Source organism: Anomaloglossus baeobatrachus, chromosome 4 (assembly GCF_048569485.1).
Source record: "Anomaloglossus baeobatrachus isolate aAnoBae1 chromosome 4, aAnoBae1.hap1, whole genome shotgun sequence".
NCBI lineage: Eukaryota > Metazoa > Chordata > Amphibia > Anura > Aromobatidae > Anomaloglossus > Anomaloglossus baeobatrachus.
Window position 1 is genome coordinate 615,125,011 of NC_134356.1, and position 71,632 is coordinate 615,196,642.

At 50.0% G+C, this 71,632-nt stretch overlaps 1 protein-coding gene across 2 annotated transcripts; it reads left to right on the plus strand.

The window, feature by feature from the left end:
• Positions 1-903: 903 nt before the first annotated feature.
• Positions 904-56,871, plus strand: ENTPD4 (ectonucleoside triphosphate diphosphohydrolase 4). Of its 2 annotated transcripts, none has more exons than XM_075346249.1 (13): positions 904-1,088; positions 4,981-5,077; positions 6,321-6,518; positions 8,601-8,806; positions 21,243-21,393; positions 21,739-21,842; positions 21,966-22,025; positions 22,107-22,261; positions 45,046-45,212; positions 45,294-45,618; positions 54,109-54,194; positions 54,349-54,510; positions 55,832-56,871. In XM_075346249.1, the coding sequence occupies exons 2-13, from the start codon at positions 5,070-5,072 to the stop codon at positions 56,058-56,060; spliced, it is 1,851 nt and encodes a 616-aa protein (XP_075202364.1). In that variant the 5' UTR covers positions 904-1,088; positions 4,981-5,069; the 3' UTR covers positions 56,061-56,871. The 2 variants fall into 2 exon arrangements, with proteins under 2 accessions (XP_075202364.1, XP_075202366.1); XM_075346251.1 differs by having other exon boundaries at positions 22,107-22,237.
• Positions 56,872-71,632: the final 14,761 nt, after the last annotated feature.

Here is a 71,632-nt window from a genome sequence, read left to right on the forward strand (position 1 = left end):
GACGGCCAGAGGGAAACAGACGGCCAGAGGAAAACCAGACGGCCAGAGGGAAACAGACGCCAGAGGGAACCAGACGGCCAGAGGGAAACCAGACGGCCAGAGGGAAACAGACGGCCAGAGGGAAACAGACGGCCAGAGGGAAACAGACGCCAGAGGGAACCAGACGGCCAGAGAAAACCAGACGGCCAGAGGGAAACAGACGGCCAGAGGGAAACAGACGGCCAGAGGGAAACAGACGGCCAGAGGGAAACAGACGGCCAGAGGGAAACAGACGGCCAGAGGGAAACAGACGGCCAGAGGGAAACAGACGGCCAGAGGAAAACCAGACGGCCAGAGGGAAACAGACGCCAGAGGGAACCAGACGGCCAGAGGGAAACCAGACGGCCAGAGGGAAACAGACGGCCAGAGGGAAACAGACGGCCAGAGGGAAACAGACGCCAGAGGGAAACCAGACGGCCAGAGGGAAACCAGACGGCCAGAGGGAACCAGACGGCCAGAGGGAACCAGACGCCAGAGGAAACCAGACGGCCAGAGGGAAACAGACGCCAGAGGGAAACAGACGCCAGAGGGAAACAGACGCCAGAGGAAACCAGACGGCCAGAGGGAACCAGACGGCCAGAGACCCATTATCCCAACTGGTGAATCATAGAAAAAAAAAAAAAATTGGAGACAGAACTGTCTTTTGTCACTGAAACAAGAAGAAAAAAAAAATATTGCAAAAGCCGTCAGCCTGACACACGGAGAACATCAGCTCATATCGCTCCTTACAGAGGGCTCTGCAGCAGGTTATTAGGGGCACAAGGGGGTCGCTGTTTCCTCAGCGCCCGGATCTCTGCCCGCCACAAAGATGGCGCCTCTGAACCCGGAAGTCTCCCCTCAGCATGTGATCTCGCGAGCTATAGACAGGTGTTCGGTGGTTGCCAGGGTCGCCTGGTTACCGGGCCTGTGGCTGGGAGGACGGCCCGCCGGAGACGGATACACCGCCCCTCATCCCTCCCCCGGGAACAGACGTCTACCTGACCACGGTGACGTGTCCTTCACCCGACGGGGGCGGCGGCGGACAGCACCGGGAGGCGCGGAGGGAGCAGGTACCGTGCGGGGGACGGCGGGGAGGGGTGACGTCATGTACCGGGAGACCGAGGCTTCTGTGTAGTGATGTCATACGTGTGTAGGGATGTGTGGTGTATATGGGTAGTGATGTCATACGTACGTGTGGTATAAAGGGTTGTTAGTGATGTGTTTAGCTTTATACAAGTGTATAGTGACGTGTTTATAAGGGATATAGAGATACACACACACACACACACACACACACACACACACACACACACACACACACACACACACACACACACACACACCCCTTATCCCCCTTAAAATTCTGATAGAACATTAAGTATTTCTCCCAATATATTATCCCGGTTCTCCATGCTGCTGTTATACACGTGTTTATTCCCTTTGGGGAAAAAAAGGCAAAACTGGACATAATTTCACTCAGAACCCCAAAATGGGCACAAGTGTTGTCCCCTCCTCTTAATATTTGGCTGCACACCCTTTGGAATAAATAACTGCAATCAATCGCTTCCTATAACCGTCCACAAGCTTCTTCCACCTCTCACCTGGAATTTTGGACTCTTCTTCTGCAATCTGCTCCAGGTCTCTCATATTTGAAGGCGTCTTCTCCCAGCAGCAATTATAAGATCTCTCCACTGGTGTCAATAAGATTCAGACCCGGACTCATTGCGGCCACTTCAGAACTCTCCAGCTCTTTGTCTGTGTCAGCAGTGGGGTCCTCCTGGGTCTCCTCCATAGTCAACATTTGAATGAAATGAAACGCTGAGGGTACTTTCACACTTGTGTTCAGCGCAGTCCGTCACTATGGAGAATAGCGCAGTCCGTTAACGCACTGCGCTATTCTCCATAGACTTGTATGGACGACGCACTGTAACACAAGTGTCAGCGTTGCATCCGCTGGACAACGCAGTGTCGTTATTTTGATGCTGCGTCGGGCGGAGGGAATGCTGCATGTAAAGTTTTTTTTTGCATGGCGGAAACCTTTTATTTTTCACTGCGCATGCTCATTTTTTATTTTTTTTTTTTTAAATCAGACACTTTATTTTGTTTCTCGGTGGCCGAATGTTCAGCAGAGCGCCCGGCCGCCGGCATGTGAGAGCGCTCAGCTGAGCGCCCGGCCGCCGGCATGTGAGAGCGCTCAGCTGAGCGCCCGGCCGCCGGCATGTGAGAGCTCTCAGCTGAGCGCCCGGCCGCCGGCATGTGAGAGCGCTCAGCTGAGCGCCCGGCCGCCGGCATGTGAGAGCTCTCAGCTGAGCGCCCGGCCGCCGGCATGTGAGAGCTCTCAGCTGAGCGCCCGGCCGCCGGCATGTGAGAGCTCTCAGCTGAGCGCCCGGCCGCCGGCATGTGAGAGCTCTCAGCTGAGCGCCCGGCCGCCGGCATGTGAGAGCTCTCAGCTGAGCGCCCGGCCGCCGGCATGTGAGAGCTCTCAGCTGAGCGCCCGGCCGCCGGCATGTGAGAGCTCTCAGCTGAGCGCCCGGCCGCCGGCATGTGAGAGCGCTCAGCTGAGCGCCCGGCCGCCGGCATGTGAGAGCGCTCAGCTGAGCGCCCGGCCGCCGGCATGTGAGAGCTCTCAGCTGAGCGCCCGGCCGCCGGCTTGTGAGAGCTGTCAGCTGATCGTTCACAATAGTCTGTTGCCAGTAAAACTGTAAAGAAAAAAAAAAAAAAGCTATCCGTTGTGCCATTATATGCAACGCATCCGTCACACAACGCAATGCAATGGATGCCGTTCAACGCAAGTGTGAAACTAGCCTGATAGTTTTCACTGCCACTGATGCCCCCTGAGCCTACAGGACACCATGAATTTCTTTGGACCTTGATTGGGGCTACTTAACCACCATCCCGACTATCCGATGTTGCAATCTTTCGTCAATTTTTTTTTCTGCCGTCTCAGACAAAGGAGATTAGCAACAGTGCCATGAATTGTAAACTTCTTAATTATATTGCACACCGTGGACAAAGGAACATCAAGATCTCTGGAGGTGGACTTACAAGCTGGAGATTTTTTAACAATTTTGGTTCTTGAGTCCTCAGACAGTTCTCTTCTCTTTCTGTTCTTCATGTGGCACACACAATGCAAAGTTGCGCCAGCTTCTCCCCCTTTTTATCTGGTTCCAGGCATGATTTTTATATTGCCCACACTTGTTACTTGCCACAGGTGCGTTTGAACGAGCATCACATGATTGAAAGAAAGTTGTTTAGCCACAATTTTGCCCCGACCATTTGTGAGAAATTGTCTAATTTTCTTTTTTTCAGTTGTTTCTTGTTCCAATACACACAAAGGAAATAATCGTGTATAGCTAAACATGGGTATTTGCAATAATTTTGAGAAAAACATCATTTCTGGAACAATTTCAGGGGTGCCAACACATTTGGTCACTGTGCGTGCCGTCCAGCTGTGTCTTCCATGTCCTTAGCGGTGGCTTCTGCTCTTTCGGGGGTCACGTTGCCTTCAGTTGTGGCTTATAGTGTTCACACGTTATAGCCGGTGTTATACTGGGAGGTCGCGGTCTGCTCCAGATTAGCGGCCCCTCCGCAGTCTCCCACCGTCCGCTCCCCCATTAGTTAGCAGCACCGTGTGTAGACGCCCACTGCTCATCATTCAGCTTTCTTGGGTGCAGATATAAGAATTAAAGGGAACCTGTCACCAGTTTTTTGACTATTAAACCAAAAGTGTCACCTTCTGCAGCTCCTGGGCTGCTTTCTATGAAGGTGCACCTTGTTGCTGACCCCCTTTCCAGACTCCAAAAAGAACTTTATAAAATCCCACCGTGTTGTATGCTAATGACCTATGGGGCTCAGATGGTCGGGCTCTATATTGGCTCCTGTCCCTCCTTGTGGCCTTGCTCGCCGTCCTCCTGTCTTGATTGACAAGGATGGCGTCGTCATCATCATCCACACTGCTGGCCGAGTTTTGCGCAGGCACAGTTCGCTCTGCCCCTATCGCGGGCCGAGCATAAAAACAGTTTCCCTTGCGGGCGCCGGTGATGTATCTGCGCAGGCGCGAGATCATGGTCGGGTACGAGGATGACGCTGCTGGTCAGGTCATGCACAGCAACGACCATGATCTCGCGCCTGCGCAGATACATCACCGGCGCCCGCAAGGGAAACTGGTTTTATGCTCGGTCCGCGATAGGGGCAGAGCGAATTGCGCCTGCGCGAGACTTGGCCAGCAGTGTGGATGATGATGATGATGATGACGGCGGCGCCATCCTTGTCAATCATGACAGGAGGACGGCAAGCAAGGCCACAAGGACGGACAGGAGCCGAAATAGAGCCTGCCCATCTGAGCCCCACAGGTCATTAGCATACAACACGGGGAGATTTTATAAAGTTGTTTTTGGGGTGTGCAAGGGGGGGTCAGCAACAAGGTGCACCTTCATAGAAAGCAGCCCATGAGCTGCAGAAGGGGATACTTTTGGTTTAATAGTCAAAAAACTGGTGACAGGTTTCCTTTAACACTAGAAGTCCCAGAGAGGGGTCATTTGACATTTCTACTATTGGAACCCTATGGAGCTCGAAATTCCTGGGACGTCTAGTGTTTAACCCCTTGCACTGGCTGAGCGTTTGCTTCAATGTGTCAGTTTGGGCTTTGGGTTCCTTCTCGTGCTCATTCATGTGTGATGTCCACACGGATCTCCATAGCTTCCATTTCTCACATCGTGAGGATGAAGACCCGACCAGGTCACGTGTGATCACTTCACGGCCCGGTCACATCTTCATCTTCTAGACATTAACAATGAAGGTTCCCAATCCGAGACTTTAGAAATAGCAGCTTATCTACCAATATATTGGGAAATGTCAGAACCTCTCGCTGGGTCGTGATGAACCCAGAGAACCGGTGCAGCCTGTCGTCACTGTGAATTGCCCAGAGCCCTTGTGTAAAGCTGCTCTCTGTTTTCTGCGCAGGTGGAGACATGGGGAACATTTCAGTGCACGAAATCCGGTAGCAGAGAAGCAAATATGGGTTGAATGTGATTACAGATCGTCAGTCCAAAATGGGAAGGTGAGTAACGGACCTGAGGATGAGTGGCCGGTGTGCGGACCGCAACCACGGCCAGAGTGGCTGTACAGCTTAGATTACGGTCTTCAGCCTACAGATATTAGGCCCACACATATGCACACTCCGCTTAGCCGACTGTGCATGTGTTCTCTGGTATAGTGCTGAGTTATCTTTCCTTTTGCCCCCCTCCCCCTGGCAGTGCAGAGAACTGCAGCCGCCCCATACACTTTCCCCTCGCACAGCCTTCTCCCAGCCCCCAGCCACCAGGGAAAAAAACAGAGAAAGGGTCACAGCTCTGCATCAACACCAATTCTCAGAATTTGGACCCAAGCCACCAAAAAGTGCAAATTTCTCTATTTGTGGAATGATCTGAGAATGACTGCCCACAACATTTTTGTACTGGAGGGAGCAGGCAGTGAGCCCCCTTTTCACAAATATCGGGTATTTGTAGTACTCGGTATGACAAAGTACTAGTGGTTCAGTCAGTCACCAGTTCAGTGGTCCAGTATATATTGTCTCTCATGGCTTAAAAGGAATCACCAGGCTTTTGCCACCTAATCTGAGAGCAGCATAATGTAGGGGCAGAGATCCTGATTCCAGCGATGTGTCACTTACTGAGCTGCTTACTGTAGTTTTGATAAAATCTGCAGGAGATTATCACTAGAGGACTAGTAAACCTGCTGCCAGGTAGTCCTCCACGTTTATGAGCTCTGTATTACCCTGCCCCCACCACTGATTTGCGGCTGTTTGTGTACACTGTGCATAGGCAGAAACTGGCCAATCACTGATGTGGGCAGGGTTATACGTACATACTTACTAGGCTTCTTAGTGCAGTTTTGATAACCTCCTGCTGATTAAACAGTGATTTAATCATTGCAGGACTACTTGTCGTGCTGCAGGTAGTCCAGCATATTCATGAGCTCTGTATAACTGCTAAATCTGCAGCAGAGAAAACAATGATTTTATCAAAATGACAGCAAACAGCTCAGTAAATCACTGGAATCAGGGTCTCTGTCCCTACATTATGCTGCTCTCAGATGGGGGAGCAAAAAACTGGTGACAGATTCCCTTTAAATAAGGGAATATTCAGTCTTTATGATTTCTGATCCGATTTTAAGTAGCTGAAATCTCTGTGCAGTTCCAAAGGGCCCTGATATCTCTCCAGAGACCCTTCATTGTGGAAAGTCGTCTTCATCTGAGATGAGGCCACATTAAATGATCATATTTTGTGTTTTCTTGTTTCCAGGTTAAGCATCTCCTGCCTCCTTCCCGCTTCGTGGCACTTTAGTATATCCCCCGGCGGGTGCCCCCGTGCCCTGAATACTACTCTGCGGCAGCTGGTGATTATTGGCACCGTGGTTAGCGTCCTGTTCTTTCTCATCTACTCTCTGCTACTGGTCAGGACTAAGTACAGCCGATCCCAGCGAGACCGACACTATCACCGGTAAGACGTCTGCTAATGCAAATAGCATTGTAAGGAAAAAGATCAGCCTAAGGCTATTGTTCAAGACAAACTGGTTTCCATAAGAAGTTGCCCTTTGTGCACTGGATCTTCCCATGCCATTATATTCCATCACATTATTTCTCTGTACAGTGTATTGGCTTCCTGCCTCCTGCGCAGCGTTATCTTGCACTTCTATTTATCTACTTTTAAGCAATGAAATGATGACGTCTGGTGTTACCCACCCTACTCCACCTGTAAGAGGAGTGATATAAGTAGTGTGATTACCGCGGCACTAAACAACCACCCATCAGCCCTGTCTGCTGGTCGGAGGTGGTTTAATTGCCTGTTCTCGCAGGCGGACCGCTGTAACCAGGCACACTCAGCGATCAGCGATCATTCATTATACACGGGCGGCCATACTCCAGTCCTGTTTACACTGCCGAGAATGATGATCTATTCCGCAGCATAAAAGATCATTTCACCCCATAAATGATTGTTCAGCGGATGATCTGCAGCCTGTTTACACTGCAAGATTATCATGGACCACACGTTCCTAGGATCACTCGATCACAGTAATTTTACAGTGTAATTTCACATTGAGCAAAAAACCCACTATTACTAAACCTTTGAATGCGTCTGTTGCCCTGTGGACACCCAGCACAGTACTGGGGAACGGTAATTCCCAAATTTGCAGAAGCATCACAAATAATATATTGTGTGGGTTGGCTATTAGGAGCAATGGGCGAACACACCGGACAACTAGTTATTAGTGGATTCGTTGGGGGGGAGCACTCCCTCTGCGTCTCCCCACTCTCCTCACATGCAGTTAGGTCTAAAACACACGGCATGAAAATCGGAGCGAATGCAGTGTGATAAAACATCGCATTCCACTCGGACCAATATTACTATATGTGCCAGCACCCATGAGCGATTATTTTCTCAGCCCTAATTGGACCGAGAAAAGAATCGCAGCATGCTGCGAGAGCAATGCAAGACTCTTTCTCTCGCACCCATTCAAGTCTATGGGGCGAGAGAAAAATCGCACTGCACTCGCAGTACACCGTTGTAACGCGAGTGCAGGGCGAGAATGGCAATAGCCGGCTACAGAGGAGATAGGGAGATAAATCCCTCCCTCCCCTACTCGGCGCCGGCCCGCCCCCCACAGCTGAGGTCCGATCGCATGATCGGACCTCAGTCGCATTGACACTCGCATGACACTCTGCTCCCGCTGTGCTGCCAGCCTGAGCCGAGTGTCATGCGAGGATCGAAGTAATGACTCGTGTGGCCCCGGCCTTACACAGCAGCAGTCCATCAATCGCCTCCCAAAGGACCAGGGTGAGGCGGGCGGGGGGACACATGTACATATTTTGTTTTTATTTTAGTTTATATTTAAAATGAATTGGCTTCTATTTTATTTTGCTTTTCCATGGTAAAGCTTCACCATTGTCATCTGATGACAGATCCACTTTAAAGCGCCACTCCAGAGTGTGTTTTTTTTTTTTTTTTTTTTGTTTTGCTACCGCTGGAGCGGTGCTTTAAATTCCCCTGTATTTTATACCCTTCTTCTGTTATCACTATCAATCCAGTCGGCTCCGGCGATTTGTGACCTGCTGGCAGCTCCAGGGTTTTATGAGGCCGGAGGTTACAGTTCAATACAACTCTATGTGAGCCTCGTTCTCCCTCTCATAGACTTGTATTGACAGATTGAAACATAACTGGTGACATCCGGCCAGTCAAAAAGTCACAGGCACAAAATGGCGCGGCGGGACCAGATAAGCCAATAAGGATGAAAATGCCAGAGCGCGAGTATAAGACAGCTTAGATTTAAAGCACAACTCCAAAACCTCTGCAGTGCTGCTTTAAAGGGGTCTTCTAGGATTACGACATAGGGGTCTGTGTTTTTTCAGAAACAGCGCCTCCCTTGTGCAGAGGTTATGTCTGGAAATGCAGCTTAGTCCCTTAGAGTTTAATGGAAGTTTATTTTTTGTTTTTTTTTTCTTCATCAGAGACCAAATCTTTTGTGGATGTACAAGCCTGGATTCTGCATGTGGTTTCCCTCAATTTTACTGTTTTACTCTTTAGGTACCTCGCTCGTGTTACCGACATGGAAGCCACTGACACAGGCAACCCCAATATCAACTATGGCATAGTGGTGGACTGTGGAAGCAGCGGATCCCGGATCTTTGTATACTGCTGGCCCCGACATAATGGCAATCCCCATGACCTGCTGGATATAAAGCAGATGAGAGACCAGAACAGGAAGACTGTGGTGATGAAGATCAAACCAGGTAATGACCGACACGATGACATCCAAGCCCTGCTTGTGGGTTACCGGGTCATCGTTGGGGTTTGGAGTCCTATATATAATGTGTATGGGGGCCTCCTGACTCCCTGACAACAGCATGTATCGAGGATGGGGACCTAGCGAGACAGGTGGGACCCTCCCCATCAGATAATTATCACTACGGATACATTTGCCACTGATGATAAGCACATTATGAGATTGTTTGGCAACAATAAAAAGCTGTCATTTTTCACGCCGTGTAATATCTTCTGACCACATCTGAGGATATTACTCTATGGACGTTGCTTAATCTGACTGTTCTCAATTTTCAACTTATAGTAACATTTGTTATATTTGACATTTTAGTTTTGGTGGTTTTTTTTTTAAGAAAAAAAAAAAGATCAAAAAGCGTCAGCAAACTAAGAAACCAATTTAATACAATATAGTGGGTCACAAGGCAAGTAATTGATGAAATCCGGGCCGTAATCCGAGAGGCCCCTCATGTATACTAAGCAGCTACGGGTATCTGTCCGGATACAAGGGAGATTACCATGTGGGTTTCCTAAAGACTTCACTAATCTCAGACCTTGGCATATTTGTTATAAATCCAGATGAAGCGGTGCGGGCATTATCTGCTTAAGCTTCTCTAATATGTGACGGGACAATTACAGTATCACTCTGGGAGTAGCAAGAATGTATAGATCATTTCAGGTAATGACGTTATCACGACATTAAAGTCCGGGAGGTCTGGACGCCGTTTCCAAGCCATTTTTCTGTGGCGGGTGATCGGCCAGCAACAGAAAAACATAGGGAAATCCAAGGGATAGGGAAGTAAAACCCTGCGTCTAGGGAAGGGGGAGATGGTGACCCCTGACCGAACCTTCCGCTGGTCCCTGGGGTCCCTCAACACCCTAGATAAGATCCGCATCAATGACCCGAGCCAGATACCTGACCCTAGGTATCCCTAGTGCTGTGCCCTAAATAGGGAATGGATGGGATGAGCTCTTAATCAACCACATTAAACACTAAAGGAAGACACGAAGTTTAACAAAGCTTCAGCAACGATACAGATGAGAGCAAGCCACCTGCTTGCAACCAGAGCTTGAATGAATTTAATAATAATAATAATCATCATCATAAGTCCAGGGAAGATGGAAGTATTTAAGCACTAGGGGAATACTGATGATCAGCAGCTGGACAGAAGTTTAGCTCCCCTGGTTTCTAAAGGGGAATAGATCAAAACCCAGCAGGAAAGGGACCAAACGCAATGAACTGACAGCAGGAACAACAGAAAGTCAGGGAGTATTTTGCGCAGCCAAACACTGTGACCTTCTATTGCCAGAAACCACATGACTGTCTATCACCCATGACACCATCTCTGCGCAGAGGGTCTCTTTTGCCCACAATACAGAGCCGAGTAAGTTCCCCCACCCCACCATTGATTCATGGCTTGAATAGTTATGGGGGAATGTGAATGTGTCATCAGGAAATGATTTATGTAAACATTCTGATTTAAACAATATCACTTTCTACATTTTTTTAATAAAAAAAAAAAAAAAGCCTTGTAATTTTGAGCTGCAGGAGCATGGCTGATAAACGGCGCTGATCCTCACAGTTCAACTCCTTTAGATGCTGTGATCAACAGCGACCGCAGCACCTAAAGCGTTTGACAGAGGGAGAGTCCTCCCCCTGTCACACCAGCTGGGAACCTTCAGAGAGCCCACTTGTCTGTCATTTTACAATGAGCTTCATATTGATTATCTCCAATATGTCCCCGTGTGTAGACAGGCAGAAGAGACTCACCGATTTTTGTGACCTCCATGCTCGTCTTCTGCACGTTGATGACTGATGCTGATATCATCAATCAGCGCTCATTTTACCGTTGCAGCTTTTCCATGTAACGTGACCTTACTTATCGCTGATCTCTTTAGTGGCGGACTGCCATCTGTAAGTAGCCAGGAACGCTGCCAAAGCAACCACTCGTCAGTTCATTCATTACTAATTGATATGTATGCTTTTACGAACATACAGTTAGGTCCAGAAATATTTGGACAGTGACACAAGTTTTGTTATTTTAGCTGTTTACAAAAACATGTTCAGAAATACAATTATATATATAATATGGGCTGAAAGTGCACACTCCCAGCTGCAATATGAGAGTTTTCACATCCAAATCGGAGAAAGGGTTTAGGAATCATAGCTCTGTAATGCATAGCCTCCTCTTTTTCAAGGGACCAAAAGTAATTGGACAAGGGACTCTAAGGGCTGCAATTAACTCTGAAGGCGTCTCCCTCGTTAACCTGTAATCAATGAAGTAGTTAAAAGGTCTGGGGTTGATTACAGGTGTGTGGTTTTGCATTTGGAAGCTGTTGCTGTGACCAGACAACATGCGGTCTAAGGAACTCTCAATTGAGGTGAAGCAGAACATCCTGAGGCTGAAAAAAAAGAAAAAATCCATCAGAGAGATAGCAGACATGCTTGGAGTAGCAAAATCAACAGTCGGGTACATTCTGAGAAAAAAGGAATTGACTGGTGAGCTTGGGAACTCAAAAAGGCCTGGGCGTCCACGGATGACAACAGTGGTGGATGATCGCCGCATACTTTCTTTGGTGAAGAAGAACCCGTTCACAACATCAACTGAAGTCCAGAACACTCTCAGTGAAGTAGGTGTATCTGTCTCTAAGTCAACAGTAAAGAGAAGACTCCATGAAAGTAAATACAAAGGGTTCACATCTAGATGCAAACCATTCATCAATTCCAAAAATAGACAGGCCAGAGTTAAATTTGCTGAAAAACACCTCATGAAGCCAGCTCAGTTCTGGAAAAGTATTCTATGGACAGATGAGACAAAGATCAACCTGCACCAGAATGATGGGAAGAAAAAAGTTTGGAGAAGAAAGGGAACGGCACATGATCCAAGGCACACCACATCCTCTGTAAAACATGGTGGAGGCAACGTGATGGCATGGACATGCATGGCTTTCAATGGCACTGGGTCACTTGTGTTTATTGATGACATAACAGCAGACAAGAGTAGCCGGATGAATTCTGAAGTGTACCGGGATATACTTTCAGCCCAGATTCAGCCAAATGCCACAAAGTTGATCGGACGGCGCTTCATAGTACAGATGGACAATGACCCCAAGCATACAGCCAAAGCTACCCAGGAGTTCATGAGTGCAAAAAAGTGGAACATTCTGCAATGGCCAAGTCAATCACCAGATCTTAACCCAATTGAGCATGCATTTCACTTGCTCAAATCCAGACTTAAGACGGAAAGACCCACAAACAAGCAAGACCTGAAGGCTGCGGCTGTAAAGGCCTGGCAAAGCATTAAGAAGGAGGAAACCCAGCGTTTGGTGATGTCCATGGGTTCCAGACTTAAGGCAGTGATTGCCTCCAAAGGATTCGCAACAAAATATTGAAAATAAAAATATTTTGTTTGGGTTTGGTTTATTTGTCCAATTACTTTTGACCTCCTAAAATGTGGAGTGTTTGTAAAGAAATGTGTACAATTCCTACAATTTCTATCAGATATTTTTGTTCAAACCTTCAAATTAAACGTTACAATCTGCACTTGAATTCTGTTGTAGAGGTTTCATTTCAAATCCAATGTGGTGGCATGCAGAGCCCAACTCGCCAAAATTGTGTCACTGTCCAAATATTTCTGGACCTAACTGTATATAATATTATTATTATTATTATTATTATTATTATTATTATTATTATTATTATTATTATATTATAATATAATAATAATTTATTATAATATTATAATATAATAATATAATATATTATAAAATAATTATAATAATATAATATTATTATAATAATATATTATTATTATTATTATTATTATTATTATAATATTTTATTTTTTTTCCTACTAGCTCCATTGCATTTCAAATACAAAACCTTTAGGAGCAGTCACTTATAAGAGATTGCTGGGGGTCCAACACTTTGTCCCCCCCTCGCTCAGCTGTGATCTGTGCCAGCAGATGTACGGGGCACACTATATTTTTTTGGTGGCCGTTGCAGAGTATAGCATTTTAGCTCCCATGGACATTTTAGGATGTTTTCTTCTTTTCTCAAGGCTGATGGAACGATTACATTTCTACAGTATGAAGGCCTATCCCCGGCTGCATCGTCGTAAATTAGTCTTGTCGGTACTGTAATGATTTTCTCAGCCACTGCCTGATGAGGACCTGTGATTTATGATAGGACTTTGTCATTGCGAGTCCTGTGCTGCATAATATTACAACTGCACTGCCTGTATCCCGCCTCTAGGTGGCTCTGGTGTTCACATTACTGCATCATTCGTGGTTTCTGGTGCCGATGATGGGTTCAGGCCTCATGCAGGGGTTGCAGTCACATCTGGGCCCAGGGGGTCGTAAAAGGTCCTTTTTACCCATATGAAGAGATCAATACTAATAAAGGCCAGTGATAGTTGGCTCTGCTGGAGATTTTGCCTCAGTGCCCAGAAGTTTCACCACTGCCTTGAAGGGATCTATCTGATATCTGCACATTCCAGACGTTCGCTCCGCAAGCCCCGAGGAATCCCAAACCTTCACATCACTGACAGGTGACCCCGGAGGCCCCATACACGCGCCCGTCCTCATTGCTGAGCTTCATCTTTATTAATGTCATCCATACTTCCCTCCAGCTTTTCTGCAGTGTCAATAATCTGGACTGGCCAAACCAGTCTGCGGGCAGAAGATAGGAAGAAGGAATTGTCTCTTGTAGACGACTGTAGGAAATGAGCCCTTTTAACCTCATAAGTAAGAATGAGGGAACGTGTGAGCCATAGGCAGAAACCTACTGAGAAAAAATAGCTTAGAGTTACTTACTGAGTGGTTAGATGTAGGGTCGCTGCCTCCAATGGGTGGCACTGGGAGGCAGTTTTCCTTTTTTTCTGGAGGAGGGCTTTACATGCACCATCTGGTGGTCTATTTCCCCCAGTCCAGTGCTAGACTATTGGAATGAGATCCCCCATCCCACACTAGCGGCCATCCTTTATAATTACAGATGGCTCTGATGTTCCTGGCAGCTCCGTATCCTGCTATTTGTGGTGAAGGTGTGATAGATGCCATTGGTTTCCAGCACTGGCTGGTCTCCCGCCCCCCCCCGCACAGCTGCTGTCTGTATTCTGCGGCCCCTGCGTGCCGAGCGTTGGACCATCACATCTGTGCTGCCCACCATCAGGCTGGATATAGGGCAGTGGCCTCTAGTAAGGTGTCCTCATGTTGCTGTTTCACTGCGATCCTAAGCAAGGAGTTGTGGTGCTGAAATGTGAACGCTGCATGGCCCCGGGCGTCTCCTGCACTGTGTGTCACCCCGGATCTCCAGCAGCTTGTCATCCCGAGTAGTTTCAGAGAACGACGGCTTTATCCAGAAACTCATCTCCCTTTGGTGCTGCACAGACATTAAAGAAAGTTGAGAGTTAAACTACTTAAAGGGGTTGTCCACTATGTTTTGTTACTTTAAATTTAGACCCATGGTGGTCTGAAAGTAAAAAAAAAATATATACAAAACTCCCCTATCTAACAGACATCCCTCTGCACTGTGGCTCTGTTCCTTGTCTGTCTTTTTGCTTTCTCTTGTGGCCACAAATATGTGAATGCTGCAGCCACTGATTGGCCGCAGCGGTGAAGTTCCATCCAAGCTGGAAGGACCACCTCCTAGTTCTTTCTTCCACACTTTACCCAATTGCTGCAGCCAGTCGGCCTCCAGCCCTCCTCCACACTTCCTCTTACTTCAATTGGGGTCCAGTAGATTTCTGTATCTCTATTTCTTTATCGTTCCTATGGGAGACCCAGACCATGGGTGTATAGCTACTGCCTCCGGAGGACACACAAAGTTACTACACTCAAAACGTGTAGCTCCTCCCTCCCAGTATATACACCCCCTGCTAGCCAGTCCTAGCCAGTTTTTTGCTTTGTGTCAGAAGGCACATGCATCCTTTTTTTTTTTTTTGATTTTCATTTTTTCTACAGATTTGGAAGAAAAGCGGGTCCACTGGACCCCCGGCATGTCCCTTCACACCCCCCTGGCGGCGGTGCTGTTAAGGTTGATTCAGGGCAAGAGCCCTTCATGCCGCGCTCCTTCACCATCCCATGCTGGGGCTCTGGCTTGAAGTGGGAGCCAACACGGTTCTCACTGCTTTGCAGGAGACCGGCCTCCATCCGCAGCCCTTTGACAGGACCCTGCTGGACGGAGCACTGGACCCCCACCCCACCAGGGACTGGACCCTGCGTCTCAAAGCTAAGTATAGAGACGTTATTCAGAGGGTCCTTCTGCAATGTGGGGCACTTTATTAGGGGGACAGTGTTTGACTTTGATAATGCTGCTTGTACTGTGTTTCCGGCCGGTTCCACTGTTTTTTTTCTGTGTACCGCGCCGATGATGCCTGATTTTCGGCCGCATGTTTAACTCTAGGGCCCGGCTTCAGCCGCGGCCTAGTTTCGTTTTCGTTCCCCTGCATGTCAGTCATGCAGGGGGACGCTGCAGCACCGCCCGCCGGCCGCTCTGCACAGGGGAGGACACTCCTTGTTGAGGAGATGATTCCCTCCCCTGTACATTTCTTAGCCCTCCGATTCCCGCTCCTGGGTTAACCCCCGCCCTCCCCCCTCACTCTAGCGCCATTTTCTCAGCGTTCTTAGTACGCTGATCGGCGCTGGCTGCTCTGCAGTGCAGAGGGAGTGAATATCTGGGGGGGGGGGCTGGGGGTCCAGGCTTGGAACCTGGGGGGGCACTCACAGCGGCCTGACAAGTCACAACCTCTGGTTGTGCACTTTTATATACTATCAGGGCATCGTGAAGGAGTTAATTCTTTATTATAGAACCTCCTCCTCAGCAGCATGTCTCACTAGGAGCAAAGCTCCAAGGCTGTACACTACATGTTCTGCATGTAAGCTCATATTGCCTGAACCGGCACAGGCCATACTGTCATGGTTCTTAGGTGGTGGTGCCTCAGCCTGGAGTCTCCCCAGGCTGAACCCCTGTCTTGTGTTTTCTACACATTCTAGACAGAGCCCCCCACCTCTGCAGCAGGTCTCACAGAGCGAGGCTGCAGGCTGTTTTTTATTATCCACTGCTGGTAGTCTCGTACGGCTGTACCGAGCTCATAACCGCTGTGGCCCCTCAGCTTGGAGCCTCATGCATGGTCCCTCCAGCTGCTCCGGGTTCGGTGGCTGACCCCTGGGGGAATCTCTTTTTCCAGGGGTCGGCTGTCCCGGCATCCCCTGAGCATGCAACCCCCTTCTCAGGGCGTTTTCTGCTTGCTCAGCAAAGCTCACAGACCCCGTCCTCCTGACAGGGAGACGCAGGGTCCCCTGTCCTCCCCGTCCTGCAGCTCCGATACGAGCTGACCCACTGGACGAGGAGGATGTCTCTATCAGGGGCTCGGACGCTGCTTTACGTACTTTGATCCGTCCGTAGATGACGGGGATGCGAATGATTAGATTGTGTCCATTATATTGGACCTCCATCCGCCTGTATCAGGGGAGTATTCCCCGCTGGCAAAAAGGCATCAGTATACCTTTAACAAGACGAGGAGTGTGTTCCTTAACCACTCCAGTTTTCAACCCGCTGCGTCCAAGCCCGCAGCCTGTCCTGCAGATCCCACAGCGGGGTTCTGCTGCCTGTCTCCCCCTCCCATCAGAGGTGGTCAAGGAGTGTACTCATTCGCCAAGCGTGGCCACTCCGGTGTCCAGACTTTCAGCCCGGATAGTTGTATCAGTGGCTGACGGCACCTCTATAAGGATCCCACGGTACATTAACTTTGTACTGGACCTCAATCCGCCGGAGTTACCTTATCTAGGTGAACACAACGTGTGTTCCTTAACCACGCCAGTTGTCAGGCCCCTGTAACCAGCCCAGGGTCCGCTCTGACAGTCGCTTCCCATGAAGCGTGATTCTGAGGACTCGGTTTCCCCCGTCCACCAATGATGGTCAAGAGGTGGGCTCATTCACCTCAGGTGGCTCAGCCCGGACCGTTATGTCAGTGGCTGATGGCTCCTCAGAGGAGATGCATTCCCTCACAGGGACTCTATGCCCAAGACGGTTGCCTGAACTTCCAGACTTCAGTCTTTCCATCCTCTGCCAAGTCTGCCATGCTGGACACCGCACAGCGGTGGTTTTGGCTACTTTCCTCGCTATCCGCAGGTGTGGCTTCGGCAATGGAAGGCAGATGCCTCTATAGAGGTTCCTTGCTGGGCTCCCCTTTGGTGGGACCAGTCTCTTCGGAACCAACTAGATGAAATTTAGGAAGCTCTCGGCGACGAGAGTTCTTCCTTGCCACAAACCTAAACCAGGGCAGGAATCAGTTGAGCTTTTGGTGGTTTCCGTTCCTCCTTCTGGTCGTCCTCTAGCTCGGCCTTAGTTCATAGAACCAAATGGCTTGAAGCTGCGTCTTCAGAAGACCGCAGGAGCTGCTACCTCGGAGTCAGCTTCCTCCGAGCTATCTGGCCACGCCAACCACCTCCTTGGTCGGTGGCAGGCTCTCTCCACTTGGCGACGTATGGTTCTACCACGTCTCCGTTCAGTGGGGGCGAGTTTATATCTCCCATGGCTACAGGATGGAATTCTGTCCACCCGCCAAACAGATTTTTTCTGTCAACTCCTCCCGGCTCCAAGGCCGCCGCCTTCTCACAGGCCGTGGCATTTCTTGCAGGCCAACGGAGTAATTGTTCCGGTTCCCGACTGGGAACGGTTCTGAGATTTTTGCTTAAATCTATTTCTAGTCCCCGAAGAGGGCGGTGCCTTCCGACCTGGATCTTTAGCTTTTCAAGCATGGTCAGGTGTGGCGTTTTCACATGGAGTCTCGGTCTTGTTCCGTGTGTTTTTCACCGGATCAATCAAGAACCCAAGGAGATTCCCTAGCAGCCATCGGCATCAGGGATGCCTTTCGGCAAGGATCAATCGCAGTTTCACACCAGCGTTGACTACGTTTTGCCATCGGAGTGGTCCAATTCGTGGCTCTTCCCTTTGGGTTAGCCACGGCCCCTCGAGTATTCTCCTTGGGGCTGCTGTGATTAGGGTCCTGCACCCCTAGGGGTTGGCAGTGATCGTTTGCCCTGGACGGTTTTCTTCTCGGGGTTTCATCCAGCGCAGACTCTTAGTAGAGTACTTCGCTTACTCTCGCCACTCTAATCTATTCGGGTGGCTTGTCATTCTGTCCAGGTCCACTCTGACTTCGCACCAGAGGTTTTCAGGGACGCAATTCGAGACTCTGTCGGCACTTGTGAAGCTGCTCTTAGTCGATCAGTAGTCCCTCCGGGTCGACGTCGTTCTATCAGACACCAAATAAGGTGCTGGTCAGACGGTGGCGTCAATGGAAGCGATTCCTTGCCCAGTTTCTCCTGCGTCCTCTGAGACTGGAGGGTTTCCGCTGTACACGCGACCTCCCTCCTTCTCGGAGTGGTGGCTTCGCCACTGACCAGGGGCTCCTTGCAGTGGTGGTTTCGGCCACTCTGTCTCAGGGATGCTCCTTCCTAGCCCCGTCCCGGGTGATCCTCACCAGGGTGCTGGTCTTTCCGCCTTGGGAGCAGTATATCTCCACCGTGGAGCGCAGGGCGCTTGGACTCTGTCCGATTCAGCCCTCTGGTTCAATGTGCTGGAAATCAGGGCTGTATTTCTAGCTCTCTAAGCCTTCACCATCTGTTGGCGGCTAGGCACATTCGAGTCCAGTCGGACAACGTGACAGCGTTTTCCTACATCAACTTCCAGGGCGGGACATTCAGCCGTCTGGCAATCTTGGCGGCTCATCATTCTTCAGTGGACAAGGGACTCCTAGTCCACCATATCCGCAGCCCACATCCTAGATGTGAAAACTGCGAGGCAGACTATTTCAGCTGTCCAACCGTGGTCCATTGCGGTAGGCACACTGGTTCATGATTGATCCCAGCTTCGTCTCTACCTCTTGCCCAGAGTCCTGCGCAAGATCAGTTAAGGGGGCCGTCGGGTCATTCTCATTCTCCAGACTGACCCAGGCAGGCTTGGTACCCTAACCTGCTCCTTCTGTCCGTTGGATTGCCATGGCATCTTCCGGACCGTTCAGACCTTTTCTCAAAAGGGTCCGTTTTTTCCGTCAGAATTCTGGATTCTCAGATTGACGGCGTAGATCTTGAGTCCTGGATCTTGGCGACTTCTGGTATCCTTCCTGAAGTCATCTCCGCTATGACTCGAGCTTCAAAGTGTCCTTTGACCTTTTTAGCCTTGCCGACCCTCCTGTCTCTTTCACAGTCCGGTTTACAGCTAGGACTATCCCTCATAAGGGACAGGTCTCGGCTCTGTCAGTATGTGCCAGCGGCGTATCGTCCGGCTGGCTCCGGTGCGCTCCTTTCAGGGCGCATCTCACATTATTCCGCCTTTCCTGCGGCCTATGGAGCCCTGGGACCCTAATCCGGTCCTCCCGGTTCCCAGAAACCCCCCTTTGCGCCTCTTAGGGAGGTTTCTTTGTTTCATCTTTCACAGAAAGTAGTCTTCTAGTGGCTATAATTTCCCGCCAGAGAGTTCTAGCTGTACTCTCTCGGAGTCACCCCCTTCTTGGCCTTTTGCATCAAGACAAGGTGGTCTCCGTCCGACTCCGGACTTTTTTCCCTGAGGTGGTTACTGCTTCCACCTTATCCGGGGCAATTTTCCTGCCTCCCTTTTGTCCGGCTCCTGTTCATCGTTTGAGAAAGCGTTGCATATCCTGGATCTGGTGCGGGCGCTCCGGATCTATGTGTCTTGCACCGCCGTTATTAGGCAGTGCACCTCTCTCTGGTGCTGACCGCTAGTCAGCGTAGCGGTCTCTCGGCATCTAAGCCGACCCTGGGTTGTTGGCTTAGGTCGGCCATTTCCGAGGCCCAACAAGTGTACTCAAGTGCCTTCCCCGCCGGGGATCAGAGCACATTTGATCAGACCTGTCGGTGCCTTTTGGGCTTTCAGGCTCCAGGCTACGGCTCAGTAGGTCTGTCAGACTGCAGCTCGAATTAGTCTGCATACTTTTTTCGAAGCTCTATCCAAGCCATGCTTATGCTTTGGCAGACGCGGGCTTAGGCAGACGCATCTTTCAGGCGTCTGTCGCCCATTTGTGAAGTTAGGTTTTGCCTGCTTCTCAGTTGTCTGTTTATTCCCACCCATGGACTGCTTTGGAACGTCCCATGGTCTGGGTCTCCCATAGGAACGATAAAGAAAAAGAGAATTTTGTTTACTTACCGTAAATTCTTTTTCTTATAGTTCCGTCATGGGAGACCCAGCACCCTCCCTATTGCCTGTTGGCAGGTTTCTTGTTCCGGTGTCTTCACCGGCTGTTATTGTTGTAGACAGAGGTTCCGGTTCTTCCGGTTTTTACTCTGTCTCTTCTTGTGGGTGGATGTCCTCCTTCAGCTTTTGCACTAAACTGGCTAGGACTGGCTAGCAGGGGGTGTATATACTGGGAGGGAGGAGCTACACGTTTTGAGTGTAGTAACTTTGTGTGTCCTCCGGAGGCAGTAGCTATACACCCATGGTCTGGGTCTCCCATGACGGAACTATAAGAAAAAGAATTTACGGTAAGTAAACAAAATTCTCTTTTTTTTTCTTTTAAAGGGAACCTGTCACCCGATTTGGCCCCTATATATGCTGCGGCCACCACCAGTGAGCCTTTATATACAGCTTTCTGGAATACTGTAAATGAGTCCAGGCCGCTCTGTAACATGAAAGACTTTCATTATACTCACCTATGGGGTGGTCCAGCCCGATGGGTGTGGTTGGTCTCCGGTCCGATGCCTCCTATCTGTGGCGATCTCCGATCTCCTTCTACTCAGCCCAGGCCGGCATTGCGCTCCTGTGCACACACACTTGTTTCTGTCCTGCTGAGGGCAGTTCAAAGTACTGTGTTGTGCAGGCGTGAGGAAAGGTTAAAGACCGCATGCGCACTACAATACTTTGATCTGCTCTGAACAGGAGCACAATGGAGGCCTCTGTGGATAACGTAGGACCCATCATTCACACGGGCTTCAGAAGGAGGACCGCAATCACCGCAGAGAGGAGATACGTGACCAGAGAGAGGAGGTGCCGGACCGGAGAGCAGCAACACCCATCACAGGACCACCCCCTAGGTCAGTATTAGAAAGGTGGGGTTTTTTTACGCTCTACAGAGCGGCCTGGGCTCTTGTATACGGATTCTCGAATGCTCTATATAAGGGCTCAGTGGTGGTGGCCGCAGCTTATAGTTGCCAAACCTGGTGACTGGTAAGACCACCATGGATCCATTTTTGGAGAATAAAAATAAATAGTGGACAATATATTAACCCCTTTAAGGAAAGACGATGACGTTATGATGGTTCTAATTTTCTGTATGTTTGGTGAGCCCTAGGCATTTTGTTCTCAAATAATAATCATATAAATATAAAATGAAACTTTTTGCTGTAATTAGCCATAAAGACATGTCTGAGCGGCCAGCTCTGTATTTCTAGGTATTTCCGAGCTTGCCACCACCCCAGAGAAAGCCAGTGACTACATCTCGCCTCTGCTGAACTTCGCTACCAGCCACATTCCCAGGGAAAAGCACAAATCCACCCCCCTGTATATTCTGTGCACGGCGGGGCTCCGGATCCTGACCGAGAGGTGAGCGGCCGGAACTTCCTAAAAGACTCGCTTCATTTCCAAGCTCACAGGGTTACGCATTTCTCTGGCGTAGGGCTTCACCACACGAGGCCTGACATCTTGCACCGCTATGGAACTACTCATTGGTGGTTCACCAGAATGTGGAAAATTAGTATTGCCTCAGCACAAGATGGTTTGTTTTGTACTTTTGCAGACCTCTGACCTTGTGTGGTTTGGCTTCTCTGTAAAATATTTCCTCCTACGTTTTTTTTTTTGTTTGTTTTTTTTTGGGGTAAATCTGCATGTGACCCACATTACTTGCCCACAACGTACCACACATGTACTTAGTGCAGGTGTTTGTTTCAGCCAGCAGGAGGCGATACTTGAAGATCTCCGGACAGATATCCCCGTCCATTACGACTTTCTGTTCTCGGACTCCCACGCTGAAGTCATCTCTGGAAAACAAGAAGGTATGTACGGTCGATGACCCAGACCCTAAGGAGTTCAGTCTTCCTCCAAAAAAAAAACAACTATGTAATGTTTGCATTGTGTATATTGACGTGTGCCTCACAGCCATTTGTTGGATTTTCTAGGAGTGTACGCCTGGATTGGCATCAATTTTGTTCTCGGTCGCTTTGATCACATAGAAGATGGTGAGAACGTTTCCAGTGAGGAGAACTCCTTAGAGTCATTGCTTTCTTTTTTTCTTACCTGTTACTTTTGATCCCACGCAGAGGATGAAGCAGTGGTCGAGGTTAATGTACCCGGCAGCGACAAAAAGGACGCCATATTACGCAAGCGGACGGCTGGCATTTTGGACATGGGTGGGGTCTCCACTCAGATCGCATATGAAGTACCTAAAAGTGTAAGCTTTGCCTCCTCTCAGCAGGTCATTATCAGTAATACTTTACTTTTTAATTTGCTTTTCTTTTGCTTTTGCCTTTTTCTTTTTTTATCCCAGTAGTTTTGTTTTTATAGTCACCAGGGACAGTATGACACCTCTCATGCTGACATAACGTGTGTAAGTTACTCCTGTGGGTTTAAGTAAGCGGGCTACAGACGGGGCGATGTGCGAATCCTGCATGTGGAATTATCCCTCCACTCCAAGATAACAACAAATGCATATCATCTGATACAGAGATACTGTAAGGAACCACTATTTTTCTGCTTTCCCCAGAAGTAGGGAACATAAAAAAAACACTTAAAGGGAACCTGTCAGCAGATTTGGTGACTATAAGTTGCAGCCACCACCAGTGAGCCCTTATATACAGCATTCTAACATGCTGTATATAAGAGCCCAGGCCGCTGTGCAGAACGTAAAAATCATTTCTTTATCGTTCCTATGGGAGACCCAGACATTGGGTGTATAGCTTCTGCCTCCGGAGGACACACAAAGTACTACACCAAAAAGTGTAGCTCCTCCTTCTGAGCCTATACACCCCCTGGAGAACCAGATCTAGCCAGTTCATTGCTTTGTGTTCAGGAGGCATACATCCACACATGCATTCTCATCTGATTTTTCATTTTTGGAAAGAGTTTGAAGAAAAGCGGGTCCAAGTCTGGACCCCCGGCATGTCCCTTCTCACCCCACTGTGTCGGCGGTGCTGTTAAGGTTGATTCCAAGGCTGGAGCCTTACATGCCGCGCTCCTTCACCATCCCTCGGGCTCTGGCTTGAAGTGGGAGCCAGCACGGTTCTCCATGCTTTGCAGGAGACCGGTCTCCATCCGCAGCCCTTCAGGACCCTGCTGGACGGAGCACTCATCCCCAGGGACTTGGAACCCTGCGTCTCAGCAAGCTAAGTACCTGAGACGTTTATATTCTGGGGGTCCCTGTACTTTATTATGGTGGGAGAGTGTGCTGAGTGAGTTTTCTGACATTTCCGGCCGGTTCTCTGCCTGTCGCCTGAGAACCGCGCCGATGGTGCCTGCGCACCGGCCGCACCGCTCAAATTTAGGCCCCGGCTTTGCCGGATGCCTACTTTCGGTTTCACTGCCCTCGCATGTCATTCATGCAGAGGGACAGTGCGGCCCCGCCCAGCGGCCGTTCTGCATAGGGGAGAGACACTCCTCACTGAGTACATGTCTCCTCCCCTGTAAGTCTCTTTGGCCCTCCAGATCCCGCTCTCAGAGTTGGTCCCGCCCCCTCTCCTCGCTCCGGCGCCATTTTATCAGTGTTTTCTCTGCGATCATCACTGGCTGCAGCATCCCTGCTGAGGTGCTTGGGGGTCCGGGCTTCGGGATCTGGAGGGCACACAACACCGCTCCAGCGGTCTGGTAAGCCACAACCTCTGGTTGTGGGCCTCTGTATATACTCCCTGGGGGTCACTCTGGCAGAGCCCCCACTTCAGCAGCATGTCTCACACGAGGAGCAAGGCTCCAAAGCTATATTCAGTATGCACTGCATGTAAGCTCGTGCTGCCTGATCCGAGCACATATCCACATTGTGATGCCTGCTCTAACCTGACAATGCCTCAGCCTGGAATCGCACCCACAGTGGTCTCTCCGGCTGCTCCGGCTCCTGTGGCTGAACCCCCGGCTTGGGTAGAATCCTTATCTAGGTCTATCTCCCAGTCTTTTGCCGACTCCATGGGACAGCTGTCCCGGACTTTGCTGAACATGCATCAGCCCCCTTCACAGGGTGCCTCTGCTGCTAGGGCTCTCTCAGCGGAGCTCACAGAGGATTCTTCATCTGGTCCCAGGCCCCGTCCTCCTAAGAGGAGACGTAGGGCTCCCTCCCCTTCCTCGTCCAGCGGCTCTGTTTCAGAGGCTGACTCGCGGGACGAGGAGGATGCCTTTACAGGGGGCTCGGAGGCTACCTCCATGTGCCCCATTGATCTGTCCGAAAGTGACTCAGATGTTAGTAATTTGATTGCGTCCATTAATTCTGTACTGGACCTCAATCCGCCAGTATCAGAGGAGCAACCCTCTCTGGCAGAAAAGCACCAGTTTACCTTGCCTAAGAGGACAAAGAGTGTGTTCTTTAACCACTCCAGTTTTCAGGCCGCTGTGACCAAGCCTAGGGCCTGTCCTGACAAACGCTTCCCAAAGCGTGGTTCTGATGACCGTTTTCCCTTTCCACCTGAGGTGGTCAAGGAGTGTGGGCTCATTCACCAAAGGTAGACCCCCCGGTGTCTAGACTCTCAGCCCGGACCGTGGTATCAGTGGCTGATGGCACCTCTCTTAAGGATTCCACTGACTGCCAGGTTGACCTTCTGGCCAAATCTGTATATGAGGCGGCAGGGGCCTCGTTCTCCCCATCTTTTGCAGCAGTGTGGGCTCTCAAAGCCATCTCTGCTTCTCTAGAGGAGATGCATTCCCTCGCCAGGGAATCTATGCCCGAAATGGTTGCCTTAACTTCCCAAGCTTCCGCTTTTTCATCCTATGCCATGTCTGCCATGCTGGAGGCTTCTCACCGCACTGCGGTGGCCTCGGCTAATTCCCTCGCTATCCGCAGGATCTTGTGGCTTCGAGAGTGGAAGGCAGATGCTTCTTCAAAGAAGTACCTTGCTGGGCTCCCTTTTGCTGGGTCCAGGCTATTCGGTGAACAACTGGATGAAATTATTAAGGAAGCTACTGGCGGGAAGAGTACTTCCATGCCACAAACCAAAACCAGGAAACCTGTCCAGGGTAGGAACCAGTCGAGGTTTCGTTTCTTTCGTTCCTCCAACTGGTCGTCCTCTAAGCCCTCGGCCTCGTCCACTAACTCAGCCAAGGACCAAAAATCCAACTGGCGCACAAAGGCGCGTCCATAGAAGACCGCAGGAGGTGCTGCCACTAAGGCAGCCTCCTCTTGACTATCTGTCCGCGCCAGCAACGTCCTTAGTCGGTGGCAGGCTCTCCCACTTTGGCGACGCGTGGTTTCAACAAGTCTCCGATCAGTGGGTGAGGGAGATCATCTCTCACGGCTACAGGATAGAATTCTCTTCCAGCCCGCCAAACGGATTTTTTCTGTCAACTCCCCCCTGTCCCAAGGCCGCCGCCTTCTCTCAGGCCGTGGCATCCTTGCAGGCCAACGGAGTAATTGTACCGGTTCCCACCCGGGAACGGTTCAGAGGTTTCTACTCAAATCTCTTCCTAGTCCCCAAAAAGGACGGTTCCTTCCGGCCCATCCTGGATCTCAAGCTTCTCAACAAGCATGTTCAGGTGCGGCATTTTCGCATGGAATCTCTGCGGTCAGTCATTGCCTCAATGACCCAAGGGGATTTCCTGGCATCCATCGACATCAGAGATGCCTATCTGCATGTGCCAATTGCAGTTTCTCACCAGCGTTGGCTACGTTTTGCAATCGGAGAGGAACATTTCCAATTCGTGGCTCTCCCCTTCGGGTTAGCCACGGCCCCTCGGCTATTCACCAAGGTCATGGCAGCAGTGATTGCGGTTCTGCACCTCCAGGGGTTGGCAGTGATTCCTTACCTGGACGACCTTCTAGTCAAGGCTTCATCCAGCGCAGACTGTCAGCGGAGTGTCTCGCTCACTCTCGCCACTCTAGCCCAATTCGGGTGGCTGGTCAATCTGCCCAAATCCACTCTGACTCCGACCCAGAGTCTCACGTACCTAGGGATGCAGTTCGAGACTCTGCCGGCACTTGTGAAGTTGCCCTTGATCAAACAGCAGTCCCTCCAACTGGCGGTGCGCTCTCTGCTGAGGCCCCGCCGTTATTCCATCAGGCACCTGATGCAGGTGCTGGGTCAGATGGTGGCGTCAATGGAGGCTGTTCCCTTTTCCCAGTTCCATCTGCGTTCACTGCAGCTGGACATTCTCCGCTGTTGGGACAAGCGGCCTTCCTCCTTGCACAGGTTAGTGGCTCTGTCGCCACAGACCAGGAGCTCTCTTCAGTGGTGGCTTCGGCCCCTCTCTCTGTCTCAGGGACGCTCCTTCCTGGCTCCGTCCTGGGTGGTCCTCACCACGGATGCCAGTCTATCCGGCTGGGGAGCGGTATGTCTCCACCACCGAGCACAGGGCACTTGGACTCCGTCCGAGTCAGCCCTCTCGATCAATGTGCTGGAAACCAGAGCCGTGCTCCTGGCTCTCCTAGCTTTTCACCACCTATTGGCGGGCAAGCACATCCGAGTCCAGTCAGACAACGCGACAGCGGTTGCCTACATCAATCACCAAGGCGGGACACGCAGCCGCCTGACAATGTTGGAGGTACAACGTATCCTTCAATGGACGGAGGACTCCAAGTCCACCATATCCGCAGTCCACATCCCAGGCGTGGAAAACTGGGAGGCAGATTATCTCAGCCGTCAAACCGTGGACAGTGGCGAGTGGTCCCTGCATCCGGCAGTGTTTCAGTCAATCTGCCGCAAGTGGGGCACTCCGGACGTGGACCTAATAGCATCCCGTCACAACAACAAGGTTCCGATTTACGTGGCTCGCTCCCACGATCCTCAGGCCTTCGCAGCGGACGCTCTGGTTCAAGACTGGTCCCAGTTTCGTCTGTCCTACGTGTTTCCCCCTCTAGCTCTCTTGCCCAGAGTCCTGCGCAAGATCAGAATGCAGGGCCGTCGAGTCATCCTCATTGCACCGGACTGGCCCAGGCGAGCTTGGTACCCAGACCTGCTCCATCTGTCCGTAGAGGTGCCGTGGCATCTTCCGGACCGTCCAGACCTTCTCTCACAAGGTCCGTTTTTCCGCCAGAATTCTGCGGCTCTCAGATTGACGGCGTGGCTCTTGAGTCCTGGATCTTGACGGCTTCTGGTATTCCTCCTGAAGTCATTTCCACTATGACTCGGGCCCGGAAGTCTTCCTCGGCCAAAATCTATCACAGGACTTGGAAAATTTTCCTGTCCTGGTGTCGCTCTTCCGGCCATGCTCCTTGGCCTTTTTCCTTGCCGACCCTTCTGTCCTTTTTACAGTCCGGTCTGCAGCTAGGACTGTCCCTCAATTCTCTCAAGGGACAAGTCTCGGCTCTGTCAGTGCTGTTCCAGCGGCGTATCGCCCGGCTGGCTCAGGTCCGCACCTTCATGCAGGGCGCGTCTCACATCATTCCGCCTTACCGGCGCCCCTTGGATCCCTGGGACCTAAATTTGGTCCTCACGGCCTTGCAGAAACCCCCCTTTGAGCCTCTTAGGGAGGTTTCTTTGTTTCGTCTTTCACAGAAAGTGGTCTTTCTAGTGGCCATAACTTCCCTCAGGAGAGTCTCTGATTTGGCTGCGCTCTCTTCGGAGTCACCTTTTTTGGTTTTTCATCAAGACAAGGTGGTTCTCCGTCCGACTCCGGACTTTCTCCCTAAGGTGGTTTCTCCTTTCCACCTTAACCAGGACATTACCCTGCCTTCCTTTTGTCCGGCTCCTGTTCATCGCTTTGAAAAAGCGTTGATACTCTGGATCTGGTGCGGGCGCTCCGGATCTATGTGTCTCGCACTTCTGCTCTTAGGCGGTGCACCTCTCTTTTTGTGCTAACCACAGGTCGGCGTAAGGGCCTCTCTGCTTCTAAGCCGACCTTAGCCCGTTGGATTAGGTCGACCATTTCGGATGCCTACCAGTGTTCTCAGGTGCCTCCCCCGCCGGGGATCAAGGCACACTCGACCAGAGCTGTCGGATCCTCTTGGGCTTTCAGGCACCAGGCTACGGCTCAGCAAGTCTGTCAGGCTGCCACTTGGACTAGCCTGCATACCTTTTCAAAGCACTACCAAGTGCATGCTCATGCTTCGGCAGATGCGAGCTTGGGCAGACGCATCCTTCAGGCGGCTGTCGCCCATTTGTGAAGTTAGGCTCTGCCTACTTCTCAGTTTTTCTGTTTATTCCCACCCATGGACTGCTTTGAGACGTCCCAATGTCTGGGTCTCCCATAGGAACGATAAAGAAAAAGAGAATTTTGTTTACTTACCGTAAATTCTTTTTCTTATAGTTCCATATTGGGAGACCCAGCACCCTCCCTGTTGCCTGTTGGCAGTTTCTTGTTCCGCGTGTTTTCACCGGCTGTTGTCGTGGACAGAGTCTCCGTTTGTTCTGGTTCTTGCTCTGTTTTTACTTGTGGGTGGCTATTCTCCTTCAGCTTTTGCACTAAACTGGCTATAATTGGTTATCCAGGGGGTGTATATGCTCGGAGGGAGGAGCTACACTTTTTAGTGTAGTACTTTGTGTGTCCTCCGGAGGCAGAAGCTATACACCCAATGTCTGGGTCTCCCAATACGGAACTATAAGAAAAAGAATTTACGGTAAGTAAACAAAATTCTCTTTTTTATAATACTTAAACGGTCGCTGCGGTGGAATTGGGTCATATGGGCGGCTTCGTTCTCTGGTGCCGGTGCCTCCTCTTTCGGCCATCTTCGTCCTTCCTTCTGAATCCTGTATGCATGATGCGTCCTACATCATACACACTCGCCGGTCCCGCGCAGGCGCACTACAATACTTTGATTCGCCCTGCTCAGGGCAGATCAAAGTGTGCCTGCACAACACCTCAATGCCGGCGCGTGTGAATGACTTAGCACGTGTCATGCACTCCGGCACGCACTGATGTAAAAAACAAAAAGTATGCGCACGCACCGATGCTTCTCATGGTCTTCACTGCAGTGTGTTCATTCAATAAAATGGCTCTGGAGATCACGGTACGTGCATGTGCGGACTCCGGCGCCATTATAATGAAGACCTGCGTAATGTGGCAACAAGAGCAATGGCAGAGCAGTGCAATATTCAAATAAAGAAAAGGGGGCAAGCCAGGAGAACCCGGAGGAGGAATCTAATGCCGAGACCCGACCAACAAAGGCTCATCCCCGTTGCACCTGTCAATCAAAGTGCAGTGCATTTCTGCAACTTTTATTTTCTGCAACCAAGCATCAGATCTTTCTACAACAGGTATGCCTGCGATCAGCATTTTACTGCCTGTATGGCACTGCCTGCACTTCATATAGCAAAATCCTGCTGCTTGGTCTTTTAAGAATGAGCAAATCGTCTAATTGTGAACCCCAAAATATTACCAAGGAATATTTAGAATATGTGGGTGTCTTTCCGTAAAAAGCAATGCCCCACTGTTAACTAAGGCATTGTTCACATATAATGTAAATCCTTCATTATCTTTCTGATGTTTATCTGCATTTTTCTTGAAGGTATCCGCAATATCAATCTTGTCTGATTATTGTGGATTTTTTTTATGAATTTTCCCTTTCTTCGGCGCTCCATTGGGAGACCCAGACGATTGGGTGTATAGCACTGCCTCCGGAGGCCACACAAAGCATTACACTAAAAAGTGTAAGGCCCCTCCCCTTCTGGCTATACACCCCCAGTGGGATCACTGGCTGCTCAGTTTTTTCAAGCTTTGTGCGAAGGAGGTCAGACATCCACGCATAGCTCCACTGTTTAGTCAGCAGTAGCTGCTGACTATGTCGGATGGAAGAAAAGAGGGCCCATACTAGGGCCCCCAGCATGCTCCCTTCTCACCCCAGTATATTGGTGGTGTTTGTTAAGGTTGAGGTACCCATTGTGGGTACGGAGGCTGGAGCCCACATGCTGCTTTCCTTCCACATCCCCCTGAGGGGCTCTGAGGAAGTGGGATCTTACCGGCCCCCAAGCCCTGAGGCCGGGCTCCATCCACAGACCCGTAGAACCTGCTGGATACGGAGCTGGGTACCGTTCAGGGACAAGGCCCTGCAACATTCAGGTACTCTGTGTCCCCGTATGTACAGGCCGCGCACACTCCAGACTTGCTGGGTGTGCTAGTGCGCCGGGGACAGTAGCGCTGCGCGCTGGGGTTACAGTCTCTGCAGCTTCTCTGAGGGACTTTATGTGTTGGGGACTGCCGCGCCGGCCGCCCCTGGAGCGGCGGCGCGGCTGAGACTTGTAGTGCGCCGGGGACTTAGCGCCGACCGTGCTTTTACGACGGCGGCGCTTATAAATCTAGTCCCCGGCTTTTGCGGCCTAGCTCCGCTTCGTTCCCGCCCCCACCCTGTCAATCAGGGCAAGGGAGAGACGCTGTACGATAGTCAGCGCAGAGGGCTGGAGTCTTTTTTACATACTCCAGTCCCCTCACTGAGCACAGTGGGACGCCAGTTCCCGCTCTTTGTCTGCAGCACGCCCAGGGCCCGCCCCTCTCCACAGGACGCCGGCAGCCATTCCTACATGCAGTCTGGCTGGAGAACGGACACAGGCTCTGGGAGACCCAGACAAGGGATTTCTGGCGACCACACACCCGCGTTAAGCGGGCGGTAAGCAGCACATTAGTGCTGGCCCCACTAGTGCCACAGTGTTATATTGGTGTATTTTTTTCTCTATACCATATATATAGATATATTGCACTGTAAGGTCGCTTCTTGGCTGTATACCCTATATTGCTCTGAGGAGACGACAACATGTCATCCGCAAAACGCAAGGGTGCCAAGACACAGGCTGTATATGCTGCTTGTGCCGCTTGTGGGGCTGATCTACCGGCAGGTTCCAAAGACCCCCATTGTGTGCAATGTTCGGTCCCTGTGCCACTTCGTCAGCCGGAGTCTATGGTGGTAGTGGCCCAGGCAGAGTCACCGGTGAACCCTGTCCCGGTGACGGGGACAGAGTTTGCAGTTTTTGCTGACAGGATGTCTGTCACTATGACAAAAATCCTAGAGACCTTGCAGGCCAGGCCAGTTACTCAGTCCATGAACACTGCTGCGTCAATGTTCCCAGGTCCCCCTCAGTTGGAGTTAATCCGTGCTTCAGGGGGGTCCCAGGCATCTCAGGCTGAAGGCTCTGACTCAGATGACAGTCCCAGGCAGCCTAAGCGAGCTCGCTGGGAGAGACCCTCCACGTCATCACGTGGATCAGGGTCTCAGCGAGAAGAGTCTCTGCGGGATGAGACAGAGGAGGGTGATCAGGAGTCTAATCCTGAGACCGCTCTCAATCTGGATACTCCTGATGGTGACGCCATGGTAAATGACCTTATAGCGGCCATCAATAGACTGTTGGATATTTCTCCCCCAGCCCCTTCAGCAGAAGAGGCAGCTGCACAGCAGGAGAAGTTCCATTTCAGGTATCCCAAGCGTAAACTGAGTACTTTTCTGGACCACGCTGACTTCAGAGAATCAGTCCAGAAACACCATGCTTATCCAGACAAGCGTTTCTCCAAACGTCTTAAGGATACACGTTATCCCTTTCCCCCTGACGTGGTCAAACGCTGGACCCAGTGTCCAAAGGTGGATCCCCCAATCTCCAGGCTTGCGGCTAGATCCATAGTTGCAGTGGAGGATGGGGCTTCACTTAAGGATGCCAATGACAGACAGATGGACCTTTGGTTGAAATCTGTCTATGAAGCTATCGGCGCGTCGTTTGCTCCAGCATTCGCGGCCGTCTGGGCACTCCAAGCTATTTCAGCTGGTCTGGCACAGGTGGACTCTATCATACGGCCAGCAGTGCCGCAAGTGGAGTCCTTAATTTCGCAAATGTCTGCGTTTGCGACCTATGCTATCAACGCTGTCCTGGACTCTACGAGCCGTACCTCAATGGCGTCGGCCAACTCGGTGGTTTTGCGCAGAGCCTTGTGGTTAAAAGAATGGAAAGCGGATTCTGCTTCCAAAAAATGTTTAACCAGCTTGCCACTATCTGTAGACAGACTGTTTGGTGAGCAATTGGCTGAAATCATTAAACAGTCCAAGGGTAAAGACTCCTCCTTACCCCAGCCCAGATCAAGCAAACCTCAACAAAAGAGGTGGCAGTCGAGGTTTCGGTCCTTTCGAGGCTCAGGCAAGGCCCAATTCTCCTCGTCCAAAGGGACTCAGAAAGAGCAAAGGGGCTCAGATTCCTGGCGGGCTCACTCACGCCCCAAGAAAGCAACCGGAGGAACCGCTTCCAAGGCGGCTGCCTCATGACTTTCGGCCTCCTCCCTCCGCATCCTCGGTCGGTGGCAGGCTCTCCCGCTTTGGCGACATTTGGCTGCCACAGGTCAAAGACCGGTGGGTAACAGACATTTTGTCTCACGGGTACAGGATAGAGTTCAATTCTCGTCCTCCGCCTCGGTTCTTCAGAACTTCCCCACATCCCGACCGAGCAGATGCCCTTCTGCAGGCGGTGGGCTCTCTAAGAGCAGAAGGAGTGGTGATCCCTGTTCCTCCTCAGGAACAAGGGCAAGGTTTTTACTCCAATCTCTTCGTGGTTCCAAAAAAGGACGGCTCGTTCCGTCCTGTTCTGGACCTAAAGCTGCTCAACAAGCATGTGAACGCCAGGCGGTTCCGGATGGAATCCCTCCGCTCCGTCATTGCCTCAATGTCTCAAGGAGATTTCCTCGCATCAATAGACATCAAAGATGCTTATCTCCACGTGCCGATTGCTACGGAGCACCAATGTTTTCTACGTTTTGTGATAGGAGACGAACATCTCCAGTTCGTAGCTCTGCCATTTGGTCTGGCGACAGCCCCACGGGTTTTCACCAAGGTCATGGCGGCAGTGGTAGCAGTCTTGCACTCCCAGGGACACTCGGTGATCCCTTACTTGGACGATCTACTGGTCAAAGCACCCTCTCAAGAGGCATGCCAACACAGCCTGAATGTTGCGCTGGAGACTCTCCAGACTTTCGGGTGGATCATCAACTTTTCAAAGTCAAATCTGTCACCGACTCAATCACTAACGTATCTTGGCATGGAGTTTCATACTCTCTCAGCGATAGTGAAGCTTCCGCTGGACAAGCAGCGGTCACTACAGACAGGGGTACAGTCTCTCCTTCATGGTCAGTCGCACTCCTTAAGGCGCCTCATGCACTTCCTAGGGAAGATGGTGGCAGCAATGGAGGCAGTCCCGTTTGCACAGTTTCATCTGCGCCCACTTCAATGGGACATTCTCCGCCAATGGGACGGGAAGTCTACTTCCCTGGACAGGAAAGTCTCCCTTTCCCAGACGGCCAAGGACTCTCTGCAATGGTGGCTTCTTCCCAACTCATTATCACAGGGAAGATCATTCCTGCCCCCATCCTGGGCAGTGGTCACGACAGACGCGAGTCTGTCAGGGTGGGGAGCAGTTTTTCTCCACCACAGGGCTCAAGGGACGTGGACTCAGCAGGAGTCCACCCTTCAGATCAATGTTCTGGAAATCAGGGCAGTGTATCTAGCCCTACTAGCCTTCCAGCAGTGGCTGGAAGGAAAGCAGATCCGAATTCAGTCGGACAACTCCACAGCGGTGGCATACATCAACCACCAGGGAGGGACACGCAGTCGGCAAGCCTTCCAGGAAGTCCGGCGGATTCTATTGTGGGTGGAGGACAGAGCATCCACCATATCAGCGGTTCACATCCCGGGCGTAGAAAACTGGGAAGCAGACTTCCTCAGTCGCCAGGGTATGGACGCAGGGGAATGGTCCCTTCACCCGGACGTGTTTCAGGAAATCTGTCGCCGCTGGGGGGTGCCGGACGTCGACCTAATGGCGTCACGGCACAACAACAAGGTCCCGACGTTCATGGCACGGTCTCGCGATCAAAGAGCTCTGGTGCAAGATTGGTCGCAGTTCCGGCTCCCTTATGTGTTCCCACCTCTGGCGCTCTTGCCCAGAGTGCTACGCAAGATCAGATCCGATTGCAGCCGCGTCATACTCGTCGCCCCAGACTGGCCGAGGAGGTCGTGGTACCCGGATCTGTGGCATCTCACGGTCGGCCAACCGTGGGCACTACCAGACCGACCAGACTTACTGTCCCAAGGGCCGTTTTTCCATCGGAATTCTGCGGCCCTGAACCTGACTGTGTGGCCCTTGAGTCCTGGATCCTAGCGTCTTCAGGATTATCCCAAGGAGTCGTTGCCACCATGAGACAGGCTAGGAAGCCCACTTCTGCTAAGATCTACCACAGAACGTGGAGGATTTTCTTATCCTGGTGCTCTGCACAAGGAGTATCCCCCTGGCCATTCGCGTTACCTACTTTTCTTTCCTTCCTGCAATCTGGATTGGAAAAGGGCTTGTCGCTCGGCTCCCTTAAAGGGCAAGTCTCGGCTCTATCCGTGTTTTTTCAGAAGCGTCTAGCACGACTTTCTCAGGTGCGCACGTTCCTGCAGGGGGTTTGTCATATCGTTCCTCCGTACAGACGGCCGTTAGATCCATGGGATCTAAACAGGGTACTAGTGGCTCTTCAGAAAACGCCTTTCGAGCCTCTGAAGGATGTTTCACTTTCACGACTCTCACAGAAAGTGGCCTTTCTGGTAGCGGTCACGTCTCTTCGGAGAGTGTCTGAGCTAGCAGCGCTGTCGTCCAAGGCTCCCTTCCTGGTTTTCCACCAGGACAAGGTAGTGCTGCGTCCCATTCAGGAGTTTCTCCCTAAGGTGGTATCCTCTTTTCATCTTAATCAGGATATTTCCTTACCTTCCTTTTATCCTCATCCACTTCATCGGTATGAAAAGGATTTGCATTTGCTAGATCTGGTGAGAGCACTCAGAATCTACATTTCCCGCACGGCGCCCCTGCGCCGCTCGGATGCACTCTTTGTCCTTGTCGCTGGTAAGCGCAAAGGGTCGCAGGCTTCAAAAGCCACCCTGGCTCGATGGATCAAAGAACCAATTCTTGAAGCCTACCGTTCTGCTGGGCTTCCGGTTCCATCAGGGCTGAAGGCCCACTCTACCAGAGCCGTGGGTGCGTCCTGGGCATTACGACACCAGGCTTGGCTCAACAGGTGTGCCAGGCAGCTACCTGGTCGAGTCTGCACACTTTCACCAAACATTATCAGGTGCATACCTATGCTTCGGCGGACGCCAGCCTAGGTAGAAGAGTCCTGCAGGCGGCAGTTACCTCCCCGTAGGGGAAAGCTGTCTTTGCAGCTCTAACATGAGGTATTTCTTTACCCACCCAGGGACTGCTTTTGGACGTCCCAATCGTCTGGGTCTCCCAATGGAGCGCCGAAGAAGAAGGGAATTTTGTTACTTACCGTAAATTCCTTTTCTTCTAGCTCCTATTGGGAGACCCAGCACCCGCCCTGTTGTCCTTCGGGATTGTTGGTTTTGTTCGGGTACACATGTTGTTCATGTTGAACGGTTTTCAGTTCTCCGATGTTACTTCGGAGTGAATTTGTTTAAACCAGTTATTGGCTTTCCTCCTTCTTGCTTTAGCACTAAAACTGAGCAGCCAGTGATCCCACTGGGGGTGTATAGCCAGAAGGGGAGGGGCCTTACACTTTTTAGTGTAATGCTTTGTGTGGCCTCCGGAGGCAGTGCTATACACCCAATCGTCTGGGTCTCCCAATAGGAGCTAGAAGAAAAGGAATTTACGGTAAGTAACAAAATTCCCTTCTTTATTTGATGTGTTTGGTGTAGATTTTAAGCAGTAAGTAATTTTTATATTTCTTTTTTTTTTTCCTCTGGCTCATAGAAATAAATAAGTGTTTTTATGAATTCACATCCACTCTTGTTTTGGACCGTTGAACGCAGCAGATTTTCTGCACCCAAAAAAATGCAATGGCAAAAACCAGCATTTACGTTATGTGGGAACATGGCAACTTTCCCACTTTGTCACCAAGTCCTTACCACTCTATTTTGTCAGGGCTTCAACTCATATTATTTAACTCCAAATTGGAGATACGTTTTGTGGACACTTTCTGCTGTGTTAGACAGAAAAGGGGCTGCTTCATTCAGTGTCAGAAGAGAGCACCACAGCTGCCTCGCGCTCAGTAAGGCGCGGTGCACACGGTGGGTATTCGGTGAGTAAGCCAAAACCAGGAGTGGGTGATAAATACAGAAGTGGTGCCCGTGTTTTTATTATACTTTTCTTCTGATTGTTCCACTCCTGGTTTAGGCTACAAATACTGAGGTAAAAACCTCACCAAATACTGAGGTAAAAACCTCACCAAATACTGAGGTAAAAACCTCACCAAATGCTGAGGTAAAAACCTCACCAAATGCTGAGGTAAAAACCTCACCAAATGCTGAGGTAAAAACCTCACCAAATGCTGAGGTAAAAACCTCACCAAATACTGAGGTAAAAACCTCACCAAATACTGAGGTAAAAACCTCACCAAATACTGAGGTAAAAACCTCACCAAATACTGAGGTAAAAACCTCATCAAATACTGAGGTAAAAAAAATCACCAAATACTGAGGTAAAAAAAAATCACCAAATACTGAGGTAAAAAAAAATCACCAAATACTGAGGTAAAAAAAAATCACCAAATACTGAGGTAAAAAAAATCACCAAATATTGAGGTAAAAAACTCACGACATACTCAGGGCGTGCTCTTAACATGACGATTTTGTATAGCGGTAAGATTAGTTTCAGGACTGTGTAACCATTAGATGGAAGAGTTGTTTTTTGTGTTTATTCCTTTTGTGCAGTAGTAGTTTTACTGTTAATAAGGGTGGAGGCGCCAGATACGGGCGTCGAACCTCTTCCATATTGTAGACCAGGTGACACTGGTAAGCCCACCCCCTCCCATTATCAATGGGTTTGGCGGGTTTGACACTATAATCTGTACGGGGGCAGTATTCAACTGTTGTCAGGGACTGTATCAATTGGGCATGTCCTAATGTGGACTGTTGATTGATTTATTCTAAGAGCTATCGGCCATAGCTTTCTCCTAGAGAACACTGTGCACTCATCTGAATGAACCCTCCTGTCTGTGGGAGAGAGAAGCATCATTTGGCTAACAGCCATGCTATCTGTATGGGGGCCTTTATGGAGATCCATAGGGAGGTGTTACTGCCTGTGGATCCCTCTGGATGTACAGGATTACACATAACTTTAAAGGGAACCTGTCACCAGACTTGGTGACTATAAGCTGCGGCCACCACCAGTGCGCTCTTATATACAGTATTCTGACATTATGTATGTAAGAGCCCAGGCCGCTGTGTAGAACTTAAAAAAACAAACCAGTTTTATAATACTCACCTAGGGCAGTGGTCTGGTCCGATGGGTGTCATTGCTCTCTGGTCCGGCGCCTCCTCTCTGCGGTGATCTCTATCCTCCTTCTATCTAGCCCAGGCCAACATTGCGCTCCTGAGAGCAGATCAAAGTACTGTAATGCGCAGGTGTGCGGAAAGGTTTCAGACCGCCCGTGTATGTGCACTACAATACTTTGATCTGCCTTGAGCAGGGCAGATCAAAATGTGCCTGCACAGGACCTAAATGCCAGCTAGTGTGCATGACGTAGGACGCGTCATGCACATGGGCTTCAAAAGGAGGAAGATGGAGATCACCGCAGATAGGAGGCTCCGGACCAGAGACCAGTGACGCCCATCGGACCGGACTGCCCCCTAGGTGAGTATTATAAAGGTGTTTTTTACGTTATACAGAGCGGCCTGGGCTCTTATATACAGTATTCTGGAATACTGTATATAAGGGCTCACTGGTGGTGGCTGCAGCTCATAAGGGAAAAACCTGGTGACAGGTTCCCTTTAATTTGTGGACACCTACGGATAGGATGGGTTGTTACTGATATTTCGTGAGATTCATTTCAATAGCACCTTTAAGGCTCACGCTGGCAGTACAGCAGAGCCGAGTGTCATGCGAGTGTGCCTGCGACTGAGGTCCGATCGTACGAGTGGACCTCGGCTGTGGGGCGCGGGCCGGCACTGAGGAGGGGAAGGAGGGATTTATCTCCCCCTCTCCTCTGTTGCCGGCTATTGCTATTCTCACTCTGCACTCACAGTACACTGGTGTACTGCGAGTGCAGTGCAATTTTTCTCTCGCCCCATAGACTTGAATGGGTGCGAGAGAAACAATGATCGTGCTACAGTTTCAGCATGCTGCTGCGATTGCTTTTTCGGTCCGATTTAGGGCTGAGAAAATAATCGCTCATGTGTGCTGACACACAGGCTAATATTGGTCCGAGTGGAATGAGATTTTTTTTTTTTAATATTATATATATATCGCACCGATTTTCATGCCGTGTGTCTTAGGCCTTAGAAATAGTATTTGCTTAGAAAATTGGTGGTGAGTTCAATACTTACCCACTGCATATTAATCTATAGGGTCTTACGCTGGTTTAGGGGATGCTGTGTGCCAAATACGACTGTGGAGGAACTGTAATATAATGAAACCTATCCAGGAGGGAAAACTAGAGCGGACGTTAGACAATACAAGGCCCTTTTGTGTGGAGTACTTGGATTTGCATTGTATACACCCCCATGAAGTTCCCTTCTACCCGTTGTTCGTGTGTCGGAGGGACTGAACTGCACGTGCTTATTAAATGCCCCGTCATATACAATACAATAGGTTATTAACCTCATAACGACGGCCGTACGACTTAAAGCGGCGGCAAAACAGGGTACTTATTCTGTTCCGCCGCTTTAAAGCGGCGGCCCGAAAAAACCCTGTTGCGCCCCCCAGCAACCGAAAATCTCGGGGGTTTCAGCTACCGGGGGTAGCTGAGACCCCCCGAGATTATGAATCGGGGTGTTTTTTTTGGACCCCGATCATGCGATCGGCGGTATACACTGTATACCGACGAACACATGAAAAAAAAGAAATGGCCGGTAAAACTGATTTCTTTTTCATCTGACATGATCAAACATGTCAGATGAGAAAGAAATCTAAACCCCTAGTGCCCCCAAAGCCCCCGGTACCGGAGAGTCCCCCCACCACCCCTACCCCCCCTCCGGAGCACTCAAAATGGCGCCGAAGCGCACAGAAAACTGCCGCCGGCGCCGGCTCTGCATTCATTTCCCTCCGATCTGAAATTATCAAACATTTCAGATCGGAGGGAAATGTCCTCCCCCTGACCCCTCCTCCGGTCCACAGGAGCCCTCTGGTCACCGGAGCCCCCTCCGGTTCTCCAGAGCCATCCCCCCTCCCCCCTCCGGAGCGTGGAAGATGGCGGCGCACGGCCACATTCATTCTGCTCTTTCTGCCGCATGTGACACGTCACATGCGACAGAAAGGTGTCCCCAGGTCCCGATAGGTCACCCCCCGTCACCCTCCCCAGCACCCGGTCATACGTTACCTGTCTGGTGATCCGTCCCGCGATCACGCCGCCTCCTTCTTGAATGCTGGCGGCGCATGCGCAGACAGCGGCTGTCAGCTGGATCCCTGGGACGCTGACGTCGCTGCTGCACAGGCTGCTCCACTGTGGACCGGGGGAGAGTGAGTGCAGTAATCAGCAGTCTCTCCATGTGAGGAGTGTGGTCCTCACATGGAGAGACTGCTGTTCCAGAAAATGGGGGGTACGTTCTGTGAGCGTGCCCCTCATATTCTGGAATGAGGTTACTGCAGGTCACTCTGCCCTAAGTTGGACCGGGGCAGTGTGAGTGCAGTAATTCTCAGATTGCTCATGGAGAGCTTGCTCTTCCAGAAAATGGGGGATACGTTCCCTGAACGTGCCCTCCATATTCTAGAAGATCCAGAGTCGGCGTGGGACCTCCAAAATGGATTACAGCGACCGGAATTTCTTTATTTTCAATAAATTGGAGAAAGGAATGTTTCGGGGAGTTTTTTTTCAAATTTTTTTTTTTGTCTTTATTTTTTTCTATTACTTACTGGGTTAGTGATGTCGGGTATCTGTTCAGATGCCGTGACATCACTAACCCCAGGGCTTGATGCCAGGTGACATTACAGCTGGTATCAACCCCATATATTACCCCGTCTGCCACCGCACCAGGGCGCGGGATGAGCTGTGGCGAAGCGCCAGGATTGGCGCATCTAATGGATGCGCCACTTCTGGGGCGGCTGCGGCCTGCTATTTTTAGGCTGCGAAGAGTCCAATAACCATGGCTCTTCCCACCCTGAGAATAGAATACCAGACCCCAGCTGTCCGCTTCACCTTGGCTGGTGATCTAATTTGGGGGGACCCCACGTTTTTTTTTTTTTTAAAAAAAACGCCTGGGGAGCCCTGCAAATTGATCACCAGACAAGGTGAAGCTGTCAGCTGTGGTTTGCAGGCTACAGCTGTCTGCTTTACCCTAGCTGGCTATCAAAAATAGGGGGGACCCCACGTCGTTTATTTTAATTATTAATTTTTTGGGGGGCTAAATACAAGGCTAGGCACCCTTTAGTGCCACATGAAAGGCACTAAAGGGCGCCAGCTTAGAATATGCAGGGGGTGGGACGTTATATATGTTTGACATCTATCCATTCATCCATTGTAGCATTTTAGGCTGTGCGCCCATAATCGGGATTTGCAGCGTTTTGGGCGCAGAGTGTGTCCACAGTGTGTCCCTGTGTCCATAGTGCTGCGTTGTGCAGTAGAAGCACAGTGGAAGGATTTTTAGAAATCCCATGCCCAATGTGCTTCTTTTCTCCGCAGCATAAACTGACCTGTGGCGCAGCTTCCCGAGCCTCAGCATGTCAATTTATGCTGCGGAGATGAGTGTTCTCTGCAGGTAGCATAGAGCTCCACAGCGGCCTGAACCCAAATCGTGGGCATGGGCAGCTGCGTTCTCCCGTGGACATCACTCACATCTCTGCAGGAAGGCTGACACTGTGTACTAGACGCCGTGTCGCTGGATCATGGCCACATAGCCTAAAAGTGAGACATTTGTTGCTACAGCAACATTTTTGTGAAGTACCTGTGGATTCAAAATGCTTACTATACTCCTGAATAAAATCCAGTTTCCAAAATGGGGTCACTTGTGGGGGGTTTCTAATGTATAGGTACCCAAGGGGCCCTGCAAATGTGACATGGTGCCCGCAATTTATTTCAACTTTTCCAGAATTCAAATGGTGCTCCTTCCATTCCAAGCCCTCCCATTTATCCAAACAGAGGTTTTTGGCCACATGTGGGGTATCCCTGTGCTCATAAGACATTGGATAACAACCTGTTGGGTCCACGGTTTGTTGTTGTCTCTTGAAAAAGTGAGAAATTTGATGCTGAAGCAACATTTTTGTGAAAAAAATGAAAATTTTCAATATGGCAACCTAAGCTTATCAAATTCTGTGAAGTATTCGTGGATTCAAACTGCTCACTATACACCTAGATAAAAGCCTTGAGGTGTCTTGTTTCCAGAATGGAGTCACTTGTGGGGGACCGCCACTGTTTAGGCACCTCTGGGGCTCTCCAAATGCAACCTGGCGTCCGCTATTGATTCCAGCCAATTTTGCAGTCAAATGGCACTCCTTCCCTTCCGAGCCCTGCCATGCGCCCAAACAGTTGATTTCCACCACATATAAGGTATCACCAAACTCAGGAGAAATTGCACAATAAATGTTATGCTGAATTTTTTCCTTTTACTCTTGTAAAAAAAAAAAAAGCTACCTGGTTGAAATAACAATTTTGTGGTAAAATTTTTTTTTTTTTTTTCATGGCTCAACGTTATAAAATTCTGTGAAGCACCTGGGGGTTCAGGGTACTCGCCAAACATCTAGATAAATTCCTTGAGGGGCCTAGTTTCCAAAATGGGGTCACTTGTGCGGGGTTTCTGCTGTTTAGGTACCTTAGGGGTCCTCCAAATGTGACATGGTGCCCGGAATCTTTTTCAGCCAAATTTCCTTTCCAAAATTCAAATATTGCTCCTTTCGTTCCAAGCCCTCCCATTTGTCCAAACAAAGGTTTCAGACCACATGTGAGGTATCACCGCGCTCATAAAAAAGTGGTTAACAAACTTTGAGGTCAAATTATTGGAATTACCTCTTGAAAAAGTGAGAGAATTGATGCTAAAGCAACATTTTTGAGAAAATTATTAAAATTTTCTATATGACAACGTAACGTTAACAAAATCTGTGAAGTACCTGTGGATCTAAAATGCTCACTATACCCCTAGATAGAAGCCTTGAGGGGTCTAGTTTCCAAAATGGTGCCACTTGTGAGGGGTTTCTTCTGTTTAGGTACCTTAGCGGACCTGTAAATGCAACATGGTGCCCGCAACCTATTTCAGCCAAATTTGCTTTCCAAAATTCAAATATTGCTCCTTCTGTTCCGAGCCCTCTCATTTGTCCAAACAGAGGTTTCTGAGCACATGTGGGGTATCGGCGCGCTCATAAGAAAGTGGGGAACAAGTTTTGGGGTCCATTTTGTTGTGCTATTTCTTCTAAAAGTGAATAAATTTGGGTTAGAGCAACATTTTTAGGTAAAATTTTATTTTTGCTTTTTTTCATTCCACATTGCTTTTGTTCATGTGAAGCACCTGAAGGGTTAATAAACTTCTTGAATGTGGTTTTGAGTACTTTGGAGGGTGCAGTTTTTAGAATGGTGTCACTTTTGGGTATTTTCTGTCATCTAGGCCTATTGAAGTCACTTCAAATGTGATGTGGTCCCTATAAAAATGGTTTTGTAAATTTTGATGTAAAAATGAGAAATCGCTGATAAACTTTGAACCCCTCTAACTTCCTAACAAAAAAAAATTTTGTTTCCAAAATTGTGCTGATGTAAAGTAGACAAGTGGGAAATGTTATTTATTAACTATTTTGTGTCACAGAAATCTCTGGTTTAACGATCTAAAAATTCAAAAGTTGAAAATTGCTAAATTTTCAAAATTTTTGCCAATATTCAATTTTTTTCATAAATAAATGCAAAAAATATTGTCCTAAATTTGGTACTAACATGAAGTCCAATATGTGACGAAAAAACCATCTCAGAATCACCGGGATCCGTTGAAGCGTTCCAGAGTTATAACCTCATGAAGTGACACTGGTCAGAATTGCAAAATTTGGTCTGGTCATTAAGGTGAAAATTAGCTCCGTCACTAAAGGGTTAAAGATCTACTGATATTAGTAACACACACATTATATATAGATATAGATATATAGATGTGGAGGGTCTTCAGTGTGAAATATGTGAGGTCTGCTCATTTGTCCATTTTTTTTTTATGTGCCATCCCAATAGATGCACTATAGCAATACTGAAAAACCCATAGGTGAAATCGAATGCTTTAGTAAGGTGCATTGTACGTGTGCTGTATGACTTCAGACGTAGGGAAGCAAGAAGCCACAGAAACTAGTGCCTGATGTCAGCTCTCAGATAACGGATGTCTCCCCGGAGCGACTTCTGATGTATTGTGACTTGGCAGAGCCTTTCTCATTTATTGGTACACTGCAGATTACATTATCACAATTTCTAGGAATGAGACTATAGTGCTGTACACGTGGAGAACGCTAATTCTTGAGCAAACAAGGGGGTTAATAATACAGCAGACAATAAAACCATTCACACCAGTATCGCTGCTGTTTTGCTTATTATTCATAATGATATAGTGTAAGACGCTGATGATGTGTCACCCTTTTTTAGTGATGAATGTGTTACTTAGGCTATTTTCACACATCCGTTTTTATTCATCAGGCACAATCCGGAAAAAAATCGGTTAAAACTGATCCGGCGTCAGATCCGTTTTATCCCCATTGATTTGTATTAGCGCCAGATTGTGCCTGATGGCTTTGCGTTGCATCCGGCTTTTGCCGGATCCGTCGTAATTGGCTAATGCGGCGCCCGTATGGAACGTCTCTTGCAATGTTTTTTGTCTCTGACAAAAAAAACACATCGCGCTGGATCTGGTGTAATACGGCGTGATTTACAATGGAAGCCTATGGACGCCTGATCCAGCGTAATGCAGCAAAAAACGGATGCGGCCACCGGATCAGCTTTTTAAACTGAGCATGCTCCAATTTATTGTAAAAAAACAGATCCAGCAAAAAAAACGGACGAAATGGATGCAAAAATGGATGCGCCGGATCAGTTTTTTTTTTTTTTTTTTTTTTTACAGATCAGGTATACCGGATCCGTTAAAAAAAAAGGATCTGTTGCATCAGGCACATGCCGGATTGTGCCTGATGCCAAAAAAACAAATTGTGAAAGTAGCCTAAGGCTATGTGCCCACGCTGTGAAAAATGCGCGGATTTTGCTGCGTATTTCTCACGGAAATGCCGCAGATTTTTCAGAAATCTGCAGCACAGCTACTCCCCAGCCATTTCTATGGCATTTGGGAAATGCTGTGCCCACGCTGCGTATTTTTCCGCAGCGGAAATCATGCGGATTTCCATGCAGAAAAATCTGCAGCATATCAATTATTGTTGCGGATTTACCTGCAGATTTTGCCTATTCAATTGAATGTAAAAAAATCGCAAAATCCGCAACGAAATCCGCGTCAAATCCGCACAAAATCAGCACCTATGAAAAGGTGCAGATTCGGGGGGAATGCTGCGGATTTAGCTGCAGAAAAATCCGCAGATACAGAGTCCCGTGGGCACATAGCCTTACACAGGAGGCATCAAGACCTACACGCCTAATTCTAACAGGCATTTTGCTGATTAAATTCTGAACCTCATGGGTTAACGGATTTGTTTCTCAAGGTGTCAGGAGTGTCTTGCAGCTTGAAGACATACAGAGCGGCATTGTGCAACCCACCTTAGGCTGTGACCAGATAAAAGAAAAACAAAACCACAACTTCTCCTCTTCCGACAGAGCACAATGGCCTTATTTTACTAGCTTCACTGAGCAGTATTTCCTTAGGTTCAGGCTGCGTACCTTTCTGACCTGTGTCTAGGATGCGTTGCAGCTTGAAATATGTGACGGTGGCTATTTTTTTATCATTTTCGGAAACCCCTTTTAAAAATAAATAAATGTAGAATATATTTAATTTTTGGACACCAACACCTCCTATATCTGACCCCTGCATGCACGTCTCTAGTATCAGAGTCATGATTCTCATGATGTCTCAAGGGGAAATGTTGGAAGTAGTTTAGTCAATCATTTTAACCCCAAACGTTTCCCTCCATGGGAGCTCTTATTCCGGGATGTGGATGAGAGGTTCCTTGTGGAAGCCATCGTCTGTGTAAGACCTTCCTGCCCATCTGCTTGCTGTGTTTCCATGTGTGCTGCATGTACTGTGCGCACTTGGCTGCCATCTGACATCTTTCCCACCTTTCCATCCGTCCACAGGAAGACATGGCTAAGAACCTGCTGGCAGAGTTCAATCTTGGCTGTGATGCCCACGAGACCCAGCACGTGTACAGAGTTTACGTGGCCACTTTCTTAGGATTTGGGGGCAATGCTGCTAGACAGAGGTATGAAGAATACATCTTCTCCAGGACGATGGAAAAGAACAGGTGAGTGTCAGCCTCGGGTCACACACACAACGGCCACGTATGGTGATGAGCACTATACTGATCACTGTTTTTTTTTACCAGACTTCTAGGAAAGAAAGTTGGGCTAACTGAAGATGCGCCATATCTAGACCCGTGCCTTCCTGCAGACATCCCAGATACAATAAAGCAGGGGGGGCAGAGCTTATTCTTGCGTGGAACCGGTGACTTTCACCTCTGCCGTCAGATTATCCAGCCCCTAATGAACTTGTCCAACGAGACGCAGACAACGTTAAATGGTGTTTACCAGCCCCCGCTGCCCTATCACAACAGCGAGTTCTACGGCTTCTCCGAGTTCTACTACTGCACCGAGGACGTTCTGCGCATGGGGGGCGACTACCGATCCGAGCGTTTCCTCCGGGCTGCAAAGGTGAGGGGGGGGACGGACAACTTAAAGGGAACTTGTCACATTGTGTTCACAGTCCGATCTGCGGACGGCACGGGATAGAAGAGAAGCTGAGCAGGATAATACATGGGAAAAGATTCAGTGTAACGTGGATTTTATTCATTGAAATCCCTTTTGTTAGAATGTATACAAGTCTAGTGGGCGGGTCCTACTCAGTGATTGTCAGCTATCTGTGCATACAGACATGCAGGGAAGACTGTCAATCACTAGTAGGACCGCCCGCTGGACTCCTATACGAACACCAGGGCGTTAAATGAATGAAATATAAATTTCTTTGTCGCTCCATTGGGAGACCCAGACAATTGGGTGTATAGCTTATGCCTCCGGAGGTCACACAAAGCATTACACTTAAAAGTGTAAACCCCTCCCCTCTGCCTATACACCCCCCCGTGCATCACGGGCTCCTCAGTTTTATTGCTTTGTGGAAGGAGGCACACATCCACGCAAGCTCCACATTTTAGTCAGCAGCAGCTGCTGACTATATCGGATGGAAGAAAAGTGGGCCCATATAGGGCCCCCAGCATGCTCCCTTCTCACCCCACTCGGGTCGGCGGTGCTGTTAAGGTTGAGGTACCCATTGTGGGTACATAGGCAGGAGCCACATGCTGTTTTCCTTCCCCATCCCTTAGGGGCTCTGGGTGAAGTGGGATCCTGACCGGTCACCAGGCACTGGGACCGCGCTCCCTCCGCAGCCCCTGGGGGAATCTGCTGGACAGGAGACCGGGTATCATCAGGGACAAGGCCCTGCTACTCTGAGGTACTCTGTGTCCCCTTGGGGACGGCGCATAGAGCGCCTGGGTAATAGACACTGCAGCAGCTGCTGGGTATGTTGGTGCGCCGGGACTACCGCGCTGGCCGCGCTTGTTTGCCGGCCGCGCTTATAACTTTAGTCCCCGGCTTTTGCGGCCTAGTGCCGCATATTCCTGCCCCCGGGCCTGCCAGGCAGGGGTAAGGGCGGGACGCTGCACTGGACGTCAGCGCTGAAGGCAGGAGCATACTTTGTATCCTCCTCCCCCCTCACTGAGCACCGTGGGGCACCAGATTCCCGCACTTACAGGCACGCCTACGGCTCCCTCCTCCTCTCTGAACGCCGGCAGCCATTGCTATCAGCACTTCAGACGCTGGAGAACTTCAGAGGGGAGACAACTGAGCTCCACAGCTCTGGGAGGCCCAGGCAGGGATCTGGTGGTCACACAACCGCTGAGAGCGGTCGGTAAGCCGCACCTGTTACTAGGTGCTGGTCCCCCTGGGTGCCGAATTGTATATTTATATGCTTATAGTGTATACATTTACTCTGTACGGCCACACTGTTAGCGTTTGGCTATATACCCTCACTGATTATTCTAAGAGGAGAAACAGCATGTCGTCCGCAAAAAGCAAGGGTACCAAAGCACAGGCTTACTTTGCAACCTGTACCTCATGTGCGGCAATGCTTCCTGCAGGTTCCACCTACCCTCATTGTGTGCAATGCTCGGCCCCTGTGACACTCACTCAGCCGGAGTCTCAGCCACTGGTGGGACCCCCGGCCCAGGTGGAACCTCCGGCCCCCACTGTCCAGGTGACAGGGACAGAGTTTGCAGTATTTGCTGACAAACTTTCTGAGTCTATGGATAGATGGTCTGCTAAGATACTGGAAGCTTTGCAGTCCAGACCTGTAACACAGGCCCCGGGCACTGTTGATTCATTGCCCCCATGCCCCCCTCGGTCGGAGCAGCAAAGTGCTCCTGGGTCGACTCATAGGTCCCACGGGGAGGACTCCGACACGGACCGCAGTCCCAGACCGACGAAGCGGGCTCGCTGGGAGATTCCCTCGACTTCATCTCACTATTCAGGTTCTCAGCATGAGGACTCTCTGGAAGATGAAGCAGATGCGGCAGATCAGGACTCTGATCCTGACGCCGCGCTCAACCTTGATACGCCTGAAGGGGACGCCATAGTAAACGACCTTATAGCGTCCATCAATCAGGTGTTAGATCTTTCTCCTCCACCCCTTCCGATTGAGGAGTCAGCTTCTCAGCAGGAGAAATTTCATTTTAGGTTTCCCAAACGTACACGGAGTGCGTTTCTTGATCACTCCGACTTCAAAGACGCAGTCCAGAAGCACCGAGCTTTTCCGGATAAGCGCTTTACTAAGCGCCTTCATGACACACGTTATCCCTTCCCCCCCTGACGTAGTCAAGGGTTGGGCTCAAGTGTCCCAAGGTGGATCCTCCAGTCTCTAGACTGGTGGCCAGATCCATAGTTGCAGTGGCAGATGGTGCATCACTCAAGGATGCCACTGACAGGCAGATAGAGCTCCTGATGAAATCCATCTATGAGGCTATCGGCGCGTCCTTTGCTCCGGCATTTGCTGCCATATGGGCACTACAAGCTATCTCAGCTTGTCAGTCTGAGATTAATGCACTCACACGAGCCGCTACTCCGCAAGTGTGTGTCATTAACCTCTCAGGCGTCGGCGTTTGCGTCCTACGCCATGAATGCGGTACTAGACTCTGCGAGCCGTACAGCGGTAGCATCCGCCAATTCAGTGGCAGTCCGCAGGGCCATGTGGCTACGTGAATGGAAGGCAGACTCTGCTTCCAAGAAGTTTTTAACCGGTTTGCCGTTTTCTGGCGACCGCCTGTTTGGCGAGCAATTGGATGAAATCATTAAACAATCCAAGGGTAAGGACTCGTCCTTACCCCAGTCCAAACCTAACAGACCTCAACAACGGAAGGTACAATCGAGGTTTTGGTCCTTTCGGCCCTCAGGCAGGTCTCAATTCTCCTCGTCCAACAGGCCTCAAAAGGGTCAGAGGAACTCTGATTCATGGCGGTCTAAGGCACGTCCTAAAAAGACCGCCGGAGGAACCGCTCCCAAAGCGGCCTCCTCATGACTTGCGGACTCCCCAAACCGCATCCTCGGTCGGTGGCAGGCTCTCCCGCTTTTGCGACGCCTGGTTCCCACATGCCCAAGATCGATGGGTGAGAGACATTCTGTCTCACGGTTACAGGATAGAGTTCAATTCTCGTCCTCCGATTCGTTTCTTCAGAACATCTCCGCCCCCCGAGCGAGCCGATGCTCTCCTTCAGGCGGTGAACACTCTGAAGGCAGAAGGAGTAGTTATCCCCGTTCCCCTTCAGCAATGGGGTCACGGTTTTTACTCCAACTTGTTTGTCGTACCAAAAAAGGACGGATCTTTCCGTCCCGTCCTGGACCTCAAACTGCTCAACAAACACGTGAAAACCAGACGATTCCGAATGGAATCTCTCCGCTCCGTCATCGCCTCGATGTCCCAAGGAGACTTCCTAGCCTCAATCGACATCAGGGATGCTTATCTCCACGTGCCGATTGCACCATAGCATCAGCGCTTCCTGCGTTTCGCCATCGGGGACGAACACCTTCAGTTCGTGGCACTGCCCTTCGGCCTGGCAACAGCCCCACGGGTCTTCACCAAGGTCATGGCAACAGTGGTTGCAGTCCTACACTCTCAGGGACACTCAGTGATCCCTTACTTGGACGATCTTCTTGTCAAGGCCCCCTCTCGGGTGGCATGCCAACACAGCCTGAACATTGCTCTGGAGACACTCCAGAGGTTCGGGTGGATCATCAATTTCCCAAAGTCAAAACTGACACCGACACAATCGCTGACATATCTCGGGATGGAGTTTCATACTCTCCCAGCGATAGTGAAACTTCCGCTGGACAAGCAGCGATCACTACAGACAGGGGTGCAATCTCTCCTCCGAGCCCAGTCGCACCCCTTGAGACGCCTCATGCACTTCCTAGGGAAGATGGTGGCAGCAATGGAGGCAGTTCCATTTGCACAGTTTCATCTGCGTCCTCTTCAATGGGACATTCTCCGCAAATGGGACAGGAAATCGACGTCCCTCGACAGGAACGTCTCCCTTTCTCGGGCAGCCAAGGCCTCCATTCAGTGGTGGCTTCTTCCCACTTCTTTGTCGAAGGGGAAATCCTTCCTGCCCCCATCCTGGGCTGTGGTCACGACGGACGCGAGTCTGTCAGGGTGGGGAGCGGTCTTCCTCCACCACAGGGCTCAGGGTACCTGGACTCAGCCAGAGTCCTCCCTTCAGATCAATGTTCTGGAGATAAGGGCAGTGTATCTAGCCCTGAAGGCGTTCCAGCCGTGGCTGGAAGGCAGGCAGATCCGAATTCAGTCGGACAACGCCACGGCGGTGGCATACATCAACCACCAAGGCGGCACGCGCAGTCGGCAAGCCTTCCAGGAAGTTCGGCGGATTCTGCTGTGGGTGGAAGCCACAGCCTCCACCATCTCCGCAGTACACATCCCGGGCGTGGAAAACTGGGAAGCGGACTTTCTCAGTCGCCAGGGCATGGACGCAGGGGAATGGTCTCTTCACCCGGACGTGTTTCAAGAGATCTGTTGCCGCTGGGGGAAGCCGGACGTCGACCTAATGGCGTCCCGGCACAACAACAAGGTCCCGGCATTCATGCCACGGTCTCAAGATCACAGAGCTCTGGCGGCAGACGCCTTAGTTCAGGATTGGTCGCAGTTTCGACTGCCTTATGTCTTTCCTCCTCTGGCACTGCTGCCCAGAGTGTTACGCAAGATCAGGTCCGACTGCCGCCGCGCCATCCTCGTCGCCCCAGACTGGCCGAGGAGGTCGTGGTACCCGGATCTGTGGCATCTCACGGTGGGTCAACCGTGGGCACTACCAGACCGACCAGACTTGCTGTCTCAAGGGCCATTTTTCCATCTGAATTCTGCGGCCCTCAACCTGACTGTGTGGCCATTGAGTCCTGGATCCTAGCGTCTTCAGGGTTATCTCAAGAGGTCATTGCCACTATGAGACAGGCCAGGAAACCAACGTCAGCCAAGATCTACCACAGGACGTGGAGGATCTTCTTATCCTGGTGCTCTGATCAGGGTTTTATTCCCTGGCCATTTGCCTTGCCCACTTTTCTGTCTTTCCTTCAATCCGGAATGGAAAAGGGGCTGTCTCTCGGCTCTCTTAAGGGACAAGTCTCGGCGCTCTCTGTATTTTTTCAAAAGCGTCTAGCAAGGCTTCCGCAAGTACGCACGTTCGTGCAGGGGGTTTGCCACATAGTCCCCCCTTACAAGCGCCCGCTAGAACCCTGGGATCTGAACAGGGTGCTAATGGTTCTTCAGAAACCACCTTTCGAGCCAATGACAGATATTTCTCTTTCTCGCCTCTCGCAGAAGGTGCTCTTCCTAGTGGCAGTCACATCACTTCGCAGAGTGTCTGAGCTAGCTGCACTGTCATGCAAAGCCCCCTTCCTGGTGTTTCACCAGGACAAGGTGGTTCTGCGTCCGGTTCCGGAATTTCTCCCTAAGGTGGTATCCCCTTTTCATCTCAATCAGGATATCTCCTTACCTTCTTTTTGTCCTCATCCAGTTCACCAATGTGAAAAGGATTTGCACTTGTTAGATCTTGTGAGAGCACTCCAGCTCTACATTTCTCGTACGGCGCCCCTGCGCCGCTCGGATGCGCTCTTTGTCCTTGTTGCTGGCCAGCGTAAAGGGTCGCAGGCTTCCAAGTCAACCTTGGCTCGGTGGATCAAGGAACCAATTCTTGAAGCCTACCGTTCTTCTGGCCTTCCGGTTCCTTCAGGACTGAAATCCCATTCTACCAGAGCCGTGGGTGCGTCCTGGGCATTGCGGCACCAGGCTACGGCTCAGCAGGTGTGTCAGGCGGCTACCTGGTCGAGTCTGCACACTTTCACGAAACACTATCAGGTGCATACCTACGCTTCGGCAGATGCCAGCTTAGGTAGGCGAGTCCTCCAGGCGGCGGTTGCCCACCTGTAGGAAGGGGCCGTCTTTCGGCTCTATTACCGGGGTATTCTTTTACCCACCCAGGGACTGCTTTTGGACGTCCCAATTGTCTGGGTCTCCCAATGGAGCGACAAAGAAGGGAATTTTGTTTACTTACCGTAAATTCCTTTTCTTCTAGCTCCTATTGGGAGACCCAGCACCCGCCCCTGTTCCCTTCGGGCTGTTGTTCTTTTGTGTACACATGTTGTTCATGTTGAATTGTTCTTTGGTTCATGGTTTTCAGTTCTCCGAACATCCTTCGGATTGAATTTACCTTAGACCAATTTATAAGTTTCCTCCTTCCTGCTTTTGCACCAAAACTGAGGAGCCTGTGATGCACGGGGGGGTGTATAGGCAGAGGGGAGGGGTTACACTTTTAAGTGTAATGCTTTGTGTGGCCTCCGGAGGCAGAAGCTATACACCCAATTGTCTGGGTCTCCCAATAGGAGCTAGAAGAAAAGGAATTTACGGTAAGTAAACAAAATTCCCTTCTTTCCTGAAATTTTTTCCACAAAAAATTGTATGTCAGTCTGATCAGCCCCTCCTGCTCTATAACATCCGGACTGCAGATCTAGATCAGATAACATTTCCAATGTGACTATTGAATAAGACCATCATAGAGGAAAACTCCCGCTATAATAAAATAATTGGCGCTGTAGAAATCTCTTCACCCTTCTTACAGATAAAGTGCGACATGTCTGTTGTGAAGAAGCATGCAATGTTCCTGTATTAGGGTTTTGGTTTTTTTGTGTGTTTGTTTTTTTACAACATTTTTGTCATTCAGCGTTGTCAGAGGGACAATATGTGGATTCAGATGTCCACTAGAGTTGGGCAGCATGATCATATACCATGGATTTTATGATGATGGCATCTTCCAGTAAGTTTCCACTTTAACCATATTGACCCCCAAGGTCTCCAAGCCACTATTGCCTGAAAAAGTGATCTGATCAAATAACTTCTGCTGGAAAACTTTCCCATGGTAACACCAAAGTAACCATGCGTGTATGTAGTCGCTGATCGACCATTCAAAATATGTGTTTTGGGGTATTGCCCCCTCATCAGTGTAAAGTATGAGATCTGATTTGGCTAAGTGAGAGGCTAAGATAGATCTCAGGAGAGTGACACACCACGTCTTGGATGCCAGTATGAGAAGACTTAAACGTCTTGCATGCTCTTATGGGAAATTTAAAGGGAACCTGTCAGGTCCCCTATGCACCCAGAAACACGAGCAGTTCTGGGTGTATATTGCATGTTTCAGGCAAGCATTCCCTTACTGATCTCAGTGACTAAGGGCATGTTTGCCTGAAACACGTTGAGACTATAATTCAACCATCATGATATTTTAAAAATTTGCTGAATAAAGATGAAGATTTTAATTATGGGACTCGCCACTTTATCCTTATTTCTAAAGATCCTTTATGGTATGCTAATAAGTGCAGGGACTAGTCACAAGGGTGTGAGTTCCCTGACTAGTTCGTTCTCTTTGCATGTTAGCACGCCCATAGGGGCGTGCCAACATGCTGTTCAGTGCCCAGCGTCATTGGCATGGACATGCTTACTTGTCCATTGTCACCGCTTAGGCTGAGTGTGCATGATAGTCTCAGCGCTTCTGGTCATGCGTACACCCGGCTTCAGAGTGTGCATGACTGGAAGTGACAGGACATCTGATCATGCGCATTTAGCCTAAACCTGGCATCGGAGGTGGTGACAATGGACAGGTACGTGCGTCCATGCCGATGACGCTGAGTATTGAATACAGTGTTGGCACGCCCCTGTGGGTGTGCTAACCTACAAAGAAGACTAACTAGTCGAAGGAAATAACACTCTTGGGACTAGTCCTTGTGCTCATTAGCATATCATAAAGGATCTTTAGAAATACTCTTTATCTATGCTACTAGGTGCAGGGATTAGCAATATGCACCCAGAACTACTCATGGTTCTGGGTGCATATTGCACCTGACAGGTTTACTTTAATATAAAGTGAATAAATAAATATAAAATATATATAAATAATAAAGGATTTGAACTGTATGTATGTATGTATGTGTATGTATGTATGTATGTATGTATGTAGCTATGTATGTGTATATATATACAGTGTATATATGTGTGTGTATATATATATGTATGTATGTGTGATATATATATATATATATATATATATATATATATATATATATATATATATATATATATATATATATATATATATATATATATATATTATAATATATAATATTTATAAATATTAGTGTGTGTATGGAATGTCATTATCTTTTGGCCTAACCTTGAGACAGAAGGCATAGAAGAAAAGAAGCTCTTCTATTATATGAACATTTTTTTCCACATTTGTTAAACATGCTGAATGTCCTCTTACAGAGAAGTGTTCTTGTCCTTGAAATATCATTAATACTCCAGGTCGCTATTACTACATCTTTCAGGCACTTTCCAGGAGAATAGCCAAAGCCTTATCCCGGAGGCAGACATGTCTTAAGTTGGAAAATCGCATCTGTTCTGATCATTGTTTTGGGGCCACACAAAGCACAGCAGGGTCCAATGAAGGGAACATTTAGAGTTTATTAGAGTGCTTCTAAAATAATAATAAAAAAAAGTGTGTTTTTATTTTTTTTTAACCAACTATTTTTTTTTCTTTTTAGGATTACTGTGCCACCAAATGGTCAGTTTTAAAGGAGAGGTTTGATCGTGGCCTCTACGCGTCCCATGCTGACCTGCATCGGCTCAAGTGAGTGTTGTACGGATCAGTCCTCACCATTTTATCCCTGGTGTGCGATGGGGGTTCGCTCCGTAACGTGTGTGTGTGTGTGTGTGTGTGTGTCAGTGCCAGTGCCAGTGCCAAAACTGAAGTGGTGAAATGTGATAATTTTTCTTTATTACAGGTACCAGTGCTTTAAATCTGCCTGGATGTACGAGGTTTTCCATACAGGCTTCTCCTTCCCTTCCAATTACAGCAACCTCAAGACGGTCCTGCAAGTGTATGATAAGGAGGTCCAATGGACGCTCGGAGCAATATTATACCGGACTAGATTCTTGCCATTAAGGTAAAAACTGAGGGGAAAATTAAAGCATAACCATTTTCTTTTTAGTCATTAAAAATTAGGTTACTTAATGAAAAATAATTAGTCTCATGGGGTGGCATGGGTACTTTTTTTGCATTTTTTTTGCCTGCATTGATTTCCTTAATGTAGGCCAATGGAAGCACAAGCGAATGTAAATGCAGATTTTTGTTGAATATATGAAGACAGTCATTTAGTTTTCCGATGGCTGGATAGGAGAAGTTCACGAGAAATACAAAATATGCTATGAAAACCCCTGCAGGCTGTGTCTGAGCTCAGTGCTCGAGGCATGGTGTATGGGAAGATCAGAGCATCTCTCGTCCTCGGGTATACAATGTTTGGCATACAATTACCACGAATAACTGACACCAAGAGCCTGATCCAGGGGAGAGTTTGGTGCACTTGAATGGAAACTTTAAGGCACTGTTCACACACCGCAGTTTTTGACCTGCTTTTTTTTTTTTTTTTTTTTTTTTAATCTGCATCAAAATCTGTATGCCTCTTCTGAAGCCAGCAAAGTCTATGGGATTTTGGGTTTGCTATGTACACTGTGCATTTTTTTTCCATGCAGTTTTCGTGCAGACTTTGATGCAGAAAAAATCTGCAGCATATCGATTATTCCGGTTTAGCCGCAGTTTTTCACTTTTTCACCCATTGACTTCATTGACATCCAAAACCGCATCTGTTTTTTTGCCACACTGTGCAGATTTGGTGCAGAAAATTTCTACATCATATCTGCGGCGTGTGCCCTTGGCCTTAAAGGGAATCTGTCAGCAGGTTTTTTTCTATGTAATCTGAGAACAGCATGCTGTAGGGTTTGAGAGCCCAATTTCAGCCACTTGTCACTTACTGTGCTGAATGTTTCTGTTTTACTAAAATCACTGTTTTATCAGCAGGATATTATCACTACAGGACCAAGGCTAATCTGTTCAACCTCTTCCCCACCCCTGATTAACAGCTTTCTGCTTATGCACATAGAAAGCTGTTAATCAGTGGTGTGGGCGGGGTTATACAGAGCTCAGCAGTCAGAGAATGGCTAGATCTGCAGCAGATAAAACAGTGATTGTATCAAAACAACTTGCACATATCTGACATTTTGTGGCATTTACTTTGACTATCTTATAAATGTCCCCAATCGTGTCACCTCTTTAGGTTTCCTTTGAAACGTGTTCAGTCTGACAATGTGGCTCTTGTAGCAGAACAGATTGTGCCCCCTGACATAAAGCAATACTGCCTCCATCCTCTGTTTTTATAGTGCTGAGGTCTCCACCCCAGGACTGTGCCTAATCTTTCCTTTCGCCCCCAGGGACATTCAGCAGGAGCAGTTCCGTGGCAGCCACCCTCACTGGCGAGGAGCATCCTTTGTGTACAACCATTACCTGTTCTTGGTCTGTTTCCTTGTGGTCCTGCTGTCTATTATGTTATACCTGCTGAGACTGCGCCGCATCCACCGCCGAATGCAGAGGAACACGTCCTCTTCTGCCCTGTGGGTGGAGCAGGGGTTACAGGCGTCGGGGCTCCCCAGCCCCCTGTAAAGTACTACTAGCAATATGTTGCACATCTTCCTAACCCTGCTGGATGGAAAGGCTTCTGACCGGCCTGTCACTCCTAAAGGGACCGGTGTGAACTGTCCGTTGGGTCCTTTTAAATGGTGAGGGATTGGATCTGGTACAATTCTAGCATTATGGGGGTAAACGTGGCAGTCGGCCATATCCGACATGACAGAAGACAACTAATTGAAAGCCATGATTTAAGTCTCAGGGTCTTATATCTTGTCAGTAATATTCGGGTGTTCCCCATTAAGTGCAAAGAGCCTGTGAATTATCCACTTAAGCCTCTAAGAATGGCCACTGAGGAAACGCGCACAGCCTCCCCGACATCGAGGGGACCAGTAGGAAGCTCAGTATGTTCTTCATGGACAGATTTGATAGATGCATCTACCATTACTCACACGGGCAACCATGATGTGAGCTAAACCAGGACTTATTCACAGGAGGGCACATGTCATCCACATCCGCCGCCCCATCCCTCACTGATGTCACTCGTGTCTACATGATTCAAAGGGTGGTCATTGGTTAGTCCACGATAAAGGGGCAACCTCGCCAAGTCTTCACTCTTGTCTTGCTTCTCTGCTGCTTCCATCAACGCTTTGCCTCCTTCTCTTACTGCATTATGACTTTTGTATGCCTCGTAGGAACAGCTGCTGCTATCCATGACTGGTCGCTGAAGAGTTAAGCTGCAGGGGATAAATGTGGCTTATAATTGTGTAAGTGCAAGCATTTTCTGAGGACACCTGTTCCCTAGAGTAAAAGGATTCCGAAGTTTGCAAATAAACGCTTGCAGATACGGTCTGACTCCCAGAGATGGACCCGGCGTTACACGTGTCAGTCCTCGCCTACGTTACATGCCTTAAAGGGGGTTATGTGTTAGGCTAGTTTCACACTTGCGTTGGGCGAAATCTGCTGCGTCGTTTTGACGCATCCGTTATTTTTGTGGTGTCAACGGATCCGTTATGTCACAGGCATCCGTTAACTGATTCCTGTGAAATAACGGACCATTGCATGAGTTTGGCGTCCGTCTACGAAATGCGTCTGCTCTGTTTTGTTGTTTTTCTTTAATTTTTTTTCATTCTGGGCATGCTCAGTAGAAATTAGCGGAATCCAGCAGCGGATTCCGTTGTAAAGCACTTTGCAACGGAATCCGCTACCATAGGGAGCCATTATAAATTTTAACGGAAGCAACAGAATCCGCTGCTCGGCATCATTTTGACGCAAGCTATTAACATTACATGCTGCGTTGCTTCCGCTCGGCGGAAGCAGCGCAGCGTCGGCCAACAGAAGCAACGCAGGTACTTCTGGCACAATCCGTCATCCATACAAGTCTATGGGAAGCAGCGGAATCCGTTAACTGATTCCGCTGTTTTTCAAAAGGGCGGATTGTAACGGAAGGAAAACAACGCAAGTGTGAAAGAACCCTTAGATAGATCTGACTACCACCGCCAGACCTGACACCAATCCAGGGCTATAACCTCAGGATCTCTTGGAGCCCTGGATTTCCCTGTCATATTAGTTATGCCTCATTCAGATGTCCATGTTCTCCATGAATATAATACCCTTGGGGCTGTTCCTATGTCCGTTTTTTAAAACCACTTGTCCATTCAAATCAATAGGTCCATGAGTAAAAGCAAACATACAGATACCATCCGTGTGACATCCAAGTGCTGTCTGCTTTTCACTGTTTAAAGGAAACCTGGCAATAGATTTGGCCCCTATAACCTGTGGCCACCACTACTGAGCCCCTATATACAGCATTAGGCCTCCTTCACACGTCCGTGTCTCCAGTACGTGTTTGGTTCGTTTCCTCACGTGCCAGAGACACGGGCACTCGTAGACCCATTAAAATCAATGGGTGTGCGCTCATGTACGTGTTTTTCCATGGACCGTGTGGAGCATACGTGTGCCCGTGTGCTCCACACGTAGACATGTCCGTTTTTCTCCGGCATCACGGGTGTCACACGGACTGCACGGAGAAAACACACGTGTCTGTGAAATAAAAACAATTTCTATACTCCCCTTCTCCAGCCCTGCTGTCTCTGCTGCTGCTGGCACTTGCTTTCGACCCCCGCTCATTATGCTTATTGCATATTCACTCCACTGCGGGCAGGAAGCAGCAGCAGCGGGGAGTCGGCAGGACCGGAGACCAAAGATCAGCACCTCGGATAGCAACACCAGGGACAAGTGAGCAGAAAGTTCCCGTTCTCCGTGTGTTATCATGGGTAACACATGGAAAACATACGTGTGCCATAAACACGGCACACGGAGGGCAATACGCAACTTTGACACGTCCGTGAAAAACGTGCATGATTTTCACGGACGTGTGAAAAAGGCCTTACAGAATGTTGTGTATAAGAGCCCAGGCTGCGCTATATAACCTTAAAAAAACACTTTTGTAATACTCACCTAGGGGGCGGTTCAGTTTGATGGGTGTCGCTGGTCTCCGGTCCGGAACCTCCTCTCTGCTGCGATCTCCGTCCTCCTTCCTCCCAGCCCATTGTGGATGACGTGTCTACGTCATCCACACAGGCCAGTATTACGGTCCTGCGCCGGCGTACTTTGATTTGACCTGCTGAGGGCAGATCAAAGTACTGCAATGCACAGGTGTGAGGATAGGTTAACACTAGAACTATTGGACTCGTGACATCTATATAGAAATACATGGTGCAAAGTAGTCAAAATGACTACCTAAGTAGTTCTAGTGTTAAAGACCTCCCGCACATGTGCTCTACAATACTTTGATCTTCCTTGAGCTGATCAGAGAGAAGTGCACCTACGCAGGACCACATTGCTGGCCAGTGTGGATGACGTAGGACGCGTCATAAACATGGACCTCAGAAGAAGGACGGTGATTGCTGCAGAGAGGAGGCGCTGGACCGAGAGCAGCGACACCTATTGGACCAGACCGCCCCCTAGGTGAGTATAAGAAAAGTGATTTTTTTACGTTCTAGACAGCGGCCTGGGCTTTTATATACAGCATTCAAGAATACTGTATATAAGAGCTCACTGGTGGTAGCCGCAGCTTTTAGGTGAAAATCTGGCGTCAGGTTCCCTTTAATGGGAAGCACACTCGTGAACTACGGAGTGCTTATTTTCACATCCAGAAATGGACGTCTGAGCATTAGTTGCGTGCAAAAAAAAAAAAAGAAAATATGAAACTCATAATAGTGCTCCCCAAGCAGTGGATGCGAGACCCATCTGACTCCCACGTCTAAGCTAACGCCAGATACCATTGTGCACTAGTTTCTCCATTGCCTTTCTATATCTTGACAGTAGGGGCAAATCCATATCCCCAGTAAGCAATGTCTTCTATTTTTCATTATTTAAAGGGAACCTGTCACCACTTTTTGGGCTATAAGCTGCGGCCACCACCACCGTGCTCTGATATACAGTATTCTAACATTCTGTATATAAGAGCCCAGGCCGCCGTGAGAACATAAAAAACACTTTATAATACTTACCTAACGGTTGCGCGGTTGGCCAGATGAGCATCTCCGTTCTCAGGTGCCGGTACCGCCTCTTTTGGCCATCTTCGTCCTCCACGGTGCAACTTCAGGTCCTGAGCAGGCGCACTTTGATCTGGGCTGAGCAGGGCAAATCAAAGTATCGTAGTGCGCCTGCGTGAGACCGGCAAGTGTGTATGATGTAGACGTGTCATGCACCCAGGCTTCAGAAAGAGGAAGAAGATGGCCAAAATAGGCGGCATCGGAGAACGGAGACGCCCATTAGGCCCACCGCAGCGACAGTTAGGTAAGTATTATAAAGTGTTTTTTATGGTCTCCCAGCGGTCTGGGCTCCTATATACAGGATTCTAAAATGCTGTATATAAGAGCCCAGTGGTGGTGGCTGCAGCTTATAGGCCAAAAAAGTGGTGACAGGTTCCCTTTAACAGCCTGTGGTTAGTGGGATACTACACCACCAGCCAGCACAACACAGGGTTAGTGGTGATCACAGGGATGGCACAGCTCCTGCACTGCAGTACTAGGCACAGCGCCATCCCTATGGGTGTGGTGGTATCTGGTACTGCAGCACAGACAGCTGTTAAGTGTTATCTCCTGAATTCATATCACAGACTTTTTTTTTTTTTTACTCCTCCATACCTAGGACGTCTCAATAGCACTGCCATATGTAAGTGTAGGCACTGGTGTATGAGATCTGAGGTTTTGTTTTTCCATACAAACCAAATGGTGAAGATTGGGGTTGGTGCCGGTGGTGAGGTTCGATGTATTAGCTGCACAGGACTCCATGTGTGTAGAGAAGGCTATTTCCCTATGTAAGTCCCTATATACATAGTTCTCGGCATATGTACATGGATATACATAGAAGCAGATGGAGATATTTCTTTCCATTTTTGCTTTATGGCTTCTCCTTTAAGTGGCTTGTCACCCAGCAAACACCAGTAGCCATTGCTCTGCGTTTATAAAGTCCAGATAGATCTCAGATGGGAACATGTGCCATAAACCGCTTCATATTTTCTTTTAATACCTCTGTTTGGGACACTATCCATTCTCCGAGTGTTGACGTCAGCCAGATTCCAGCTGGAAAGATGGACTGCAAAAAATGTCTGCGTATTGCCAGCCCGGACTCTGTTATCCTCTGCCCAGTTCTCTGTGTTCTCTCTCGCTTGCCTGTTCCCCTCTCTCCTGCCCCATTCTGCCCGGTCTATGGCTTCTGCTTGATTTCCATGTCTCTACCTGCCTTGTTCTTCCTGACGTCACTCCTCCAGGTCCATTTGAAGTTCACATGTGAATGTTTGTTTTTTGTGTTTTCTTTTTTGTTGTCATCCCGTTAATTTATCATTTTTTTTTTTAATTTAAAGTAAAATGGGGAAAAAAGAAAATCTCTTTGTAATAGTCGTGTTTTTGTTCTGAAGATGCGGATCTTCACAGGAACATTATTGTTTCCATCTGTAAGTTTCATGTATTTATTAAATCAAGATGTCCCCTGCCTCCAGGACCCTCCTCATACGGAAAACATATGTGAGTGCCTGTGTGACATGGTAACAACAGGGTGCCGGAAATGGAGACATGGCGGAACGTGGTGCTCCGACACATAAAACCCCCCACTCAGATATTTTCCTGATCAATTAGACGTTAAACATACATGTGATTGCCTTGTACTGAAACGTTATTTGTCAGGAACACGAGTGCAGTCTGCGGATTGGAAAATTAACCCTGAAAAAAAACCTAATTTACTTTTGTAGGAAGAATTAATTGTGGGTGGGTTATACAATTGCACAGTGTTATGTTACGTATATCGTGTAGACCCATATAGGTTGGCTTCATTATTGGTAGTGAGACTTTATGACAAGTGATTCTCTACTTTTGCACCATTAGGATTTAGGTGATTTTAGGCTCAGTAATTTGTGCTAATTTTTTTCTTAAACGGAATTAGCTTAAATCCAAATTTAATTTTAAATATAATTCATATTTTTTTGTTTAAAATTTGATGCTGTTCTTTTCATTTCACTATCTATATTTAAAGGGAACCTGTCACCACTTTTTTTTGGCGTATAAACTGCGACCAACATGCTGTATATAAGAGCCCAGGCTGCTGTGAGAACATAAACACTTTCTAATACTTTTAGATAAGATAAGATATAGAACACCGCGCATCCACTTAATCAGATACAATACTCCATTGTTCCTGTAGCGCCGGTGTTTATTTGATAATTACTTTATAATACTTACCTAACGGTTGCGCGGTTGGCCATATGGGCGTCTCCGTTCTCTGGTGCCGGCGCCTCCTCTTTCGGCCATCTTCGTCCTCTTTCTGAAGCCTGTGTGCATGGCGCATCTTACGTCATACACATTCGCCGGTCCTGCACAGTCGCACTACAATACTTTTGATCTGCCCTGCTCAGGGCAGATCAAAGTGCGCCTGCTCAGGACCTGAATGCCGGCGAGTGTGTTTGACGTCAGTTGCATCATGCACCGCGGCTAGAGAAGAACAAAGATGGCCAAAAGAGGTGGCGCCGGCATCGGAGAACGGAGACGCCCATATGGCCAACCGCGCGACTGTTGGGTAAGTATTATAAAGTGTTTTTCTTTATCGTTCCTTTGGGAGACCCAGACCTTGGGTGTTTAGCTTCTGCCTGCGGAGGACACACAAAGTACTACACTTAAAAATGTAGCTCCTCCCTCTGAGCTTATAAACCCCCTGGTGAGCCAGTCCCAGCCAGTTTATCGCTTTCAGGAGGCATACATCCATACATGCATTCTCATGATTTTTTGCTTTTTGGAAAGAGATTGAAGAAATGCGGGTCCACGTCTGGACTCCCGGCATGTCCCTTCTCACCCCACTGTGTCGGCGGTGTTGTAAAGTTGATTTCTTTATCGCTTCATTGGGGGACACAGAGACCATGGGTTGTATGCTGCTGCCACTAGGAGGCGACACTAAGCAAAAAACAAGGAAACTCCTCCTATGCAGTATACACCCACCAACTGGCAATTGTACCCCAGTTTAAGCTTAGTGTCCATAGGAGGTGGACACACTTGGGGCTGCTCCAGCCCCTCAGGTTTGTATTTTTAATCTTTTCCCCTTTTTCTTTTCAGACACAGCTCGTCGGGCGACAGGGTGTAATTGCTCACCCTGCTCTCCCCCCTAGAGGCCGGTCGCACAGAAGTGGGGTCCGTCCGCCACTTCAGTTGACTTCCGTGCCTGTCTGGCAGGACCCTACCCCCCTAACACTCTCAAGACTGTTTGGGGGGCATCCGCACAGAGGGATAGGCGGATGGTCCTTGCCCCCCTCCCCCTGCACGCCCGCTCTCCACAGCCGGCCTGATCAGGGAGGGGAGACGAAAAAATCATTGGAAGAACCCCGTCTCCCTATGTCCTTCCCAGGGATCAAGCCAAGGAGGACAGGATCAAGAAAAGAGGACTATCAGCCACCGGGACAGGTACCCATCCCTTGTCCCGGGTCATGGGGGGCTCCGTTCAAAAAAAAAAAAAAAATGTCTCTTTAAATCATTATCTATCAGGCCTCGTTCTTACCCGGGTCAGCTCCCCTCCAGGCAGTACGCTCGGCTCCCCCACACAGCCCCGACCCCGTCCTCGGCGCCGTCCTCGGCTCCCCCTGCGGCCTCGCCTAAAAATCTAGTCCCCGGCTTCTCTCCGGCCTAGCTCCCGTCCGGCCACGCCCCCTCCCGGCCAGCCTATCGCGTGTGCCCTCACTTCTAGCAGGCCCGCCCGCTCCAACAGCCAGTCAGGGGAGGCCTCTGCGCGCCCTTTCCCAGCCAACCACGGGCCTCCTCTCTCTCTCCCTATCTCTCCTGGCCGATACCTGCAGTCTGCGCGCCGTTTTTTCGCGCTCTTTTTTCGGCTCCTCCGGCCTGGGCTCTCAGCAGCAGTCACCGCCCTGTCATCTCCTGTGCGGCAGACACGCTACACGTGCAGCCACCGGCCTCACGTCCCTGCAGCTCCTCGGAGCCCCCACCTCTGCTCCCTCAGCCTGCATAGCTGGATAGGAAGCGCCTGCTTACAGAGACAGCTCAAACACAGAACGACAGAATCTGGGTAAGCTCTGCCACTGGGAGGCAGCTCCTTCCCCAGTACCTCACCCACCTGGCATCCTCCTGTCTCTCTTCCCTTGCCTCATTTCCTCTCTTCTGTCCCATGTCCAGCACAAGAGCGACCCGATCTCAACCACAGGCTATAGTGCTTCACTTCGCCTGCTCCTCTTGCCTAAAGAAGTTTCCCTCAGGGCAGTCCTCCCCCATCTGCGTAGCCTGTAGCACCCTTAACATGACTACTACGGAGCCCCCCACCGCCCGTAACGAGGACTCGGCCCCCATGCCTGGGTGGGCCTCAGCTCTCTCCCAGTCCGTGGACAAGCTAACTCACATGTCTCAGTCCTTAGCATCGGCCATAGACCGGCTGTCCGCCTCCTCCTCTGGAGTCCCTCCGGCGACCCAGAGCGAGTCTGAGCCCGCAGCGCCTCCAGCCCGGCAAGGCAAAACACAAAGGAGGTCTAGGAAGCGGTCCCTCTCTGGGTCTTCCTCCAGCTCCCCTAGCCCTGCTAGGGCCGCCAGAGCATCACGCTCGCTGTCTCCTGTCTCTTCTGCGGCAGCTCCAGATTCGGACCAGGACTCTGCTTCTGACTCCGATCTGGACTCTGAACATATATCCAAGCTGACCGGTATGATGGACAGTCTGGTCATTGCTGTCAATCAGACCCTAGAGGTACAGGACATTGACCCAGCGCCTACCTGTCAATCAGTCCCTTTCAAAAGAGCCAAGAAGCTGCCAAAAAAGCTTTGGCAACCACAGGGAATTTGAGGATATTTTTTCCAGACAGTGGGAACATCCCGACAAGCGCTTCCAGAAACGCAAGCGGGCTCAGGTCCTTTATCCCTTCCCACCGGAACTTCTCCAGAAGTGGTCAGTGGCTCCTTCAGTGGATCCTCCGATCTCCCGACTCTCGTCCAGCACCACCCTGCCGCTGTCCGATGGAGCCTCCCTGAAGGATCCCTCGGACAGGACCATAGAATCCTTAGCCAGGTCGGCCTTTGAGGCCTCCGGCTCGGCCATCACTCCAGCCTTTGCGACCACCTGGGTTTCCAAGGCTGTCTCCGCCTGGGCAAAGATCCTTCGCCGTGGTATCCTGGCTGATGCTCCCAGACCAAAGCTGGCAGATCTGGCAGATCAGATCACTCACGCCGGAAAATATCTAGTTGCTGCGTCCCTTGACTCTGCTGCTTCTGCTGCCCTGGCAGCCGGCAACATTACTGCAATCCGCAGAGCCCTGTGGCTTAAGGCGTGGAACGTAGACTCCGCATCCAAGAAGTCTCTCACCAGTCTTCCCTTTGTCGGTACCAGACTATTCGGAGAAAAGCTGGACAAGATCATCTCTGAGGCTACGGGAGGCAAGAGTACCTTCCTCCCCCAACAGAGGACCCCTCGTGCTCCTCCAAAGCGGCGGTTTTTTCCCTTTCGCCCCTTTCGTCAATTCTCCACCAACGCCAACTCACGTCGGGAGCGGTCCCCGGCGCGTCAGGAGAGACGGAAGCCCTCCTTTAAGGCAGCACCCCACTGGCGTTCCCGTGGCCAGCAGTCCAAGTCCTCCAGGTCCAGATCCCACAGATTTTCCTCCGCATGACTGGGCTCCCGTCACCGGGTCCCCATCCAGGGTCGGCGGTCGTCTCCGCAGATTCAGAAGCACGTGGCTTTCCGTGATAGACGACGCCTGGGTTCGAGACGTCGTCTCTCACGGCTACAAGATAGAGTTTTCTTCGCTCCCACGCTCACGCTTCGTCCAGTCCAAGCCCCCCAAGGATCCCTCCCTCACAAAGGGCTTCTTCGCAGCCATTCAAGCCATGCGAGACTCTGGGGTCATCATCTCCGTACCCCCTCAAGACAGATTCCGGGGTTTTTATTCAAACCTCTTCGTGGTACCGAAGAAGAATGGCACAGTCCGCCCCATCCTGGATCTCAAGCGTCTCAACAGGCGGGTCCGCCTCCGGCGATTCCGCATGGAGTCTCTGCGCTCAGTGATAGGCGTCCTGGATGTCCACCGAGCAGAGGAACTCCCCTGGTTCCATGGACGCTATCTCCACATCCCGATCTTTCCAGCACATCAGAGATTCCTACGCTTCATGGTTCAGGGGCAACACTTCCAGTTCACTGCCCTCCCATTCGGGCTCTCGACAGCTCCCAGAGTCTTCACCAAGGTGATGGCTACTGTCATGGCTATTCTTCGAACCCGGGGAATTCTTGCCATCCCGTATCTGGACGACATTTTGATCAAGGCTCCCTCGGCGGCGGAGTGCCGCGACAGTCTCAACATCACTCTGGATACTCTATCCCGTCTTGGCTGGTTGATCAACAGACCAAAGTCATCTCTGATCCCGTCTCAACGCATCTCATTCCTCGGCATGATCTTCGATACCTCGCAAGCGAAGGTTCTTCTGCCCAAGGACAAACTCACAGCTATTCTCAGGGGGATTTGGAAGCTCCAACGCGCACCTCGCTGCTCCCTTCGATACTGCATGAGCATTCTCGGGAAGATGGTGGCGTCAATGGAAGCGGTGCCCTACAGTCAATTCCACACTCGCCCCCTTCAAGGTCTTCTCCTCGCAGTATGGGACAAGTCCCCTCACTCCCTGGATCGACCAATTGCGATCCCTCCTCGAGTCAGACAATCATTGGAATGGTGGAGATGCTCTCCCCTCACCCTCCAAGGGAGATCATTTCTTCCCCTTCGATGGAGGGTCGTCACGACAGACGCCAGCTTGCTAGGATGGGGAGCCACTTTCCAGGACCTCACAGTTCAGGGTCGCTGGACCGAGCCGGAAACCAAACTTCCCATCAACATCTTGGAACTCAGATCAGTTCGCCTAGCTCTATTTCATTGGAAGGCTCTGCTTCGCGGACACCCAGTTCGGGTGCAGTCCGACAATGCAACCACTGTGGCCTTCATAAACCATCAAGGCGGAACACGCAGCCGTGCGGCAATGAGAGAGGTATCTCAAATCCTCGACTGGGCCGAACAGAACATCCCAGCGATTTCGGCGGTCCACATCCCGGGCGTGGACAATTGGGCCGCCGACTTCCTCAGCCGAGAGGGCCTCGACGCCGGAGAATGGTCCCTCAATCCCAGAATCTTACAACAGATCTGTGCCAGGTGGGGGACCCCCGACGTGGATCTCCTGGCCTCCAGGTGGAATCACAAGGTTCCCCAGTTCGTCTCCAGGGCAAGAGACCCACTAGCGCTCGCAACGGACGCCCTAGCGATCCCCTGGTCGCAGTTCTCTCTGCCGTTCCTCTTCCCTCCACTTCCGCTTATACCCAAGCTAGTCAAGAAGATCAAGGCGGAGGGAGTTCCGGTGATTCTCGTGGCCCCAGATTGGCCTCGACGTCCGTGGTACGCAGAGCTTGTGCACCTTCTCGCCGACGTTCCGTGGAGACTTCCAGACGTCCAGAATCTTCTCACTCAAGGGCCTTTTCTTCACCAGAATTCAGTCGCTCAATTTAACGGCATGGCTGTTGAAGCCGCAGTACTAACTTCCGCGGGATTCTCAGAACAGGTCGTCCAGACAATGATCAAAGCTCGGAAGCCTTCTTCTTCCCGCATTTACCACCGGACGTGGAAGGCCTATTTCCGCTGGTGTGAAGCTAACCAGGTCACAGCCATGACCTTCTCCTTACCAGTTCTGTTGTCATTCCTACAATCTGGTCTGGAGGCTGGATTAGCACTCAGCTCCCTCAAGGGTCAGGTGTCTGCTCTTTCCATTCTCTTTCAAAGGAGGATTGCCTCTCAGTCACAGGTTCGCACATTCATTCAGGGAGCCGCGCATGCGGCGCCCCCCGTTCAACCTCCGGTGGAGCCCTGGGACCTTAACCTGGTTCTGTCTGTTCTCCAGCATTCTCCCTTCGAACCTATGCAGGAGACGTCCCTCATGTTCCTCTCTTGGAAGGTCGCCTTCTTAGTTGCCATCACGTCACTCAGGCGGGTATCTGAGCTAGCGGCACTTTCCTGCCGCTCTCCATATCTTGTCTTCCACCAGGATAAGGTAGTCCTCCGTCCGGTTCCTTCCTTTCTGCCCAAGGTGGTTTCCTCCTTCCATCTTAACGAGGACATTGTTCTTCCCTCCTTTTGTCCGAATCCTTCACACCCTCGTGAGATTCTTCTCCACAAGCTGGACTTGGTCAGAGCTCTCCGTTTGTACATTTCCAGGACCTCTCAATTCAGACGGTCGGATTCCCTTTTTGTACTTCCGGCTGGCCCACGCAGAGGCCTACCTGCCTCCAAGTCCTCCATTTCGCGATGGATTCGCTCTGCCGTACTGGAAGCCTACCGGGTAAGAGGGAGAACGCGCCCACTCAGGATTACGGCCCATTCCACCAGGGCGGTGGGAGCCTCGTGGGCGGTCTGTCACCACGCTCCAGCGTCGCAGCTCTGCAAGCGGCCACCTGGTCTTCGCTCCACACTTTCACTAAGTTCTACAGGGTCCACACTTTCGCATCCTCCGATGCGAGCCTCGGTAGACGAGTCCTGCAGGCTGCAGTGGACCGAGGTCAGCCCTGAGAGTAACATTAGACCCACCCGCGGGACTGCTTTAGGACGTCCCATGGTCTCTGTGTCCCCCAATGAAGCGATAAAGAAAAGTAGATTTCTTTTTCGCTCCTAATTGGGAGACCCAGACAATTGGGTGTATAGCTACTGCCTCCGGAGGCCGCACAAAGTACTACACTTAAAAGTGTAAGGCCCCTCCCCTTCTGGCTATACACCCCCCCGTGGGAGCACGGGTCCCTCAGTTTTTGCTTTGTGCGAAGGAGGTCAGACACGCACGCATAGCTCCACTGTTTAGTCAGCAGCAGCTGCTGACTATGTCGGATGGAAGAAAAGAGGGCCCATACAGGGCCCCCAGCATGCTCCCTTCTCACCCCACTTTCTGTCGGTGGTGCTTGTTAAGGTTGAGGTACCCATTGCGGGTACGGAGGCTGGAGCCCACATGCTGATTCCTTCCCCATCCCCATTAGGGCTCTGGGCGAAGTGGGATTTTACCGGTCTCCAGGCACTGAGACCGTGCTCCATCCGCAGCCTCTGGAGAAGCCGCTGGATATGGAGCTGAGTATCGTCAGGGACATGGCCCTGCTCCGTCAAGGTACTCTGTGTCCCCGTGCATACGCGCGCACACCGCAGCATTGCTGGGTGTGTTAGTGCGCCGGGGACAACAGCGCTGCTGCGCTTGTGCCATTTCCTCACTTCAGCTTAGCTGAGTGGGTAGACTCAGGGAGAACGGTCGCGCCGGCCGCTGGGACTGCGACGCGGCTGGGACTTGTGGTGCGCCGGGGACTTCCGCGCTGACCGTGCATATATCACGGCCGCGCTTATTACTACAGTCCCCGGCTTTTGTGGCCTAGTTCGTTCGTTCCCGCCTCCGCACCTGCCAGTCAGGAGGAGGGCGGGACGCTGTACAGAGCATCAGCGCTGAGGGCTGGAGTCTTTTTTACATACTCCAGCCCTCACACCAGGCACAGTAGGACGCAGTTTCCCGCACTTTGTCTGTGGCACGCCCACGGTCCGCCCCTCTTCACAGAACGCCGGCAGCCATTCCTGCCTGCACGCTGAGCTGCAGAGGGGAGACGGGGAGACCCAGACACGGGATTCTACGGCCTCATACCCGCTGTTCAGCGGGCGGTAAGCAGCCTCAAGGGCTCACCCCCACTTGTGCTGTTTGTATACTGAGTATTTTGTGTTTGCAAATACTTTGTACTGTACGGTCGCTGGTGATTCTCGGCTATATACCCTCCTAGATTACAAGGAGGCAACAGCATGTCGTCCGCAAAACGCAAGGGTGCCAAGGCACAGACATTATATGCTGCCTGTACCGCATGTGGGGCTGCTCTACCGGCAGGTTCCACTGACCCCCATTGTGTGCAGTGCTCGGCCCCTGTGCAACTTGCACAGCCGGGGCCTCTGCTGGACGTGACCCAGGGTGTACCACCTGTGAATGCTGTCCAGGTGACAGGAACGGAGTTTGCAGCTTTTGCTGACAGATTGTCTATGACCATGTCAAAGATTCTTGAAACATTGCAGTCTAGACCAGTAACTCAGACCATGGACACTGTGGCATCATTGCTCCCTGGTCCCCCGCAGCTGGAACACTTCCAAGCTCCGGGGGTGTCACATGCACCCCAGGGTGACGATTCTGACTCGGACGACAGTCCCAGACAACCTAAGCGGGCTCGTTATGAGGGGCCCTCAACTTCGTCTCACTGGTCAGGATCCCAGCGGGACGAATCTATGGGTGATGAGGCGGATGTAACTGATCAAGATTCTGATCCTGGGACCGCTCTCAATCTGGATACACCGGATGGTGACGCCATAGTGAATGATCTTATAGCGTCCATCAATAGGATGTTAGATATTTCTCCGCCAACTCCTCCTGCGGAGGAGGCAGCTTCACAGCAGGAGAAATTCCATTTCAGATATCCCAAGCGTAAATTAAGCACTTTTCTGGACCACTCTGACTTTAGAGATGCAATCCAGAAACACCACGCTTATCCTGAGAAGCGGTTTTCTAAATGGCTTAAAGATACACGCTATCCTTTTCCCCCTGACGTGGTCAAGGGTTGGATCCAGTGTCCCAAGGTGGACCCTCCAATCTCCAGGCTTGCAGCTAGATCTTTAGTTGCAGTAGAAGATGGAGCGGCACTTAAAGATGCCACTGACAGGCAGATGGAGCTCTGGCTGAAATCCATCTATGAAGCTATTGGAGCGTCGTTGGCGCCAGCTTTCGCAGCCGTATGGGCACTCCAAGCTATTTCAGCTGGGCTTATACAAGTCGACTCGGTCACACGTACATCTGCCCCGCAGGTGGCACCATTGACCTCTCAAATGTCTGCATTCGCGTCTTACGCGATTAATGCTGTCCTGGACTCTACGAGCCGTACGGCGGTGGCGTCAGCCAACTCCGTGGTTTTGCGCAGAGCCCTGTGGTTGAGAGAATGGAAGGCAGATTCTGCTTCCAAGAAGTGCTTAACCAGTTTGCCTTTTTCTCGTGACCGATTGTTTGGGGAGCGTTTGGATGAAATCATTAAACACTCCAAGGGTAAGGACTCATCCTTACCTCAACACAGACAAAACAAGCCCCAACAAAGGAGGGGTCAGTCTGGTTTTCGGTCCTTTCGAGGCTCAGGCAGGTCCCAATTCTCCTCGTCCAAAAGGACTCAAAAGGATCAGAGAGGCTCAGATTCTTGGCGGACTCAGTCACGCCCAAAAAAGACAGCAGGAAGAACCGTTACCAAGACGGCTTCCTCATGACTTTCAGCCTCCTCTCTCCGCATCCTCGGTCGGTGGCAGGCTCTCCCGCTTTGGCGACATTTGGCTGTCACAGGTCAAAGACCGTTGGGTGAGGGACATTCTGTCTCACGGGTACAGGATAGAGTTCAGCTCTCGTCCTCCAACTCGTTTCTTCAGAACTTCCCCACCGCCCGACCGAGCCGATGCTCTGCTGCAGGCGGTGGCCGCTCTAAAGGCGGAAGGAGTGGTGACTTCCGTTCCTCTTCAGGAACAAGGTCACGGTTTTTACTCCAATCTGTTTGTGGTGCCAAAGAAGGACGGGTCCTTTCGGCCCGTCCTGGATCTAAAGTTGCTCAACAAACACGTAAAAACCAGGAGGTTCCGGATGGAATCTCTACGCTCCGTCATAGCCTCAATGTCTCAAGGAGATTTCTTAGCATCAATAGACATCAAAGATGCTTATCTTCACGTGCCGATTGCGCCAGAGCATCAGCGTTTTCTACGCTTCGTTATAGAAAGCGAACACCTGCAGTTCGTAGCGTTACCTTTCGGGCTGGCAACAGCCCCTCGGGTCTTCACCAAGGTCATGGCAGCAGTAGTAGCTGTCCTGCACTCGCAGGGTCACTCCGTGATCCCGTATTTGGACGATCTACTTATAAAGGCACCCTCTCAAGAGGCATGCCAACACAGTCTGAACGTGGCACTGAAGACTCTCCAGAGTTTCGGGTGGATTATCAACTTTTCAAAGTCAAATCTAACCCCGACCCAATCACTAACATATCTTGGCATGGAGTTTCATACTCTCTCA

Bases quoted from the DNA above. Each gene is read 5' to 3' on its own strand.
- ENTPD4 (XM_075346249.1), top strand. The intron at 22,262-45,045 runs GTCATTATCAGT...ATCCGTCCACAG, and splicing joins GCTTTGCCTCCTCTCAGCAG to GAAGACATGGCTAAGAACCT. The intron at 54,511-55,831 runs GTAAAAACTGAG...TTTCGCCCCCAG, and splicing joins ACTAGATTCTTGCCATTAAG to GGACATTCAGCAGGAGCAGT.